General features: G+C 43.7%; 6 protein-coding genes and 1 long non-coding RNA gene across 8 annotated transcripts in view; 2 read left to right on the forward strand and 5 right to left on the reverse strand.

Annotated features, from left to right (window-relative positions):
• Positions 1-3,798: 3,798 nt before the first annotated feature.
• LOC117726319 lies at positions 3,799-7,281 on the reverse strand. 2 transcript variants are annotated; one of them, XM_034526525.1, is made up of 6 exons: positions 7,081-7,281; positions 6,442-6,604; positions 5,191-5,292; positions 4,963-5,088; positions 4,095-4,136; positions 3,799-4,005 (listed from the first exon to the last, which is right to left on the reverse strand). In XM_034526525.1, the coding sequence occupies exons 1-6, from the start codon at positions 7,182-7,184 to the stop codon at positions 3,913-3,915; spliced, it is 630 nt and encodes a 209-aa protein (XP_034382416.1). In that variant the 5' UTR covers positions 7,185-7,281; the 3' UTR covers positions 3,799-3,912. The 2 variants fall into 2 exon arrangements, with proteins under 2 accessions (XP_034382416.1, XP_034382417.1); XM_034526526.1 differs by having other exon boundaries at positions 6,442-6,601; positions 7,081-7,272.
• Positions 7,282-9,331: 2,050 nt separating this feature from the next.
• Positions 9,332-20,375, forward strand: LOC117726320 (bestrophin-3-like). Its single transcript, XM_034526527.1, has 13 exons — positions 9,332-10,437; positions 11,639-11,733; positions 12,439-12,526; positions 13,434-13,579; positions 14,139-14,293; positions 14,920-14,997; positions 15,146-15,298; positions 15,859-15,939; positions 16,476-16,627; positions 16,787-16,874; positions 18,728-18,846; positions 18,944-19,201; positions 19,382-20,375. Exons 1-13 carry the CDS (start codon positions 10,286-10,288, stop codon positions 19,746-19,748), a joined length of 1,932 nt encoding a protein of 643 aa, XP_034382418.1. The 5' UTR covers positions 9,332-10,285; the 3' UTR covers positions 19,749-20,375.
• On the reverse strand, positions 19,680-25,081 carry nots (nothepsin). The gene is made up of 10 exons (XM_034526529.1): positions 25,026-25,081; positions 24,456-24,636; positions 23,245-23,362; positions 22,914-23,032; positions 22,510-22,709; positions 21,789-21,914; positions 21,377-21,521; positions 21,165-21,263; positions 20,590-20,828; positions 19,680-19,786 (listed from the first exon to the last, which is right to left on the reverse strand). The coding sequence occupies exons 1-9, from the start codon at positions 25,079-25,081 to the stop codon at positions 20,658-20,660; spliced, it is 1,215 nt and encodes a 404-aa protein (XP_034382420.1). The 3' UTR covers positions 19,680-19,786; positions 20,590-20,657.
• Positions 25,082-26,353: 1,272 nt separating this feature from the next.
• cct2 (chaperonin containing TCP1, subunit 2 (beta)) lies at positions 26,354-34,294 on the reverse strand. Its single transcript, XM_034526316.1, has 16 exons — positions 34,209-34,294; positions 32,748-32,822; positions 32,590-32,655; positions 32,053-32,164; positions 31,685-31,761; positions 31,489-31,601; positions 30,557-30,759; positions 30,371-30,471; positions 30,050-30,177; positions 29,843-29,946; positions 29,638-29,757; positions 29,086-29,214; positions 27,073-27,176; positions 26,850-26,949; positions 26,594-26,735; positions 26,354-26,504 (listed from the first exon to the last, which is right to left on the reverse strand). The coding sequence occupies exons 1-16, from the start codon at positions 34,209-34,211 to the stop codon at positions 26,474-26,476; spliced, it is 1,608 nt and encodes a 535-aa protein (XP_034382207.1). The 5' UTR covers positions 34,212-34,294; the 3' UTR covers positions 26,354-26,473.
• Positions 34,295-36,093: 1,799 nt separating this feature from the next.
• Positions 36,094-40,929, forward strand: LOC117726184. Its single transcript, XR_004608975.1, has 3 exons — positions 36,094-36,241; positions 40,248-40,292; positions 40,372-40,929. It is a non-coding gene; the product is annotated as an uncharacterized LOC117726184 (long non-coding RNA).
• Positions 38,276-51,493, reverse strand: LOC117726183 (myelin regulatory factor-like protein). The gene is made up of 23 exons (XM_034526312.1): positions 51,421-51,493; positions 50,137-50,230; positions 49,629-49,690; positions 49,004-49,415; positions 47,888-48,091; positions 47,574-47,769; positions 47,360-47,436; positions 46,557-46,667; positions 46,381-46,474; positions 45,524-45,724; positions 45,342-45,450; positions 45,149-45,258; positions 44,641-44,786; positions 43,124-43,264; positions 42,956-43,018; positions 42,659-42,705; positions 42,258-42,392; positions 42,077-42,121; positions 41,918-42,002; positions 40,770-40,844; positions 40,387-40,498; positions 39,603-39,674; positions 38,276-39,010 (listed from the first exon to the last, which is right to left on the reverse strand). The coding sequence occupies exons 1-23, from the start codon at positions 51,491-51,493 to the stop codon at positions 38,906-38,908; spliced, it is 2,769 nt and encodes a 922-aa protein (XP_034382203.1). The 3' UTR covers positions 38,276-38,905.
• Positions 51,494-59,671: 8,178 nt separating this feature from the next.
• LOC117726529 (leucine-rich repeat-containing G-protein coupled receptor 5-like) overlaps positions 59,672-60,000 on the reverse strand; it is a 33,158-nt gene continuing 32,829 nt past the window's right edge. The window contains exon 21 of the mRNA XM_034526850.1: positions 59,672-60,000. This exon is cut by the window's right edge and continues 767 nt beyond it. The gene's annotated coding sequence lies outside the window, so the exon portion shown is untranslated.

The raw sequence follows: 60,000 nt of genomic DNA on the forward strand, positions 1-60,000 counted from the left end.
TTGAACTATCAAAGTGTTCTAGGTAGAACCCCCTGACTGGGTTCTAGATGAAACAATTGAACTATTAGTGTTCTAGGTAGAACCCCCTGGCTGGGTTCTAGATGAAACCCTTGAACTATCAAAGTGTTCTAGGTAGAACCCCCTGGTTGGGTTCTAGATGAAACCCTTGAACTATCAAAGTGTTCTAGGTAGAACCCCCTGGTTGGGTTCTCGATGAAACCCTTGAACTATCAAAGTGTTCTAGGTAGAACCCCCTGGCTGGGTTCTAGATGAAACCCTTGAACTATTAGTGTTCTAGGTAGAACCCCCTGGCTGGGTTCTAGATGAAACCCTTGAACTATCAAAGTGTTCTAGGTAGAACCCCCTGGCTGGGTTCTAGATGAAACCCTTGAACTATCAAAGTGTTCTAGGTAGAACCCCCTGGCTGGGTTCTAGATGAAACCCTTGAACTATTACAGTGTTCTATGTAGAACCCCCTGGCTGGGTTCTAGATGAAACCCTTGAACTATCAAAGTGTTCTAGGTAGAACCCCCTGGCTGGGTTCTAGATGAAACACTTGAACTATTAGTGTTCTAGGTAGAACCCCCTGGCTGGGTTCTAGATGAAACCCTTGAACTATCAAAGTGTTCTAGGTAGAACCCCCTGGCTGGGTTCTAGATGAAACCCTTGAACTATCAAAGTGTTCTAGGTAGAACCCCCTGGCTGGGTTCTAGATGAAACCCTTGAACTATCAAAGTGTTCTAGGTAGAACCCCCTGGTTGGGTTCTAGATGAAACCCTTGAACTATTAAAGTGTTCTAGGTAGAACCCCCTGGCTGGGTTCTAGATGAAGCCCTTGAACTATCAAAGTGTTCTAGGTAGAACCCCCTGGCTGGGTTCTAGATGAAACCCTTGAACTATCAAAGTGTTCTAGGTAGAACCCCCTGGCTGGGTTCTAGATGAAACCCTTGAACTATTACAGTGTTCTAGGTAGAACCCCCTGGCTGGGTTCTAGATGAAACCCTTGAACTATCAAAGTGTTCTAGGTAGAACCCCCTGGCTGGGTTCTAGATGAAACCCTTGAACTATCAAAGTGTTCTAGGTAGAACCCCCTGGCTGGGTTCTAGATGAAACCCTTGAACTATCAAAGTGTTCTAGGTAGAACCCCCTGGTTGGGTTCTAGATGAAACCCTTGAACTATTAAAGTGTTCTAGGTAGAACCCCCTGGCTGGGTTCTAGATGAAGCCCTTGAACTATCAAAGTGTTCTAGGTAGAACCCCCTGGCTGGGTTCTAGATGAAACCCTTGAACTATCAAAGTGTTCTAGGTAGAACCCCCTGGCTGGGTTCTAGATGAAACCCTTGAACTATTAAAGTGTTCTAGGTAGAACCCCCTGGCTGGGTTCTAGATGAAACCCTTGAACTATTAAAGTGTTCTAGGTAGAACCCCCTGGCTATGTTCTAGAAGAAACCCTTGAACTATTAAAGTGTTCTAGGTAGAATCCCCTGCCCGGGTCTAGATGAAACCCTTGAACTATCAAAGTGTTCTAGGTCAAACCCCCTGGCTGGGTTCTAGATGAAACCCTTGAACTATTAAAGTGTTCTAGGTAGAACCCCCTGGCTGGGTTCTAGATGAAACCCTTGAACTATCAAAGTGTTCTAGGTAGAACCCCCTGGCTGGGTTCTAGATGAAACCCTTGAACTATCAAAGTGTTCTAGGTAGAACCCCCTGGTTGGGTTCTCGATGAAACCCTTGAACTATCAAAGTGTTCTAGGTAGAACCCCCTGGCTGGGTTCTAGATGAAACCCTTGAACTATCAAAGTGTTCTAGGTAGAACCCCCTGGCTGGGTTCTAGATGAAACCCTTGAACTATCAAAGTGTTCTAGGTAGAACCCCCTGGCTGGGTTCTAGATGAAACCCTTGAACTATCAAAGTGTTCTAGGTAGAACCCCCTGGCTGGGTTCTAGATAAAACCCTTGAACTATTACAGTGTTCTAGGTAGAACCCCCTGGCTGGGTTCTAGATGAAGCCCTTGAACTATCAAAGTGTTCTAGGTAGAACCCCCTGGCTGGGTTCTAGATGAAACCCTTGAACTATCAAAGTGTTCTAGGTAGAACCCCCTGGCTGGGTTCTAGATGAAACCCTTGAACTATTAAAGTGTTCTAGGTAGAACCCCCTGGCTGGGTTCTAGATGAAACCCTTGAACTATTAAAGTGTTCTAGGTAGAACCCCCTGGCTATGTTCTAGAAGAAACCCTTGAACTATTAAAGTGTTCTAGGTAGAACCCCCTGGCCGGGTCTAGATGAAACCCTTGAACTATCAAAGTGTTCTAGGTCAAACCCCCTGGCTGGGTTCTAGATGAAACCCTTGAACTATTAAAGTGTTCTAGGTAGAACCCCCTGGCTGGGTTCTAGATGAAACCCTTGAAATATCAAAGTGTTCTAGGTAGAACCCCCTGGCTGGGTTCTAAATGAAACCCTTGAACTATCAAAGTGTTCTAGGTAGAACCCCCTGGTTGGGTCCTAGATGAAACCCTTGAACTATCAAAGTGTTCTAGGTAGAACCCCCTGGCCGGGTCTAGATGAAACCCTTGAACTATCAAAGTGTTCTAGATCAAACCCCCTGGCTGGGTTCTAGATGAAACCCTTGAACTATTAAAGTGTTCTAGGTAGAACCCCCTGGCTGGGTTCTAGATGAAACCCTTGAACTATCAAAGTGTTCTAGGTAGAACCCCCTGGCCGGGTTCTAGATGAAACCCTTGAACTATCAAAGTGTTCTAGGTAGAACCCCCTGGCTGGGTTCTAGATGAAACCCAAAGTGTTCTAGGTAGAACCCCCTGGCCGGGTTCTAGATGAAACCCTTGAACTATCAAAGTGTTCTAGGTAGAACCCCCTGGCCGGGTTCTAGATGAAACCCTTGAACTATCAAAGTGTTCTAGGTAGAACCCCCTGGCCGGGTTCTAGATGAAACCCTTGAACTATCAAAGTGTTCTAGGTAGAACCCCCTGGTTGGGTTCTAGATGAAACCCTTGAACTATTAAAGTGTTCTAGGTAGAACCCCCTGGCTGGGTTCTAGATGAAACCCTTGAACTATTAAAGTGTTCTAGGTAGAACCCCCTGGCTGGGTTCTAGATGAAACCCTTGAACTATCAAAGTGTTCTAGGTAGAACCCCCTGGTTGGGTTCTAGATGAAACCCTTGAACTATCAAAGTGTTCTAGGTAGAACCCCCTGGCTGGGTTCTAGATGAAACCCTTGAACTATTAAAGTGTTCTAGGTAGAACCCCCTGGCTGGGTTCTAGATGAAACCCTTGAACTATTAAAGTGTTCTAGGTAGAACCCCCTGGCTGGGTTCTAGATGAAACCCTTGAACTATCAAAGTGTTCTAGGTAGAACCCCCTGGTTGGGTTCTAGATGAAACCCTTGAACTATCAAAGTGTTCTAGGTAGAACCCCCTGGCTGGGTTCTAGATGAAACCCTTGAACTATTAAAGTGTTCTAGGTAGAACCCCCTGGCTGGGTTCTAGATGAAACCCTTGAACTATCAAAGTGTTCTAGGTAGAACCCCCTGGTTGGGTTCTAGATGAAACCCTTGTACTATCAAATTATCAAAAATTAAACTATTTTTTATCTATAATTATTAATACAGAAATAAAAATCTGATTTAAGAGATAAACCGATTAAATTAAAACCGATTAAAATTTTCCATCACAGTTTTATTGCTTTTTTCACATTAATTTTGTATTTTAATTGTCTTTTTTTTAATAATTAACAAACGTATTATTAGAGCTGAAACGTCTGAATGACGACAATAAAAATCCAACGTTTACAAACACGAGTTGAGTTCCTTTATTTAGAAAAAAGAAGCGATCCCATTAATTAACCCGTCGGTCAAAAGGAAGTAAACAAAGTTAACAAACAAGTTGTTGTTGTTATTGTTCAGGTGCGTCCCCCCAGCAGCAGGTCCACGTAGGCCCCCGTCACCAGGCTCTCCGGAGCGACGCCCAGCTGCTCCATCAGCTCCTCGGCCACCTGCCACACGGAGGAACGGTGTACTAATACCTGTGTACTCGTGTACTTTTAGATGTACTCGTGACACGGGGAGTTTAACGTTTACACACCTGCTGTCCGTCTTCAACGGTCTGCTCCGGACGCATCACCACCTGAACAAACAAACAAACAAACAAACAACAAACAAACATTGGACTTCATCTAATTAAAGGCGTAATATAACGTTTATTTCTTTACAAACTAGACACAATAAGATAATCATGAGATTATTTCCTAATAGTTATTGGATCATATTTCTTAATTCTTCATTTTTTTCTCAGAATTTTCTCATAATTGCACGACAAATATTACAATTATGATACAAAATAGTTTTTTATAAGTGATAATTATGAAAAAAACATTAAGATGACGAAATAAATGTAATGTGCTTTCCTAAAAAATATATATATATATATATATATATATATATATATATATATATATATATATATAAAACCTAGAATATATAATAAACCTTAAAAAAATATATTATATTAAACCTTCAAAAAACACTGAATCCAGGATTTATACATTCTAGATTAATTGTTTTGTCTGTAAAATATCAGAATTTTTTTCTTTAGATCAATCGTCTGAAAATTAAGAATATTACATTTATAATAATGATAAATTTACAAAAAAATATAAATTTATGTTTTTTATTTCTTTATTGATTTATGAAGGACTGAAACGATTATCACATATCAATTGTGTGTGTGTGTGTGTGTGTGTGTGTGTGTGTGTGTCTGTGTATGTGTATGTGTATGTGTGTGTAAGTGTATGTGTAAGTGTAAGTGTAAGTGTAAGTGTAAGTGTAAGTGTAAGTGTATGTGTGTGTGTGTGTGTGTGTGTGTGTGTGTGTGTGTAAGTGTAAGTGTAAGTGTAAGTGTAAGTGTAAGTGTATGTGTGTGTGTGTGTGTGTGTGTGTGTGTGTGTGTGTACCTCCAGCTCCATGTAGTTTCCAAGTCCCTCCACTGTGTCCAGGTGAACTCTGGTCTGACCAATCAGAAACAACCGCCGCTCCTTCCGCACCTCACCTTTAACCCCGAGGGCGTCCGACAGCACGGTCTACACACACACACACACACACACACACACACACACACACACACACACACATTAATACAGTGTGTGGCTGCAGGAACACACTCGGGGTGTTTGCCATGTTACCCGGAGGCTCGGCGGGTCGCTGGTTGGACTGATGGAGTAACGGGACAGTTTAGGTCCATCGGTGTCGGGACGCTCATAGAAGATCAGCTGACCCGACTCGTTCTAACACACAAACAAACAAACAAACAAACAAAGTCAGTTTTACACCACGGTACAGGACTTTAAATCTATTATGATTTATTTCTGGTTAAATATATTTTATTACTGAATTTTTTTAATCAATTTTAATGTTCCGTTTAGTTTGTAATTTATGTCATTTTTATTATGTCAGATTTTTTTGTTTTTTTGTTTTTCTTTCCTTTCATTTTTTTTTGTTATTACATTTGTATGTATGGTTTTGTTCCATCATTTTATTGCCTTCTCATTTTATTTATTTTTTACGAACACTTTATTTTGTATTTATATTTCTAGTGAACATGTTTTATACCTGTATATTACTTTTTAATCATATATTTTATATTGTTTTTATTAATTTATAAACGTTTGTTTGTTTGTGTTCTCATGTTATTTTTATTTATATATATATTTTTTTTTTTATATGATTTTTTATTATCGTGTTTTGTAAACTTACATGTCGTGTACGTGTTGTTAACATGTACGTGTTGTGTAAACGTACATGACGTGTAAGTGTCGTGTAAACGTACGTGTACGTATTTTGTACGTGTTTTGTACGCGTCGTGTACGTGTCGTGTTTTGTATGTGTACGTGTCGTGTACAAGTACGTGTTGTGTAAACTTACATGTTGTGTACGTGTTTTGTACGTGTTTTGTACGTGTACGTGTTGTGTAAACGTACATGTTGTGTACGTGTCGTGTTGTGTACGTGTCGTGTTGTGTACGTGTCGTGTAAACTTACATGTTGTGTATGTGTTTTGTACGTGTCGTGTTTTGTACGTGTCATGTTTTGTACGTGTCGTGTTTTGTACGTGTCATGTTTTGTACGTGTCATGTTTTGTACGTGTCGTGTTTTGTACGTGTCGTGTAAACTTACATGTTGTGTATGTGTTTTGTACGTGTCGTGTTTTGTACGTGTCGTGTTTTGTACGTGTCGTGTTTTGTACGTGTCGTGTAAACTTACATGTTGTGTATGTGTTTTGTACGTGTCGTGTTTTGTACGTGTCGTGTTTTGTACGTGTCGTGTTTTGTACGTGTCGTGTAAACTTACATGTTGTGTATGTGTTTTGTACGTGTCGTGTTTTGTACGTGTCGTGTTTTGTACGTGTCGTGTTGTGTACGTGTCGTGTAAACGTACCATGAAGTCTCTCAGCTTCAGTCGTCCTTGGCTGCAGTTGAAGAACGTGTCGTGCTGCCTGATGATCGTGCCCTCTGATTGGCTGAGCTCGGCGGCCTTCTTGGCGAACAGCGCCAGGTCGCTCACTTTGGCTTTAATCTCCACGTTGGACGGCATGTCTCTACTGAGCATGTGCAGAACAGGTGCTTATACAAACTGATCTATAATCAATGAGTTTCTAAATCAATGGGTGAATCTGCTTTGGAAAATACAAATAAGTGAATTGAAAAGGTCACTTAGAGACAAGAGGACATGAAAATGTACCAAGCCAATTTAATATTAAATGCAATTTTGACTTACTTTATTAATTGATGGATGGTAACAACCATTAATATACATAATATTATTATTATTATAATATACAATGAATGCGTCGTACCGACGGCTCAGAAGACCCGCCCCTCGATTCACCCGATTCGACGATGTGGAAAACAAACCCTCCAATCACGTCGCAGAAGAGCAGTTGTTCTTGGTACTTGAGCTAACAGTGACGCTGGACCCTCAATGGCGTAGCAAACATGGCGGGCGGTTCCCTAGCAACGCGACGAGCGGCTCACGTTACCGCAAACTGACCGTTAGAGAAGTAAAGAGTTGGTTTACCTGTTCACGACGCTGCTGCTCCGCGTGCCAAGGCTTGATTTTACCGCGAAACACTCCCTCAGGGGGCGGAGCCTCAGCGCTGATCTGAGAGCGGCAGGCTTCATACTAAGAGCCCCGGAAAAAGACACCAAACTGACCGCAGACCAGTGCTGAGCGACGTGGGTGCCTCAGCCTTCCTTCATGGCCCGCCTCCATTCTATCGCAGACGATCTACGCATGCGCGTACGAACAGTCAAGGAAACGTGAGGTCTCACTCCGTTTAATTTATTCTGCACTAAAGTAACAGCATCCATCGTGGCTGACTTTGAAAAAGATGAAGCTATAACTGCTTATCGCCCTGAAGAGACGATCTTCGTTTGGAAAGGGAACACGGTCAAATAAAAATGATTTATTCACTGAAGTAACAGCAGCCATCATGGATGACTTTTAAAAAAGTAAAACATTTTCTTTAAAGTTTGAAACTCCAGAAAAAAGTAACCAAACTCCTTAGGTCTTCCAAATGTTAACATTTAAAATAATAATAATAATTCACAAAAATATAATGAAAACACATCAGGTGGTATAGCTTTTTCTCTTTTAATTAAAGTGTAAGGCACTGCAAAACTAAAACCAATAATACAAATGACTATTGTTTTATTTATTATTATTCCATAAAATGTTGAACTATTCATTTAAAGCTATTACTCTGAGCTGCAGTTCCTCTAGTGGCCACTAGGAGCTTAAAGGGAAAACTTCTAACTTCTTCTGTAAAACACATTTCTCCTCAAAAATCATCGCCACTCAAATGTCTTTAAATTCATGTTTCTGTGATTGGTCGGTTTGCTGGTATGACGTCATGTTGTTGCTGGCTGCGTTTCTTTTTATAAGTGTTTACCTCCACTGCTATCTATGCGCACGCACACACACACACACACACACAGTTGACTACATTTAGCTCACCGGCTCATCAATACCACTCTGGACCTGCATGTATGTGTGTGTGTGTTTGCTGCTTGGCATTACTGGGCGGCATCATGGTGGAAAAAAGAGGGAGTGAGACAGCATCAGAGAGAGGGAGGAGGTGGGAGGAGGGGTTGTGGTTGGTCGTCATTTGGCAGAAACAAATCAGGAAAGAAGAAGCTCGAGGAAAAGCACCGCCGAGGAGATACAAAGACGCTTTTCTGTGAGTAAAATACATACATACATGAAATAAAGTCACTCATGATGTCACAGTAGAGTTCAGCCTGCGATGGTCTGACCAGAGTCTGTCCGTCAGGTGGTCTGATCAGAGTCTGTCCATCAGGTGGTCTTACCAGAGGGTATCCGTCAGGTGGTCTGACCAGAGTCTGTCTGTCAGGTGGTCTGACCAGAGTCTGTCCGTCAGGTGGTCTGACCAGAAAGTGTCCGTCAGGTGACCAGAGTCTGTCTGTTAGGTGGTCTGACCAGAGTCTGTCCGTCAGGTGGTCTGACCAGAGTCTGTCCGTCAGGTGGTCTGACCAGAGGGTGTCCGTCAGGTGACCAGAGTCTGTCCGTCAGGTGACCAGAGTCTGACCGTCAGGTGGTCTGACCAGAAAGTGTCCATCAGGTGACCAGAGTCTGTCCGTCAGGTGACCAGAGTCTGACCGTCAGGTGGTCTGACCAGAAAGTGTCCGTCAGGTGACCAGAGTCTGTCCGTCAGGTGACCAGAGGGTGTCCGTCAGGTGGTCTTACCAGAGGGTGTCCGTCAGGTGGTCTGACCAGAGTCTGTCCGTCAGGTGGTCTGACCAGAGGGTGTCCGTCAGGTGGTCTTACCAGAGGGTGTCCGTCAGGTGACCAGAGTCTGTCCGTCAGGTGGTGTGACCAGAGGGTGTCCGTCAGGTGTTCTGACCAGAGTCTGTCCGTCAGGTGGGTCTGTCCGTCAGGTGGTCTGACCAGAGGGTGTCCGTCAGGTGGTCTGACCAGAATCTGTCTGTTAGGTGGTCTGACCAGAGTCTGTCCGTCAGGTGGTCTGACCAGAATCTGTCTGTTAGGTGGTCTGATCAGAGGGTGTCCGTCAGGTGGTCTGACCAGAGTCTGTCCGTCAGGTGGTCTGACCAGAATCTGTCTGTTAGGTGGTCTGACCAGAGGGTGTCCGTCAGGTGGTCTGACCAGAGGGTGTCCGTCAGGTGGTCTGACCACTCTGTCCGTCAGGTGACCAGAGGGTGTCCGTCAGGTGGTCTGACCAAAGTCTGTCCGTCAGGTGACCAGAGGGTGTCCGTCAGGTAGTCTGACCAGAGTCTGTCCATCAGGTGGTCTTACCAGAGGGTATCCGTCAGGTGGTCTGACCAGAGTCTGTCCATCAGGTGGTCTGACCAGAGTCTGTCCGTCAGGTGGGTCTGTCCGTCAGGTGGTCTGACCAGAGGGTGTCCGTCGGGTTGTCTGACCAGAATCTGTCTGTAGGTGGTCTGACCAGAGGGTGTCCGTCAGGTGGTCTGACCAGAGTCTGTCCATCAGGTGGTCTGACCAGAGTCTGTCCGTCAGGTGGGTCTGTCCGTCAGGTGGTCTGACCAGAGGGTGTCCGTCGGGTTGTCTGACCAGAATCTGTTTGTAGGTGGTCTGACCAGAGTCTGTCTGTCAGGTGGTCTGACCAGAGGGTGTCCGTCAGGTGGTCTGACCAGAGGGTGTCCGTCAGGTGACCAGAGGGTGTCCGTCAGGTGGTCTGACCAAAGTCTGTCCGTCAGGTGACCAGAGGGTGTCCGTCAGGTGGTCTGACCAGAGTCTGTCCCTCAGGTGGGTCTACCCGTCAGGTGGTCTGATCAGAGTCTGTCCGTCAGGTGACCAGAGTGTCTGTCAGGTGGTCTGACCAGAGGGTGTCCGTCAGGTGGTCTGACCAGAGTCTGTTCGTCAGGTGACCAGAGTGTCTGTCAGGTGGTCTGACCAGAGGGTGTCCGTCAGGTGGTCTGACCAGATTCTGTCCGTCAGGTGGTCTGACCAGAGTCTGTCCATCAGGTGGGTCTGTCCGTCAGGTGGTCTGACCAGAGGGTGTCCGTCAGGTGGTCTGACCAGAATCTGTCTGTTAGGTGGTCTGACCAGAGTCTGTCCGTCAGGTGGTCTGACCAGAGGGTGTCCGTCAGGTGGTCTGACCAGAGGGTGTCCGTCAGGTGGTCTGAGCAGAGGGTGTCCGTCAGGTGACCAGAGGGTGTCCGCCAGGTGGTCTGACCAGAGGGTGTCCGTCAGGTGACCAGAGGGTGTCCGCCAGGGTGCCACGATGACCGTCACGTATTCCAGTAAAGTCGCCAACGCCACCTTCTTCAGTTTCCACCGGCTGCTGCTGCGCTGGAGAGGAAGCATCTACAAGCTGCTGTACCGGGAGTTCATTGTGTTCGTGGTGCTCTACACGGTGCTGAGCGTCGTCTACAGGTCACACCTTTACAGACTTCTTCTTGTTCTTCTTCTTCTTCTTCTTCTTAATCATGTGAATTTGACATTTCTGTTTAGTTAAATGTGTTAATGTGAAAATTTACCAAAGTGGACGAAAGGTGACATCTCTCGTTTGTGGATGTTTTGAAGCCACCTGGTGGTCAGGAGAGAGAATGCAGCTTTAACACATGAAGCATAGACTTCTATACAACCAGAGGAGTCGCCCCCTGGTGGTCAGGAGAGAGAATGCAGCTTCAACACATGAAGCATATACTTCTATACAACCAGAGGAGTCGCCCCCTGGTGGTCAGGAGAGAGAATGCAGCTTTAACACATGAAGCATAGACTTCTATACAACCAGAGGAGTCGCCCCCTGGTGGTCAGGAGAGAGAATGCAGCTTTAACACATGAAGCATAGACTTCTATACAACCAGAGGAGTCGCACCCTGGTGGTCAGGAGAGAGAATGCAGCTTTAACACATGAAGCATAGACTTCTATACAACCAGAGGAGTCGCCCCCTGGTGGTCAGGAGAGAGAATGCAGCTTTAACACATGAAGCATAGACTTCTATACAACCAGAGGAGTCGCCCCCTTTTGGTCAGGAGAGAGAATGCAGCTTTAACATATGAAGCATAGACTTCTATACAACCAGAGGAGTCGCACCCTGGTGGTCAGGAGAGAGAATGCAGCTTTAACACATGAAGCATAGACTTCTATACAACCAGAGGAGTCGCCCCCTGGTGGTCAGGAGAGAGAATGCAGCTTTAACACATGAAGCATAGACTTCTATACAACCAGAGGAGTCGCCCCCTTTTGGTCAGGAGAGAGAATGCAGCTTTAACATATGAAGCATAGACTTCTATACAACCAGAGGAGTCGCACCCTGGTGGTCAGGAGAGAGAATGCAGCTTTAACACATGAAGCATAGACTTCTATACAACCAGAGGAGTCGCCCCCTGGTGGTCAGGAGAGAGAATGCAGCTTTAACACATGAAGCATAGACTTCTATACAAAGTCATTTAATGTTTTGTTATCAATTGCACATTGTTGTATTTTGTGTTTAACGCCTAAAGTAATAAAATAAACGTGTCAAATGGAACAAAAAGTACAACACCTGAGCTGTCGTGTAGTGTGAGTATATAAGTACATAGTATATAAGTACCTCATAAAGTACTAAATGTACTACTGTGTCTTCTGCAGGCTCGTCCTCTCCGACCATCAGAAGAGATTGTTCGAGAAACTTTCCATGTACTGCGATAAATACGCAGAGCAGATCCCCGTCACCTTCGTTCTGGGTACGTCTCCATGTTGCAGACAGACAGGCAGACAGACAGGCAGGCAGACAGACAGACAGGCAGGCAGACAGGCAGGCAGACAGGCAGACAGACAGACAGACAGGCAGACAGACAGGCAGGCAGACAGACAGACAGGCAGGCAGACAGGCAGGCAGACAGGCAGACAGGCAGGCAGACAGACAGGCAGACAGGCAGGCAGACAGACAGACAGGCAGACAGACAGACAGACAGGCAGACAGGCAGGCAGACAGACAGACAGGCAGGCAGGCAGACAGACAGACAGACAGGCAGGCAGACAGGCAGACAGGCAGGCAGGCAGACAGACAGGCAGGCAGGCAGGCAGACAGACAGACAGGCAGGCAGACAGACAGACAGGCAGGCAGACAGACAGGCAGACAGGCAGACAGACAGGCAGACAGACAGACAGGCAGGCAGGCAGACAGACAGGCAGGCAGACGGGCAGGGTGTTGGGTTGCCTCGTTAGCGGCTGCTAATGGAAACGGATCATTAACGAGCAGAGAAAAGTGTTTGTGTGTTTGATCTCTGATGTTGTTTCTGACCTCATTATTGTTCATGTTCACTGTGCACATTAAGTGGATTCATCTGGATCTACTTGGTGACCCGTCTGTTTTAATTGTGCTCAACACATTTATTTATACGTCTTAATATGATTTCAATGAAACTAAACGCACGTTTGTGTTTCAGGGTTTTACGTGACTCTGGTGGTGAATCGATGGTGGCATCAGTTCGTTAACCTGCCCTGGCCGGACCGACTCATGTTCCTCATCTCCAGGTGAGATAGTCCACCAGGACCAGGACCAGGACTGAGAGGGGAAAACCAACACTACCACTTTAGTCCACACCCCCTGTGGACTAAAGTGCCAGGACCAACAATACCACTTTAGTCCACAGGGGGCGCCAGAACCAACACTACCACTTTAGTCTACAGGGGGCACCAGAACCAACACTACCACTTTAGTCCACAGGGGGCACCAGAACCAACACTACCACTTTAATCCACAGGGGGCACCAGAACCAACACTACCACTTTAGTCCACAGGGGGCACCAGAACCAACACTACCACTTTAGTCCACAGGGGGCACCAGAACCAACACTACCACTTTAGTCCACAGGGGGTACCAGAACCAACACTACCACTATAGACCACAGGGGGTACCAGAACCAACACTACCACTTTAGTCCACAGGGGGCACCAGAACCAACACTACCACTTTAGTCCACAGGGGGCACCAGAACCAACACTACCACTATAGACCACAGGGGGTACCAGAACCAACACTACCACTATAGTCCACAGGGGGCACCAGAACCAACACTACCACTTTAGTCCACAGGGGGCACCAGAACCAACACTACCACTTTAGTCCACAGGGGTCACCAGAACCAACACTACCACTTTAGTCCACAGGGGGCACCAGAACCAACACTACCACTTTAGTCCACAGGGGGCACCAGAACCAACACTACCACTATAGTCCACAGGGGGCACCAGAACCAACACTACCACTTTAGTCCACAGGGGGCGCCAGAACCAACGCGGCGCAGATAATCACTCGAGTTTTAGAAGGATGGTGGTGGTTAGTTCACGGTCCGTTGGCGCTCCCAAACACACAGCATTGGTGGGTCGTTCAGGGGCAGTTTGTGGAGTCGTGATTGTGTGTACTTCCCTTCCCTCCAGCTGCGTTCAGGGTAAAGACGAATACGGCCGCCTGCTGCGCCGGACGCTCGTGCGCTACGTGAACCTGACGTCGCTGCTCATCTTCCGCTCCGTCAGCACCGCCGTCTGCAAACGCTTCCCCACCATGGACCACGTGGTGGAGGCAGGTGAGGGCGTCTGGGTGGAGCGAGGGGTTAATACACCTTATTGCTGACAGCAGGTCCACGATACAATGTATGTATTCGTATACTTGTGTTTTGTGTGTAACTGAAATGATAAAAGTCAGATGGAGTTCAGCTCCTTCTCGTCTGTTCCTCCTCCTTCCTGTTAGCGTCTGATTCGACCCCAGGGATTGGCTCGTTATCGGCCAATTAGAGTACTCTGAGGGCATCATTATAAACCTGCTTTTTATTTTTGTCTGTCAGATTTCCGTTTTACATTTGGGAATAATTTGGTAATGCATTTTCTTTTTCTTTTTTAGAAATCTGCCACAGCATTAGTGGGAAGATTTGGAGATCTGAGTTTTGAAGCCTTGAGTTCAGCATTATTTCCAGAACCATCTTTGTTTAAGGCCGTCCCAATTAGTTGTTCGTAGTTTCCATCTTCTTGATTTTTGTTTTTTAACATCGCCCCGTTGTTTTTGTTTTTTCCGTTGCATTCTTGGTTTTGGAAGCGGGAGTACAACTGAACCCCAATATACTGATTACTGGTTTTATCCACCTGCAGGTTTCATGACTCCAGAGGAGAGGAAGGTGTTTGAGAACATCCGTTCTCCTCACCTCAAGTACTGGATTCCCGTCGTCTGGTTCTCCAACTTGGCGTCTAAAGCGCGACAGGAAGGACGCATCCAGGACAGCATCGACCTGCAGAACATTCTCAACGTGACTCAACATTTTATATTCTGTGTCGGAAAAAAGAAAAAAGAATGTACAGTAAAAAGTACAATATGTACCTCTGAGATGTAGTACAGTAAATAGTACAATATGTACCTCTGAGATGTAGTACAGTAAAAAGTACATGTACCTCTGAGATGTAGTACAGTAAAAAGTACAATATGTACCTCTGAGATGTAGTACAGTAAATAGTACAACATGTACCTCTGAGATGTAGTACAGTAAAAAGTACAATATGTACCTCTGAGATGTAGTACAATAACAAGTACAACATGTACCTCTCAGATGTAGTACAGTAAATAGTACAACATGTACCTCTGACATGTAGTACAGTAAATAGTACAACATGTACCTCTCAGATGTAGTACAGTAAATAGTACAACATGTACCTCTGACATGTAGTACAGTAAATAGTACAACATGTACCTCTCAGATGTAGTACAGTAAATCCATCATGGAGGTGTCTCATTACATGATAGAGATATCCTGTCAATTAGAAAATGTCACACACACACACACAGAGACACACACACACACACACACACACACACACACACACAGTGAAGGCAACGTGAGGGCATGTTTTGAGGGTTTGAATCTGTTTCGGTCTCCAGGAGATGAATCATTTCAGGACTTGGTGTTCGACTCTGTTCGGATACGACTGGGTCGGCGTGCCGCTGGTTTACACACAGGCCGGTTCCTCTCCGTTTATATTACGTTATGTTCATCTCTGTCTCACCATCTGATCGCATCATCCTCCATCATTAATGTAACTGAATCAACCTCCCGCACACGGAGAGTGAGGGATGAACCCTGAATGATCTCTCTCTCTCGCTCCAGGTCGTCACTCTTGCCGTCTACACCTTTTTCTTCGCTTGTCTGATTGGACGTCAGTTCCTGGACCCCGCCCAGCGCTACCCGGGTCACGACCTCGACCTCTACGTCCCCGTCTTCACGCTGCTGCAGTTCTTCTTCTACTCCGGCTGGCTGAAGGTGGACCGAGTACTTTGATTGTCTAAACATAACAAGTACTTTGATTGTCTGAATATAACAAGTACTTTGATTGTCTGAATATAACAAGTACTTTGATTGTCTAAACATAACGAGTACTTTGATTGTCTGAATATAACAAGTACTTTGATTGTCTGAACATTACACGTACTTTGATTGTCTGAATATAACAAGTACTTTGATTGTCTGAATATAACAAGTACTTTGATTGTCTGAACATAACCGAGTACTTTGATTGTCTGAACATAACCGAGTACTTTGATTGGTTTTCTAAACTGACTAAACTGACTAAACCTAACCCAGTACTTTTATTTTATAAACATCAAGCATTAGTTTTGTTCCCTAAACATAACAAAGTACTTATTTTGCCTAAACTTAACCAAGTAGTAGTTTTGTAGCCTCAACACAACCAAGTACGTTTGTTCTGACTTCCTGTCTGTGGCCACAAGCCCTTCGGTTCCCACTGAAGACGTAAATCTTTAAAGAATACGTCTCAAACGTGTGTGTCTGAACTCAAGATGTGATTGGTTGCTTGTGGTCAGGTGGCCGAGCAGCTGATCAACCCGTTCGGGGAAGACGACGACGACTTTGAAGTGAACTGGATCATCGACAGGAACCTTCAGGTTGGCAGCCAATCACAGCCCTCAGACACAGGCTCAAAGGCTCTGGAAGTACATGAAGTCACGTGACACTTGTTGTTGTTTACTGGAGCAAAGTAGCTTCCTCTGGTGGCCAGAAGCATTAACACAGCAATATTACTACTTATTAGTACTTTAGACTTCGAGAAACTATGTTCCCGTGCAACAAAGCATTTCAATTGATGTCCAATAAGTTTCAACTCAACTACTCGTGTTGCCTTAACCTAACCAAATACTAAGTATAATACTACCTAGTAGTTTTATTGACTAAATATAAACGGGTACCTTTGTTGCTTAAGAATATCCAATTGTTTTGGTTGCCTCAACATAACCAATTGATTTTTTTGGAGTAAACTTACTTTTGTTGGATTTTGGATTCTTGCAGACAATACTAGTTTAAAAGAAATTTAAAAAAACATAAAAAACAAACAAACATTGATTTTCAAAATAAAATGCAGACTAATTTCTGGGTTTCAGGACTCCTGTAATCGTCGTCACTTCCTGTTCACCTGTCCCCCCAGGTGTCTCTGCTGGCTGTGGATGAGATGCACATGAACCTGCCCAACATGACCAAAGACATGTACTGGAACGACTGCGAGGCTCGCCCGCCGTACACGCTGGCCGCCGCTGACTACTGCATCCCGTCCTTCCTCGGCTCCACCACCGACATGGGGTCAACATGCACGCACATGTTTCACACTTTACACATTTCAACCAAGCAAGCCGATTGGTGGAAACCAATTCCGTAACCGTCTGTGGTCGTTACACAGGGAGCTAGCCGGCGTCTTGCTCATGGTTATAGAAATCTTTTTTTATCCTATGTCTCTTCCAGACTCTCTGACATCCTGCAGGTCGATGAGGACATTAGCGACAGCCGTCCACGCCAACCGGAGAATGTTTTGGCTTGGCGCGGAGAGTCGGTAATACAGAGTCTTTTATTACTTCTGTTTTTAACCAAGTAAGTATGTTTGTCAGTCAGTAAGCAGGTTATGACGGATAAGATATCAGGTGGCGATTCCTATGAATCGCCACCTTAACGTGGTGGAGGAGTTTGAGTGGCTCAGTGATCCTGGGAGCTATGTTGTCCGGGGCGTCAGCCCCTGGTAGGGTCTCCCAAGGCAAACAGGTCTCGAGGGAGAGCCCAGACTAAGAGCGGTTCAACAAACCCTGATGATAAGCAGCCCACGGATTGTAGCCACCTTGCCCGGACAAGGGAAACCGGGGCACCCTCCCGGAGCCAGACCCAGGAGGGGAGCTCGTCGGCGAGCGTCTGGTGGCCGGGCTTTCGCCCATGGGGCCCGGTCGGGCTCAGCCCGAAAGAACAACATGGAGCAGCAGTCACCCTGTGGACCCACCACCCGCAGGGAGAATTATCGGGGTCGGGCCAGGCGGGAGACCTGGGCGGGCCGATCGCCGGCGGCATAGACTAGCTCTAGGGACGTGGAACGTCACCTCACTAGCGGGGAAAGAGCCGGAGCTGGTGCAGGAGGTGGAGCGGTACCAGCTAGATATAGTTGGGCTCACCTCCACGCACAGCATGGGCTCTGGAACCAAGCTCCTGGAGAAGGGTTGGACTTTGTCCTTTTCTGGAGTTGCCCAGGGTGAGAGGCGCCGGGCGGGAGTGGGGATACTCACGAGCCCCCGGCTGAGCGCCGCTGTGTTGGAGTTTTCCCTGGGGAACGAGAGGGTCGCCTCCCTGCGCCTACGGGTTGCGGGGAGTAAGGCTCTGACTGTTGTTTGTGCTTATGCACCGAACAGCATTTCAGAGTATCCGGCCTTCTTGGAGTCGGTGGGAGGGGTCCTGGAAAGGGCGCCGCCTGCCGACTCCATAGTTCTCCTGGGAGACTTCAACGCTCACGTGGGCAATGACAGAGAAACCTGGCGGGGCGTGATTGGGAGGAACGGCTTGCCCGATCTGAACCCGAATGGTTTTTTGTTGTTGGACTTCTGTGCTAGCCACAGTTTGTCCATAACGAACACCATGTTCGAACATAAGGTGGCTCATAAGTGTACCTGGTACCAGAACACCTTAGGCCGGAGATCAATGATCGACTTTGTAATCGTATCATCTGATCTGCGGCCGTATGTCTTGGACACTCGGGTGAAGAGAGGAGCAGAGCTGTCAACTGATCACCACCTGGTGGTGAGTTGGATCAGATGGCGGGGGACTCGGCTAGAGAGACCTGGCAAGCCCAAACGTGTAGTGAGGGTGAACTGGGAACGTCTGGCAGAGGATCCTGTCCGGGAGGTCTTCAACTCCCACCTCCGGAAGAACTTCTCACAAATCCCGAGGGAGGCTGGGGACATGGAATCCGAGTGGACCTTGTTCAAAGCCTCTATTGTGGACGCGGCTGCTCGGGGCTGTGGCCGGAAGGTCATCGGTGCCTGTCGTGGCGGCAACCCTAGAGATTAGAGGTTTTCCGGGCACGTCCAACTGGTAGGAGGCCCCGGGGAAGACCGAGGACACGCTGGAGGGATTATATCTCCCGGCTGGCCTTGGAACGCCTCGGGATCCCCCAGAATGTGCTGGAAAGTGCTGCGGGTGAGAGGGAAGCCTGGGTCGGCCTGCTGAACCTGCTGCCACCGCGACCCGACCCCGGATAAGCGGGTGATAATGGATGGATGGATGGATGGATATCAGTGGAATACAATCAAAAATGGCCAAATTTGGTCATTAATCAAGGAAGGCATGAATACTTTTTGGTGTGATTGGCGCCACTTTATATTCTTATACTTAAAAAAAAAGTCATGAAAGATTATTTAAACTTTTCAGGTTCTGGGTCGAGTCCGGCGCCTGCTGAGTGTACAGGAGCCTCCTGAACTTCGACCCCCTCGACCCATCTTCAAACGGCACAGCAGTGACGCAACAGGAAGCTTCTTCCCAGACTTCAGGTTCAGCATTAATTTTAAGCACTAAAGGTATCCATGTTGGTTGATTTAAAATGATTAACAGTTAGTCTTTCATCGTATCATCCTTCAATCCATCCAGGGTCAATCCTTCTCCAAAGGCCATGGATCTGAGCTCCGCTGCCTTGGACACTTTATCCACCTTAAGGGAGGTCAGCATCAACCCCCCGTCTCCTGAAAGCCCGCCCTCTACTGTTTTCCCCCGGCTCGTCGTCAGTCCGCCGTTGTCCGGTGACATCTGTCACAACGTGGATTCTTCTGGCAACGGTGAAGCAGCAACAACTCAGAATGGACTGGATTCTTCCCCCTCCGAGGAGGCCCTGGGCTTGGGTCATTCGAGGTAATTCAGTGTCATCCCTTATGACTTTGCGGTCCTTGTTTGTTCAACTCTGGCCTTAATGAAACCACTGTTTGGAGAAAATGGGATTTCGAAAACGACAAGCAACCCCAGTTGGTGTTATATTACCTTCCCACACCTTTAACTTTCCCTTGTAGTCTGAGTCCTTCTTTGTATTTCTAGGACCGGCTCCTCGGTTTGCTGTTCCCCAACTCAGTTGGGACCCAAGGAATTCCGTTGGACAAATGCCCCACCAACCCGGCCACGGGGGCGCCAGTTCTCCCTCCAGTTCTCCAGGCAGTCCTCGAAAGCGTCGGTCCGAAGCCTGCCGAGCCCCAAGGCTTTGGGAAGGCGAAGACGGGGCCTGGCTCGGTTCCAATCCCGACGAGCACCCGGTCCACCTGCCAACACACTGCAGCTGCCCGACCCCGAGTACGACCAAGACTTCCAGGGAGTGGCGGGGGCCGAGGACGACGAGAAGGAAGGAACCAAAAACGGTGAACCGAGCAAAAACGACGACTCCCAATCGGTGAGCTCGGTGAACAAATGAGGGCCAGTCACAGTCACATGGTAATATGAATCCCAGAGCTGGTGACAAGAAAAGTCACAGGAGGAAAGTTGCTTAGAAATGTCCAATCTCTGAAGCCTGAAGGTTTATTACTTGTTGCCAGATTATCAATGGAGACAAACCGTCACCCTCAGACGGTACTCCAAAGAATCCCAATACTGGTGATCAACTTTTAAGCTTAGGAAATGAGCAACTTAAGTAAAGATGGGAAGAGCAAACAACAACAACCACCACAGCTGAGCTTGATTGGCTCAAACACCTTCCATTAAAAGCCTTTTTCATTCCTTAATATGTTCTTCAATAACTCAACAAACACTGGAAGACGGGAAATGATCCACCAAGAGCTGAACCTGTTGTGGAAAACAAATGTGTTGACTGTTAATATATTTAGTGTTGTTTTTGATGCCATCTGGTGGCCATTAGAGGAACAACAGCAGAACAGACTTCAGTTTTGGATCCAACATGCAACTGTGGTGACTGCTCATTAAATAAAGTACTCAGGATTACTGACTCCACTTCAAAGGTTACTAGACATCTTTTGTGATAGCAGTTTGTCTGTTTGTGTAAATGTACCTGAAGTAATGAATATACAGGAACTGTTGCTGCTGCTAAAACACCAAAAACTGTACTTTTGAAAATAAAGCATGACTAATTCGTCAACATTTCTTTTTATCAAGTAGTACTTTTGAAGAATAGAGTCATCGAGGTCATAATCATCAGTTCAGCCAATGATGGTTGTTGATCCTTGATGGTGTGATTGGAGGACTAGCGTGAGAACAATCCTTCTAGCTAGTTACAAAACGACAACTATTTGTGTTAGTACCTTTGCAAGAATTGTATAGTTTTATCATTGATGATACAGTTGTCAGCTATTAACCGATAACCGATGAGTTAGGTCGGGTGTTTCGCGAAGGCAAAGCCCACTCGGTCCTGTCCTCTGTCGAAGATGCTGTAGAACTCTGTCAGAAATACATCTCCCAGAATCCACATGGGCCCTTCGGGGGACACAATGTCCACTGCCTGGAAACCACTGAGACAGAACTCCCTGTCACCAAGCATCTCCTGGAGACGGAGAGAGAATTATGTATTTTATATTATGTATGTTCAAGTATATGGAGCTGAATGACTTATCGTCTAAAACTGATAAAACAGACAAAACATCACAGAACATAAAAACATCTGAAAAGCAGACAAATCGTTAGCTTGATTTAAAAAAACAAAACCTTTCATTTAACTTGTCATTTATATAGAAATAGAACGGCCACTCTCATCCAGATCAATAAGCAGAAACCCTTTAGAATACCCCGAAACCTTCTGGACTTGACTCCGCCCCCACGCGTTAACAAGTATTCCTCGCTAGTATTTTACAGCTGCAGAAGTACGGACTGAGAGACCAACCTTCCTGACGTATCGCTCGGCCGTCAGAGTGTATTCTGTTCCTCCGAGGACGAACGTCACATGAGGCAAACTGGACATCCTGGCGCAGTTGATGAGGAACTGGAACCCCCCCAAAAAGGTTAAAGGTCAAATGAGATTGTATGTTTACACATTACTACATCTATCTGTCTAAGATTGAAGTATTGGCCACAATTAAATTAGGGGGGTTTAACCTCTCCTATGTTTGTGGGCGTGGCTCCGATCAGCTGGTGAAGGTTGATGATGTCAGCGGTTGGTCCGGCGATGAGGGAGGTTCCAGTATCGACAATCGCCTGGCAACCACGAGGACAAAGGGTCATGGCACCCTGCACCACGACACTGAAAGACACCCAGATATCATAATGTGAAATGTTTTGCTGTATCACTTTATTTACAGAGTGACTGCACTTTGTCTGATAATCTGGTATGGACTGCCCTCTACTGGTTTTATGCATTTACTGAACAACATATGAGTTGTGACCCCCACACAACTGTGATGTTGGATGTGGTCCAAGGGGCCACCAGAACCAAGATCAAGTAGATGGCCAGGACCTCAACTTGGGGTAAATATTACAGTTACAATGAATTTATGAATTACTCAGAAACCTTTCCATCTTAATCTGCCAGTAGCCCTTAGCAGTCACAGGAAGCCAGTTGATTGGTCTGCTGTACAACTCCTCGTCTTTTCCGCCTAGCAACAGTTCGCCTTCTGGGGTGCCGCTGCTTGTTCTCCTGCAGGGACAAAAATCATGCTGCAATTCACAAACTGCAATTTATTCTTAGTTTATTCTGTGTTATGGCCCCAAAACGCTTTCTTGAGGCTTTTTGAATTCCCAGTCCTCTGGACCCTCGGAGTCCTGTGAAATCCTTGAAACCTCTGCAACTCTTAAATGTCTCTGGATCCTGAGACCAAATATCTCAAACCACTCCCCTAGAGTCACTAAGTTTGGTTTAGTCCAACCAAAACATTCTACCATCAAATTCACTCGCTGACATTCTCGCGATCCCTCAAGAACCCTTGGACCTCGGAACCTAGAAATCCTCGGTCTACCCTGAACCCCATAAAATCTTTAGCGACTCCCGTGGAACCCTCAGGAACCGCTGAACACCCTGGACCATCCTAAAATTGGGAGACTCCTGGATCCTTCCGGAACCATCGGACTAAAACATTGGGACTACCCTAAAGAATGCGCTAAATCTTCCTGGACCCAAGATATTCTCCTCACTCCAATGGACCCTTAAACTGGTTGTACTGGTGAGCTCTCCCCAGTGAATGCCCTAAAATACTGGTAAGTCATGGCATTGGTCTGGAAAAAGGAGGTGCTACCTGCTGAGAAAGAAGGAGAAGATCTGCTCCTCCACCACGTTCTGCACCATCATGTTGTCGAAAACGGGGTTTCCAAGGATCTCTGTCAGGGCCGGGTAAGCCATGCCCAGAACGCCATCAAACTTCGAGTTTACAAACGCGGAACCGGGCTCGTAGACCGACTCCCCGAACTCCTGGTTCAGAGTGGTCAGACTCCCGATCTGGAACAGAAGATAAAAGATTATAGAATGTTTCTAAAACTTCTTCAACATAACCTTTTTAACTTTCCTTGTTTTACTGCGCTGTTTCACCGAGTCAACTTCATCATCTCTGAAAAGGAGTCTTTAGGACCAAAGATGGTTTTATCTTCAGGACTGTTGTGTACTGTGGATCAATCAGGATTAACATAGTCTAGTGAAGTGGACCTTCAGTGTCTCTCTGGCCATGACCCCCAGCAGGTGTCCCGATCCGTAGTGGATCCCAAACGTCCGACCGTCATGATGGAACGAAGTGGACTGAAACGCCTTGAAACGCCTGTGTGACGCTGTGAGAACACACACACACACACACACACACACACACACACACACACACACACAGACCTTGGACTTCTTATCACAGTCAGGGACACACTCAACCGTTACGACCTGACCCACAAACACAACTATTATAAAACACCAACACAAACAGTAGTGTTCTGTAGTGTTACATTGTCTTGTGAGTAGTTGTGTAGTGTTGTGTAGGGTTGTGTAGTACCACAGGCTTGGCTGACGCAGTAGGTCGACGGCACCCACAGGTCGGATGAGCCGGTGTCGAAAACCACAGAGAAGTTCTGTGCCGGTGACCCCAAAGAGATTTCACCGTAATACTGAGCCTGATACACAACAGACACACAATGTGAGTCTGAGCTGAATGGATTCAAGTAAAAATAAACAGAAAACATGGCGTCACGTGGAACAGTTGCTGGTGTCAACCTGTCAATCACCTTGTAGCCCCGCCCTAAAGCGTCCCCTGCTTTATGGTCTGTTTGACTCTAAATGACCATAATTTACTAAATGAACATCACGCTGTATTGAAGAAGACTTGAAACTAGAGATTGAGACCAAAAACTAATGTTTACAATGTTTACTGAGGGAATAAATCAAGAGAAGTAGAGTCATTTATATAGACTTCTATACAACCAGAGGAGTCGCCCCCTGGTGGTCAGGAGAGAGAATGCAGCTTTAACACATGAAGCATAGACTTCTATACAACCAGAGGAGTCGCCCCCTGGTGGTCAGGAGAGAGAATGCAGCTTTAACACATGAAGCATAGACTTCTATACAACCAGAGGAGTCGCCCCCTGGTGGTCAGGAGAGAGAATGCAGCTTTAACACATGAAGCATAGACTTCTATACAACCAGAGGAGTCGCCCCCTGGTGGTCAGGAGAGAGAATGCAGCTTTAACACATGAAGCATAGACTTCTATACAACCAGAGGAGTCGCCCCCTGGTGGTCAGGAGAGAGAATGCAGCTTTAACACATGAAGCATAGACTTCTATACAACCAGAGGAGTTGCCCCCTGGTGGTCAGGAGAGAGAATGCAGCTTTAACACATGAAGCGTAGACTTCTATACAACCAGAGGAGTCGCCCCCTGGTGGTCAGGAGAGAGAATGCAGCTTTAACACATGAAGCGTAGACTTCTATACAACCAGAGGAGTCGCCCCCTGGTGGTCAGGAGAGAGAATGCAGCTTTAACACATGAAGCATAGACTTCTATACAACCAGAGGAGCCTCCCCCTGGTGGTCAGGAGAGAGAATGCAGCTTTAACACATGAAGCATAGACTTCTATACAACCAGAGGAGTCGCCCCCCTGGTGGTCAGGAGAGAGAATGCATGTCCAAGACACTTCCGACTCAGGTAAACACTGTTTTTACTATGTTTTTACTAAAACTCTAAACATTATCTGCAGCGCGTCGTTCTCACGTCCATGAAGTTGTAAATCTTCTCGCTGGAGCGTCCGAGCCTCAGCGACGGCGTGCCGAGCGGGAAGCACTGAGCGTAGCGCCGGTTGAACATCTCGGGCCGGTGATCCTTCAGGAACTCCTCCAGCACGCCGTCGGCTCGCAGCTGTGAACGAATCGAGCGCATCCGCTTCAGAGGGACCCTGGGGGGGTTGTTAGCTTAGCTTAGCACAAAGACTGGAAACAGGGGAAACTGCTAGCCTGGTTCTGTCCATCTCACTGATTAACATCTGCTTTATTTAATCTGAACTGTAAAAACAACTTGTGGCTTCAATCATCTCATCCAACTCATATTTCCAATAATATCAAACTGTTTCTTTAAGAAACAAAGAATCCTCAAAAAGTTGAGACTCTACTCGGAATATTTTACATTATTTTATGGAGTAAAACAAAACTTGAAGACAATTAATTGTGAGTGAAATCATAAAAAAATCCCGTTTTCAGTCTGAATGTTTGTGGTTATCCTGTAACCTGACTAAAGCAGTAGTCGTTGTACTTGTACACTAAAGTACACACAGTGTGTGTTTCCTACCTCACCAGCGCCAAGCTCGTCCACGTCCACAGCAGCAGCAGCAGCAGCTTCGACATGTCGGTGTGTGAGTCCGTCGGACTGGTGGCCGGCAGACGGAGAGGGGTCCTTATCAGAGAGTGTGTGTGTGTGACAGCAGACATAATTATCTGATTGATACAATAAAGTAGAAATCTGACAATATTTTAAATAATCTCAAGTGCATTTCTGCTTTTCATCCACTGAGGAAGTTGAAAAGGGAGTGAGACATTTAGATTTGTTGTTATTGTTAAATCTGCTTAATTTAGTAAATGTTTTTTTTTTTTTTTTAAATCTATATTAATTTTCTTCCGAATTTCAGACAAAGTCCCTTGAAAGTCAGGACGTTTGTGATATTTTTATGATTCTGGACAAAAATCACGAGGATTTCCTTTATTGACGACTTTGAAGACGCGTGGTCGTTTATTTTTACTGATTTATTTCAGAAATGTACGACTTTAAAATCGCAGTTAAGATTTATTGATAAGATAAGATAAGATAATCCTTTATTAGTCCCTCAGTGGGGAAATTACAGGATTACAGCAGCATTGCTCACAGTAATAATAAAACAAGTAGTATAATAACAGAATTAAGATAAGAGTAAAAACAAGAATAATATTATATATACAGACAGAGTAGAAATAGAATAAAGTGGATAAAGTGTATAAAATAAATTTTAAAAAATTTAAAAAGTACTTAAACGTATTAGTATTGCACAACTGGGCTTGCGAACATGTTTTTTTAATTTATATATATAGAATCTCAGTATTTCTTTATATATATTTAGTTTACCGTCTCTTCTCATCTTCAATCCCAACGGTATTTATTAGTCCGTAAAGTTTTATGTATTTTACTACACGAGTACTGACCAGCTGACCAGCCGTGTTGACTCTGGAGGTCGCGGTCGCTTCGACCTCGCGAGACAAATAACGATGAGGACAAAATAACGGGAACGCTACTTCAGATAATCAGCAGGTCAATTATGTTCAGTACTTTAACCCAGAATATACAAGTCACACTTTACTTTAACTGATCATATACTTTTATGTAACATTGTGTAAAATATTTGTAGTATCTGAATACTTCACCAAGTAAAACCCAATTAAAATAAAAACATGCTTCAGAAGTTCAATGTAACATGTTTTATTTAAACACCGTGACACTAAGCGCTTGATATTACAACAACGTGTGATTTTAGTTTTTATTCCACATTAAAAGGTCGTTTCGGGACTTAATGTGAACGCTGCAAACAGCCAATCAGAGCGCGGCAGGAAGTGACCCAGAACGCGTCATAAAACTCAAAGGAAACAAACGAGAGTCGGTTCTTTTATTGTCGGTAAACAAAACAAACGGAGCGTTTCTTTAAGTTTTAACTACACAGAGGCGATAAATAACAAAAGCGACCCCTTCGTCATCTTCGTCCTCCTCTTCCTCTAACAGGGATGGTGGTCGGGAACTCTCTTCCTGCAGAAAACAAACAAACAAACAGTCAGTAAATAAAAAGGAGAATGTTGTAAAATGGAGAAACAGACAGAAGGGGCTTAAGAGCTGACCTGGGAGCAGCTTTGATGATGTTGTCGACTCTCAGGATCATCTCCGCGGCCTCGGAGGCGCTCAGCAGCACCTGTCGCTTCACCTGGAACGACTCCGTGACGCCCAGCTCCGCCATGTTGCCCACCGAGCCTTCAGACATGTCTGCAGGGGAGAAAACTCACGCTCGTCAAAACGAAGAAAGAAAATCTATTAAAACTAAAGAAGCAAAAGGTCTTCGTGTCCCGTGAGGCGTTCAGGTTCAGTCCGTTCACTCACTCAGCCCACTGTTGGTCTTGTTCTCCTGGTGTGCAGCTCTCAGTTGAGCCACCAGGTCGGCGCTGTCGTAGCCGGCGTTGTCGGCGATGATGGTCGGCAGCTGGAGGAGAAGAAGAAATTAAATGAATAAACAAATATAGACTTTAAGACGTTTAAGGAAACTTTTAAAAAAGCAACAAACTTAAAGAAATACATTTTTCCGGTAAACAGGAAGTAGACGTACCATCCTCAGAGCCTTGGCGAACGACTCCATGGCAACCGCCTCCTTTCCTGGCGTCCGATTGGCCAGATCGGTCACCACCTTGGCCATCAGCATCTCGGAGCAGCCTGAGGGAGACGAGGCGTTCAGGGTCACAGGTTACGCATGAACGACTCTTGCACACTGTGTGTACCTGTGTGTGTGTGTGTGTGTTTGTCTGTGTCAGTCAGTATGTGTGTGTGTGTCAGTGTGTGTTACGTGTCCGTGTGTACCTCCTCTGTAGACGGTTCGTGTAACAGTGTGTGTGTGTGTGTGTGTGTATCAGTGTGTGTGTGTGTGTCAGTGTACCTCCTCTGTAGACGGTTCGTGTCAGTGTGTGTATGTATCAGTGCGTGTGTATGTATGTGTATCAGTGTGTGTATGTATGTGTATCAGTGTGTGTGTACCTCCTCCGTAGACGGTGCGTGTCAGTGTGTGTGTGTGTATCAGTGTGTGTGTGTGTGTCAGTGTACCTCCTCCGTAGACTGTGCGTGTAACAGTGTGTGTGTGTGTGTGTGTGTACCTCCTCCGTAGATGGTGCGTGTCAGTGTGTGTGTACCTCCTCCGTAGACGGTGCGTGTCAGTGTGTGTGTACCTCCTCTGTAGACGGTGCGTGTCAGTGTGTGTGTACCTCCTCTGTAGACGGTGTGTGTCAGTGTGTGTGTACCTCCTCCGTGGACGGTGCGTGTCAGTGTGTGTGTGTATCGTGTGTGTGTACCTCCTCTGTAGACGGTGTGTGTCAGTGTGTGTGTACCTCCTCCGTAGACGTTGCGTGTCAGTGTGTGTGTGTATCGTGTGTGTGTACCTCCTCCGTAGACGGTGCGTGTCAGTGTGTGTGTACCTCCTCTGTAGACGGTGTGTGTCAGTGTGTGTGTACCTCCTCCGTAGACGTTGCGTGTCAGTGTGTGTGTGTATCGTGTGTGTGTACCTCCTCCGTGGACGGTGCGTGTCAGTGTGTGTGTGTATCGTGTGTGTGTACCTCCTCCGTAGACGGTGTGTGTCAGTGTGTGTGTGTATCGTGTGTGTGTACCTCCTCCGTGGACGGTGCGTGTCAGTGTGTGTGTACCTCCTCCGTAGACGGTGTGTCAGTGTGTGTGTACCTCCTCCGTAGACGGTGCGTGTCAGTGTGTGTGTGTGTCAGTGTGTGTGTACCTCCTCCGTGGACGGTGCGTGTCAGTGTGTGTGTGTATCGTGTGTGTGTACCTCCTCCGTAGACGGTGTGTGTCAGTGTGTGTGTGTATCGTGTGTGTGTACCTCCTCCGTGGACGGTGCGTGTCAGTGTGTGTGTACCTCCTCCGTAGACGGTGCGTGTCAGTGTGTGTGTACCTCCTCCGTGGACGGTGCGTGTCAGTGTGTGTGTGTGTCAGTGTGTGTGTACCTCCTCCGTGGACGGTGCGTGTCAGTGTGTGTGTACCTCCTCCGTGGACGGTGCGTGTCAGTGTGTGTGTGTGTCAGTGTGTGTGTACCTCCTCCGTGGACGGTGCGTGTCAGTGTGTGTGTACCTCCTCCGTGGACGGTGCGTGTCAGTGTGTGTGTACCTCCTCCGTAGACGGTGCGTGTCAGTGTGTGTGTACCTCCTCCGTAGACGGTGCGTGTCAGTGTGTGTGTGTACCTCCTCCGTAGACGGTGCGTGTCAGTGTGTGTGTGTACCTCCTCCGTAGACGGTGCGTGTCAGTGTGTGTGTGTACCTCCTCCGTAGACGGTGCGTGTCAGTGTGTGTGTGTACCTCCTCCGTAGACGGTGCGTGTCAGTGTGTGTGTGTGTACCTCCTCCGTGGACGGTGCGTGTCAGTGTGTGTGTACCTCCTCCGTAGACGGTGCGTGTCAGTGTGTGTGTGTATCAGTGTGTGTGTGTGTCAGTGTGTGTACCTCCTCCGTAGACGGTGCGTGTCAGTGTGTGTGTGTATCAGTGTGTGTGTGTGTCAGTGTGTGTACCTCCTCCGTAGACGGTGTGTGTCAGTGTGTGTGTGTATCAGTGTGTGTGTGTCAGTGTGTGTACCTCCTCCGTAGACGGTGCGTGGCTCCTTCACCGTCTGAGCTAACACACAAAGCGCGTCGTGAAGTGAACGTTCGGCCTCGTCCAGAATCTGCTGAGTCGCTCCTCTCAGGACGACGGTGCACGCCTCACCTGAGGGGAGGGGTCAGAGGTCAGGGGTCAAACCCAGAGCCTCAATGGAGGTGCAGTCTGACGTGTAACAGATCTCATATTGTTTAATTAAAGCACAAGGAGACAGAGTGTGTATTATATATTATATTCATCACCAACACTACATTTTACTAGATTACACCTGAACGCATCATGAGAACATAATTTTCCTTAAGCCAGTACTCATTTACACTAACCGGCGCCTGAACGCACCACGAGAATGATATCATTCATCTTCAGTAAGTACTCATTTACACTGAGCGGCGCCTGAACGCACCACGAGAACGATATCATTCATCTTCAGTAAGTACTCATTTACACTGAGCGGCGCCTGAACGCATCATGTAACCGAAGGGAACCTGACTGGTCTTCCGCTAACGTTACTGTGTGTGTGTGTGTCCGTACCCATGGCGACCCCAGAAAAGTGGATGAGCGTGTCCTCTCCGATCATCACCTCCTCGATCAGCTTGCAGTGACCCAGCTTCACCATCTCCGGATGGTCGAAGGTGGAGCTGATCTCTCCTCCTGGTCACAGTTGAAGAGAATGCGTCAGTTTAAACTTGACACATACATGCGGGGTGTGTGTGTGTGTGTGTGTGTGTGCACGTACCAGTGACCAGAGCGAGGCGCTCGACGCCGGCGAAGTCGGCGTGCTCGATGGCCATGACGCCGGCCTGAGCGAACAGCTGCTCCGGATAGTTGTAGATCAGCTGCCTGTGAAGGAGACGCGATGATGTCATCAAATATGACAACTTAAAAACACGCAACACACACACACGTTGTTGTGTAGTGTCACTGTGTGTGTGTGTGTGTGTACCTGTTGATGAAGCAGTTGATTCCGTGCTTCAGGATTCGGTCGACCTTCTCCTTCATCTTCTCCTTCTCCGCCATTTCGATCTCGGCAACCTTCGCTGTCGAGTCGACGCGAACCCTGGAGCCAAAGATCTGACACACACACACACACAATAAAACCACAGGTCTTTGAATGCCTCATGCGCGACACATTCTTCCATTAGAAAAAGAAGCCAAGCTGAAGCTTATAAAACGTGATCAAAAACATTTTATTCTACGGGTTTAATTTAAAATCTCTTTAAATAATCTGTTGTGTGTGTGTGTCTCTGTGTGTGTGTGTGTGTACCTTGATCTTGTCGGTGTCCATGCCGGTGTTGGCGATGAGGATCTTCACGTTCTCGAGCCTCTTCGGCTGGTTCACTCCGATCTTCTTGTCGAGCAGGAAACCTGAAGACGAAGCAGAGGGAAGCGTGAACATCCCAGCGGCCAATCAGAGCCCTCCTCCTCCTCCATCCCAAGTCCCGCCCCTTACCTTCGTCCAGGTAGGAGTCGGTGAGGCTGCCGCCCAGCTTCTTGATGACGTGGATGGCCTCCAGGTTCCCGGAGCCCTTCAGCCTCATGACGGCGTCCACGGCCAGCTGGGAGAAGTGGGCTTTGTGGTGAGTCAGCAGTTTGGAGGACAGCGTCGTGCGGGCGATGTTCAGCAGGTCCTCCTGGAAGAGCGCCGCGTCGTTGCTTCACAGGACAAGAGGCGCCATTAATATACTAAAATATTGCAACTTCTTCTGTGCAGCGCTTATTAAAACAGGTCAAAAACAAAACAGGTCTTCAATTAAGAGATCAGGAAAAATGGACTTTTTTAAAATCTAATATTTAAAAGAGAAACTAAACGATGACGTCATCAAGATGAAAAACTTCCAAATAATAATAATAAAAGATCAATTCAACATCTTTTTCAAATTTTTATTCCTTTTGATGTTTTTCATCTTTGCTATAAAAACACAACCGTCTCCATATTTGTTCATAATAAAATGTTTATATGCAGATTTTAATATTTATTCACTCTTTTTTTCCCCTCAAATTTATTGCTGGATTTAATTTACAAATATAGTCATACGGCTGAATTTAAATCTTGTCATTTAAATAATAAACATTACTCCTTTTTTTGTGAGAAAATAAAAAGTGTTTATTAAATTATTAGATTTTTTTTTTATCAAAGCCAATAAAATCAGAAGATTTTAGTTTTTATTTCTAACTTCACTTCCTGATCGATATATTTGGCTCGTTTTATTGATTCTGTGCGATTGTACATTTTAAATGAGAACAAAAAACTAGATTCAAAGAATAAAGTAAACACAAAAAAAAGGAACTCATTAAAATATTAATTTAAACAAAAGAAGTTAATTGTTCCTTTTCTTCACTGGAACTCTTTGGAACCCTCAATCAATAACTGGCTCCGCCCACCTGTGGTCCACAGCCGCCTCCCTCAGGGCGTCTCTGGCCGTCTGCGTGGCCTTCCTCCAGCCGGCGATGATGGTCTGCGGGTGAATCTTCTTGGCGATCAGCAGCTCGGCTTCCTGTCGCGGTTTAAAGGAGCGGCGTTGAGTCACGTGACCAAACAGGAAGTAAACAAACACGTTAAAACTTTGTTTTATTTTACCCGCAGCAGCTCAGCGGCGAGCACCGTGACGGAGGTCGTCCCGTCTCCGACCTCATCGTCCTGAACCTTCGACATGTCTGGAAACACATTATGTTACGCTGTGAAAAGAGTCCTGTCAATTCATTATTATTTATTATTATATTCAACAGTTTGTTGTTCTTGAACTGCGACGGAAAACAGCTTCACGACAACGTGTTTAAAAGGTTATTATGAAAAATGTGTTTTGAGTGCAAAAACAATAAACAGAGAGAAAAAATAAATATAGAATAGAAAGACAATGAAAAAAAGGTTCAAAATGTACATTTTAAATGTAAAAGCTGTGCAGGAAAGTTTCAGAGGGACAATAATCCAGATTCAGCTTCACTCACCAACCAGAACTTTGGCGGCCGGGTTGTCGACGCCGATGGCTTTCAGGATGGTCGCTCCGTCGTTGGTCACCGTCACCGTGCCGCCTTTCCCTCCGCCGAGCAGGATCTTATCCTGGAGACAGAATAAATAGATATATTATATATGAATAAATATACAGTATATATAAGAATAAATATATATAAGAATAAATATATATAAGAATAAAAATAAAGTATATCTAAATAATATATATGAATATATATAAGAATAAAAACACAGTATATATAAATATATATGAATAAATAAATATAAGAATAAATATACAGTATATATAAATAAATAATATATATATGAATAAATAAATATACAGTATATATAAATAAATAATATATATATGAATAAATAAATATACAGTATATATAAATAAATATATATGCGGCCATTTTTTCATATTTTTCTACACTTTGGTCACTTTTCTGGTTCATTAAAGCTCTAATTTCACATCTAAACGTGTTCCATGAAAACAAGACGCGTCTCTGGTGATGACCGTGACCCACCATTCCCTTCGGGCCCAGAGTGCTCTTCACCAGGTCCCCGATGGCGATGGCGCCGATGAAGGACGACTGAGGGGAGAAAAACATCGATGGTTCAATTTGGGAAATGATAAACCGGACGAGTCGCTCCACGAACAGCTGAGAACAAAATAAAAACTCACCAAACGCGCCGTCTCGGCTTTTTCTTCATCTGCTCCATGACGGAAGATGTTCATCGGTGCCATTGATAAGGACGCCTGCAACCCATCGATCAATAACGTCACACACACACACACACACACACACACACTGACAACACTAAAACATAGATGTTCATCTCAGGAGGGATTCTGAAATAAATATACATTTACGACACATGTGCTGCCTTAAAGCTAACTATTATATTAATCAATGATAGTTAAAGCTATCAATAGTATTAACCCTAAAACCTTTATAATTACACCGTATATTATTATTAAGGACACCTTTAGTTTTCAGCCTCACATGTTAAACTGAATGAGTGTTTTGTAAAGTTTAAAAAAAAAAGTCACATTGAAATTTGGGGAACTGAGATGTACATTTTACAGACCAACTAATAACTGGTAGATTAATCGATATTAAATAGTCGTTAGTTGCGGCCTTATATTTTACTACGTTATGCTTCCCATTCAGAGACATGCTGCTATAGGCCTAGACGGATAGGGGACATCTTAGGATACACTGAGCTCCTCTCGCCTCTTCTCTCTCTCCATTAATAACTCATTTTTCCTCTGAGTCGTTGTACTTTTCTCTCCTCGCAGGTTTACAAGGGTCCTGGTCCTATCTGGACCCTGGTCCTGGTTTTATCTGGACCCTGGTCCTGCATGACACCTACTATCATTATTAGTTGCATTTCCATTAGCATTGCTAATAGCATAGCTGCTTCTATTAACATTATTATTTCTGGTAGCTGTAACTTTTCCATCATGCTACTACTCTCATATTAATAATATCTGTCGTATGCATTGAATGCGTCAGGTTTCTCATAACGTTTTTTGGGGAGTTGTTCCTGTGCGAGGTCAAAGGTCAGGAGATGTCGTATGTGTACAGATTGAAGGCCCTCTGAGGCAAATTTGTTATTTGTATTTTTGGGTGGTGCAAAATTAATTTAATAGGGGAAACGATTTAGGCGTTGACGTCACTATTTATTCCGAGCGCCCCTGAACGCAGCACCCCCCCCCCTTCGTTTCATCCCAGAAGCCGCTAGAAGCTTCCAGCCACAAAGACCGACGAGCTAACCGGAAGCTAACGGGCTCATCCGAGGAGAACAATAACCCAAAGTCTTTACAAACAGAACCCTCCAACAGAACCTCAAAAGGTTCTACGGTCTGAAACGAACCCCGCGGTTCCTCCACGCGATATGAATCCACTCTGACGCAGTTTAGTTCAGCCGTTAGCGGATCCATCGCGTCCACGTGCTCGCTCACCGGTTTGGCCCCCGCGAGCCAACCGGAAGCTAAAACGGGCTCCTAACGAGCAACGCAGACGGTCCGGTGACGTTGTGAACAGCCTCTCCGGGGGTGAACCTGCTCACACGGCGGAACAACGCGTCTGTGAGCCGCTTCTGTCGGAGTAAAAGAGAGTAAATGAGTGTAAAAGCTCACCATGATGTCTGTGAGTCGGGGATGAAGCCGTGCGCGCACACAGAAGAAGGGTTGGGGCGGGGCAGTGGCGTCGTGACGTAGTGACGTAGTGACGTAGAAAACGTAAAGCTGCGTACAACACGCAGCTGCCACCTTCTGCGCAGATTTTTCTTCCGGTCCTTATATGAATTAAATCAAGAAAACAGAGGTTGGGAATAGAAATGTAATTATTTTTGGCAAAAGATTTTTAAACATAGATGTATTTTTATACATATATTTTTTTTATATTCTAAAAATATTTTTTATATTCTAAATATATATAATATAAAAAATAAAATACTATACATATATGTATATAATATATTATATTATTATTTCTCACTAGGTTGTTTTATGTTTATGAAATGTCTTCTGTGGAATATGACATAACCTAAAAATAATATATCATTAAAGATTTAAAAGAATAATAATATGAGTTTCTTTTTTATAAGATAAGATAATCCTTTATTATTTATTTATTATTATGAAAAATGTAACTGAATTAGGCGGTGCAGTGCACAATGTTTTGTACCAAACAATAGAGGAAGATGCGATGCAAAGCTTCAGAAAAGATCTTGTTGTGAGATTGATTTGTCAATTATACCTTTTGTTTTGTATTTTGATGTATATTAAAAATATTATGTTTCAGCTTTTCTTAATAATATAAATCAAGTAAATAGAAATACCAACAATTCAGTAGATTTATTTGCATTTTTACAGAAACATATTTAATGACTAGTTGAAATCTTAGAATACTTTTACTTCAATAAGGTTTTGGATACGGGTTCTGAATAAGTCGTCTGCTGCTCATGCAGAACACCAGATGGCATCAGAGGTCCACGTTTAACTAAACAAGACTCTTAATGAAGCGTGCAGTTCACAGAAAGGCCTGCGAAGGGTGCTCTCCGTCTGCAGCGTTTAACATTCTGAGGACATTAAATAACATTTTAATTTGAAGTTTTCCAGTTTGGATCCAGATATAGAAATATGTCTTTTTTTAAACTTTAACAGAAGGAACAAATAATGAACAGGGGAGGAAGTTACATTTATTAATCAAGTAAAAAACAGCAAAACACAAACATAACCATCATCTCCTCTTCGTCAGGCCCCGCCTCCGGCTTCTGTGATTGGCCGGCTGGACGGGAAGGCAGTAGATGTGCATGGGGAACTTCCTGAAGTAGCTGCTGACCCAGGGTCTGCGGAGGAAACACCTGAAGTTACACCGTGAGACAGAACATAGTGCTCAGGCGGAGGGATACGAGCCAGGGGCGTGTTTACTTGGCGACGCGCTGCCCGAGCCTCAGGTAACACAGGTGTGTCCTCAGCAGGTTGTTCTCTTGTCGACGAAGGAAGCCGGCTTCACGCTGCGGCTCCACGTCCACACACCGGAGGTCAGCCTCAACACGACCCAACTGAAACACACACACACACACAGACACACACAAACACACAGACACACACACACAGACACACACACACAGACACACACACACAGACACACACAGAGACACACACACAGACACACACAGACACACACACAGACACACACACACAGACAGACACACACAGACACACGCACACAGACACACAGACACACACACACACACACACACACACAGACACACACACACACACAGACACACAAATTAATACATCAAATGTGAATTCATCCGCCGCTAAAAAATAGTCCCCAACAAATGCACATATGTGGACTGAAAACATAAAACAAAATATAAAATAAAACATAAGAAATGTCTAAAATGTTTATATTTAACCATTATGATTAATTAATAAATAACAGTATTAGTTCTGACCTCTAGGTGGCGCTGTTTCACCCACACCTCACCGTTACCTCCTCCAGCAGAATGCCGTTGTCCTCCAGCTTCCTCTGCTGCTCGCACAGAGCCGGCGACGCCGGGTCAGACAGACGCCTCACTTCCTGTCTGTCTGCCTCGTCCACACCTGGTTCACCTGCTCCACCCGTCTGCTGCTGGACGTTCGGAGGCATGAAACAGGTACTGAGAGAGAGAGAGAGAGAGAGAGAGAGTGATGGGTTCCTGTCAATACACACACACACAGACACACACACACACACACACACACACACGCCTGAGAATGTCAGGAAAAGTAGTACACGGTAGAAGTATAAAGTAACAGATAATAGAAATACTAAACCAAAGTACAAGTACCTCAGTGTCCTCTTCTCATGAAGGTAGTATTATTGTTACCTTTGCTCTCTGCTGTCCGACTCCTCCTGAATCTGAGAGAGAAGACGAGTTCTCAGCCTGCACTGCAACACACACACACGCACACACGCACACACACACACACACACACACACACACACACACACACACACACACACACACACATACACACACACACACACACACACACACACACACACATACACACACCCACACGGAGGATAGAGTATCAGTTAATTACATGCTTCAGAAGAGGACGGATGGAAGCCTGGAAGAGACAGTTTCTGTGGTGATGAGAGACATCTGTCCATCAGACTCCGAGCTGACAGACGACACCTCCACACACACACACACACACACACACACATACACACACACACGCACACACACACACACACACACACGCACACACACATACACACACGCACACACACACACACGCACACACACATACGCACACACACACACACGCACACACACATACACACACGCACACACACACACACACACGCACGCACACATACAAACACGCACACACACACACACACACACACACACCGCTGACCTCAGAGACCCATAAAGGTGAAATGTCCCGATAGTGACTCAAAGTCCTCCTCCTCGTCCGGGTCCCCACATGGGACCTTATTTCAGAAAAGATGTGTGTGGCCTGTGTGACCCCTTAAAGAAGGATAGTCCTCTTTGGATGGATGAACTGCAAATCTATTTTATCTGTAAGTATTATCAATAAAGTGTGACTATCTATCACCTTCATTTAGCTGTAATATTATTATTATTATTGATTACGATGATTAAATCTGCAGATTTATTCATCATAATCAATATCACTGCAGATAACTTTCCAATATTGATTTCAACAATCTAAGAGTCCTGATTCACAAAATTAGATTTCTGTGCATAAAAAATATTCTCTTCATAGAAAACATTGGAACATTTTATTTGATGGATTCTTGTTTTAAAAACAAATACATCAACGTAATGAAAAAATAAATATTATTATATATATTTATTTAAATATATATAATATATAATATATATATATATATATGTATATATTATATTATTATATATACGTAAATAAAAATATATATAATATTGTATATATATAATATTATTATACATCTATATATATATAACAATACATATACATATATATGTATATGTATATATAAAAGAATCAAGCAGGTTTCTTCCTACTCACAGTGTTCTGGGTGTCCATGTCTCAGAGTTTGTGTGTTTCCTTTCTGCAGCGGAGACGTTCGTCTCTGACACCTAATTAGTCTGTTTCTCCTGCTGCACCTCCTCCGCCTGAATTAGTCATCAGTGTGTGTTTGTGTGTGCGTGTTTGTGTTTGGTTGTTTGTGTGTTTCTCTACAGCTGAAAGACAAAACAGCCTTCTCTCCTAAAAAGTACTAAAAGTCTCCAAAACCAGAATCCACATTGTTGATTTTTAGTCAAGAAAGATCCGATGAGATTTGTTTACCTCATTGTTTATTAGTTTTCATTTCACATAACAAAGAGCATTTAGGATTCAGTCACATTCATAGAAAAGATTAATTATTTAATTAAATGCCAGTTACACACTTTAGAAATGACTATGTACATTTTTACTTTTAATAAGTAACTTTAACATGTTGTAATTACTACTTTTCGACCTGTAAAATGATCTTCAATTCCTAAATTTAGAAGAATATTTTTCTCAAAGGTTTTACTGTTTAAGACTAAATTACAAAAAACATTGTCTGACATCAACATTTAGGATTTTATTTCTCTGAATTCTTGGTGTGGGATTTTGAAAATAATCCCACATGTCTTCCACGTAGATGTAAATATTATTCCATCAGAGAATATCAGTACTTTACAGTAAATACACTTTATCAATAACAATAACTAAAACAGCAAACGCCTCATCACAGTTTGCATGTCGACTGAATACGATACTCACATTAAGTTTAGTCTAAATAAGGTTGAACTCCACATATAGAGCCAAATATTTGAGGAAAGCCAGAACAATAAAGTAATTCAGTTTTTAATTTTACGGTTTTGAGGAGAAAATAAAGCCAACGTCGTCGCAAATGTAATGTCTGACCAGTGACATTTTATTGAGAGCTAACGAATGTTAAATGAAGTGAATATATAAATATAGTTATACATAAACATAAAGATGTATGCATATCTAAACACTTTCTCAGAAAGAGGAACATAAATGAGAATAAAAGAGTAAATAAAGTACATAAAAGGAGATATTGTGTTAATCTGATATGAAAACAAATTCCACTGCACCCCATTTTTACATTTTTGCAATTTCGCAGAACAATCGATCAGCAAAAGCGACGAGTATCACAAAAAGTTTAGTAAAGTTTGATTTGCAGGTTTAAAAAAATGTAAAAGCAGACGTGATGACAATCTGCTTAATGTTAATTGCACTTAATATATTAATATTCTTTTCTGTCTTTAAACGTGCGTCCCTGAGTCCGTGCAGTGCCGATAGAAGTGGAAGTGGTAGTCGGTGAACAGCACCCCCGCGAAGTGGTGGTCGGTACTGCAGTTAGCTTGACCCTGAGAGGAGCACGTATTATTACATGTATTAATACAGTAAATACATCAAGGTAGTGAGTCTGCAGATATATATTTAGTTATGTTAATAAATGGTAAAGTATCTTAAAGTGGTTTAAAAATGCAGCTGATAAAGTGATAGCTCGTCTTTAGTTTAAGTACATTATACTTGCTATATTTCTATTAATGACAACAAATCCCATTAAAAGACCAAAAGCAACCACTTGTTAGTACTTGCTGACTTCCTGTCTTTGGCTCATTTGTTCCTACTGAAGACGTAAGTCTTTAAAAACACAAATACATCATATAATATAATAAAAAGTCTCAGTATCGTTAAAAACAGCTGATTGCTGGAGGTGTTTTTCTTATTGGGGACTAGTTTCAGCGGTGGAAGGATAAATCCGTCTGTGGTACACACAATACTTGGAAGAATCCCCACATTCACGACTCTGTAGGGCCATTTTATTAGTGCTAATATTCCATCATAGATCTGTTAACAATGAAATAATAATAATAAAAACAGGAGTCTTGTGCTTCACAAAACCTTTTCTTATAGAAACAGAGGACAGGAAATACAAAAAGTAATTTTTCTTACGGCCACTGTGGAGCGAAAGTGATACGAGCTGTGATAAAGACGAGCGACGTGAAGAGGCCATTCATGTTCTCCCTGCAGAAACACACACAAACACACACACACACACACACACACAATCAGCTCCATGTTTACTACGTTTACATGTCACATCTTTATTTTAAAAGTCATTTTTGGATTAAAAACATCTTTCATTTCCAGCAAATCCTGAATGAATGTTATGAAACTAGATTATTTCCATATTAAATCAACCTGTGTTTCTTAGTTTATTATGATTAATGTCCGAGCAGCTGTGATTGGCGTGCCGTTGTCCTGACGTGTCGTCCATTATTCATCAGTGTTTATCCCACAAGCTGCATTATTCACTGGGAGGTAACTGAGTTAGTGGGTGGAGCCTCAGTGACCCGAAAACCAACATATGCACATGGAAGTGGATCCAAGTGAGAACACCAATAGTGTTCTGATGCTCATGTGTTCTCACAGGTGGTACACGTCTAGCCAGTGATTAAAATGACTAACTAAACCTGGAGAAGCAGCATTCAGTTTGTATGCTCCACATATTTTAAATCAGGGCTTTAAACCTTTACTGAATGAAATGTACATTAAGTCAGAATAAATTAATTATGTGTTTATTCCTCATAACTGCAGAGGAATGTGCTGCCACATCAGGAGGATCAGAAACCAGGTCAAAGGGTAATAAACCCACAAAATAAAGTACATTAACAAAGCTGTGAAGGCTCAGATTATAATCAATGAATCACCCAATCAACAGGTCACTGATATTGACCTGAGTGTTTGACGGGTATCGGCTCCCAGTGACGGTGTTCATGTCCAGCAGAGCGGAGCAGGAGGCCGACTCATCGAGGCTGCACAGATACACCACCAGCAGCTCCGTGGAACTACGCAGGAACACAGTATTTATTTATATATATATAAAATACAGTATGTATGCTGTGTATATATATAATATGATGTGAAATAACTATACAGGTTATGTGAGCAGATATTAGTCCCAACTCTAATACTTTAAGCTTTCACTAATGATGTTTTCATTAATTGTATTTTTGGAAGTTTCTTTTTGCACTTTAGCAACAGAAAGTGTGAGTCAATGGATGCAAATGTTAGCAAAGTTACGATTATGGAGGTTTTTCAGTTTATATTCGTACTTACTTCATGAGCAGAGTGACTCTCATGTTGACCGGGACAAACGGGCTGATGGGAACCCGGTAGGTGTACCGACCTGGTCTGAAGGAACCACAGGGAACATCAAGTTAACACCAACTAACTAACCAACTAACTGACCGACTGACTAACTAACTATCTAACTAACTAACTGACCGACTGACTAACTAACTATCTAACTATCTAACTAACTAACTGACTAACAATCTAACTAACTAACTAACTGACCAACTGACTAACTAACCAACTAACTGACCGACTGACTAACTAACTAACTATTTGACCGACTGACTAACAATCTAACTAACTAACTGACCAACTGACTAACCAACTAACTGACCGACTGACTAACTAACCAACTAACTGACCGACTGACTAACTAACTAACTGACCGACTGACTAACAATCTAACTAACTAACTGACCAACTGACTAACTAACTATCTAACTGACCGACTGACTAACTAACCAACTAACTGACTGACTGACTAACTAACTAACTAACTAACTGACCGACTGACTAACAATCTAACTAACTAACTGACCAACTGACTAACTAACTATCTAACTGACCAACTGACTAACTAACCAACTAACTGACCGACTTACTAACTAACCAACTTACTGACCGACTGACTAACTAACTAACTAACTGACCGACTGACTAACAATCTAACTAACTAACTGACCAACTGACTATCTAACTAACTAACTGACCGACTGACTAACTAACTAACTATCTAACTAACTAACTAACTAACTGACCGACTGACTAACTATCTAACTAACTAACTGACCGACTGACTAACAATCTAACTAACTAACTGACCGACTGACTAACTAACTAACTAACTAACCAACTAACTGACCGACTTACTAACTAACCAACTAACTGACCGACTGACTAACTAACTAACTAACTAACTGACCAACTGACTATCTAACTAACTAACTGACCGACTGACTAACTAACTAACTAACTAACTGACCGACTGACTATCTAACTAACTAACTGACCGACTGACTAACTAACTAACTAACTGACCGACTGACTAACTATCTAACTAACTAACTGACCGACTGACTAACTAACTAACTAACTAACTAACTGACCGACTGACAGTTTCCTTCACTCACCCACATTGGTCTCTCAGGCAGTATTTACTGTCAATCAGCTGCTGGTTCTCTTTGATCTTGAAGGAATGGATGCTGGTGTTCGTCCCTGAAGGAGATAATTATGGAGACGCGTCACATTGTGTGTAAACGTTTTATTAAATGTAGAAAGAGAACACTCACAGTCTCGGGCGTTTTTCAGCCTGTTGAGTTTTTCTTTCCCTCTTTCTGCAGAACAAGAACACACCAACGATTACATCGTCGCAGATTATAGATCTGTTAATATCCAAATGTGTGCATTTACAGTCATCTTTTCATTCCCTTTGCTCACATTCATGTCCACGTTATGTATAAAGGAAGTTACCCTTCAGATCAGAGGAGACGTTGGAGTCGGCACTGCCCCCTGCAGGTGGTTCACAGCAGTACACCCGTTCACAGTACAGCAGGTCGCAGAAGTCCACATCCGGGGGCCAGGGGCCAGGTGGGCTGGTGGGGGGGACTGGACCAGAGAAGTGGGAGTTAGCGTTAGAACAAAAATAAGCTGTTTAAGCATTCTATTGATTTACCTTTTAAATTAGCATTGAAGCCAATATATGTGAGTGTGAAACAAATGACAATACATTTAACTCTGAGTTGGCAGTGAGCAGATATAAGTATGTGAAATAACAAACTGTCAGGAGTTATCTCCACATTATCGGACATTTCTTTGGACTCTGGATGATAATTATTGTTCGTTAAAGTGTCCGTAGCCAGCGTGGAGGTTACCTGTGCTGCTGCCGGCGGTGGTCTGCAGAGGCCCCACATTGCTGTTACTAGCAGACACAAACAACAATCAGGGAAACAACCCCACAGAACACAACAATTACGTTTTAATAATTATTAAGTTTGATTGTTTTTGGTACTTAAGACAACCTCATCAATATCACAGGTAGATTTCGAGGCAGCGACTAAACACGCTTAACAACGTGTGTTTGAACATCCAGAATGGAACAAGGTTTTAAAGTTGCTTGAATGAAGTCATTATAAATGACCTCTACAGTAAAAGAAGGCTTGTTCTTTTACCTGTTGTCGTCAATGTCTTTCTCCCTCAAGTTTAGTAAGTACAGAGCGGTTATAAAGATGACACTGCGCACAAACACACATAGTACAATTCAGTTTAATTATTATGAATCTTTCTCAATTTGACATATTATTTATATGAAGTGAAAACAGGAAGTGAGACAGCCTCACCAGAAAGCCATGGTGGTGACCACGGTGAAGACGCTGGCCTGCAGGACTTTGTACTTCTGACTCCAGCCGGCTTTCTGAACGCTCTCCTTACAAGCAGCCGGAGTCGAGGGCATCGACACACTGCTGTGCTTCCTGGCTTTCCTGTTGGAGGAACGACCCAGTGGCATTGTAACGCAACATTGTAACGCAACATTGTAACGCAACATTGTAACGCAACATTGTAACGCAACATTGTAACGCAACATTGTAACGCAACATTGTAACGCAACATTGTAACGCAACATTGTAACGCAACATAGTAACGCAACATAGTAACGCAACATAGTAACGCAACATAGTAACGCAACATAGTAACGCAACATAGTAACGCAACATTGTAACGCAACATTGTAACGCAACATTGTAACGCTACATTGTAACGCTACATTGTAACACTATATTGTATATATTATTCAGTTACCGTAGATTGTTTCCTGTTTTATTTACTGTTTATCATACTATGTCTTGTATGCACTTTACCCCTTTGCTGCTGTAATCCTGTAAATGTCCCCACTGCGGGACTAATAAAGGATTATCTTATCTTACATTTTAACGCTACATTGTAACACTACATTGTAACACTACATTGTAACGCTACATTGTAACGCTACATTGTAACGCTACTTTGTAACGCTACTTTGTAATGTAACACATAACATAACATTGTCACGTAAAAAATGTAACGTAACATCATAAAGTAACATCACAATGTAACACCATGGGTGCCACTGAAGAGAACAAAACAGAGACCTTTGAGATTGTAACTTAAAAAATATTCTTTACCGCAAAAGGTCTAATAAACTAACCATAATAATTAAATAATTAAATAGTGATATTGTCAATGAATTATCAACACTTGAGATCAAAACTCCATTAATCTCAGTCAGTGACCTTGACCAGAGATTAAGAATATCTTGTCCTTCAACCTGTTAGTCATTGCCTATATTCCCCACAATGCCTTGCAACAAGAAACAGACATTGGGCAAAACCACAGCACAGGAAATGGCCGGTTGGTGACACTTGACCACTTAATCTTTCTTTTAGCTGCACTTCTTTTTTGAAAGTTTTTTTTTTACAACTGCAGCTCTTCATTCACATAAACGTTCACAGAAGCCTTCAGAGGCTCGTCGGCCTTGAACTGTGATGCCCTGATAACACAGTGATATGTAGCACACACACACACACACACACACACTGAACTGCACTCACACACAGAATTTTCTTTTCAGTTCACGACCCTAAACTACAACTCAAGAATGTCCTTTAGAACTTTTATCTATAATAACAGGTAAATGGATGGATGGATGAATGAATGAACGAATGAACTAATGGTTGACTGGATGAATGGATGGATGGATGGTTGAATGAATGGATGGTTGAATGAATGGTTGAATGGATGGATGAATGGTTGAATGGATGATTGGATGGATGAATGCATGAATGGATGGATGGACGAATGGATGAATGGATGAAGGTACCCGGTGGAGCGCAGGCTGCCTGTCAGGCTCTTCAACTTTGCCAGTCGGTGGTTCCAGACCTCCAGATCATTAATCCGAGTCTCCAGGTTGTCGGTGAGCTTCGACAGTTGCTGCACCGCCCCCACGTTCTCCATGAAGATCTGCTCCTGGAGGACGAGGAGGGGAGGGGGAGGAGGAGTAAGAGGAGGAGGGGGAGGAGGAAGAGGAGGAGGAGGAGGGAATACGGTTTTCTTTCAGATCATTCTTAATTTCAACTTTGATAGCATGCTTGTTGCTAAGGCTCATGGGAGATGTAGTTGTTTGGAGGTAGCCAACACACTTGTATCTTTAGTTCTCAGCCTTTTATCTGACAGCATAGACCAAAAGCACTAAAATATTCATTCATTTTATTCCAAGAAAACACATAAAGCGTTACAACTGAAATCTTTACTCAATTAAACGATTGTTTTTTGGAAGAAGAAGAAGAAGAAGAAGAAGTGGAAGAGGAGGAGGGGGGGGGGGAGATTACTTTGTCCACCATGAGGAAATGAGGAATCTTCTCTCCATCAGAACAGGAAACATCTCCGACCTCCGTCACCGCCGACGGCAGCAGCTCCTTCACCTCCTGAGCGATGATACCTGGAACACAATCCGAGAGCCTCACACTAACCTGGTGCGGTGAATAAATGTAATATTGGGATAAAGTTTTAACGCCCCGTCACCTGTCTGGTGGGTGTGGTCTATCCCCATGGTGGAGGCGAACTCCGGTTTATAATCAAACTCAACGATCCTCATCTGAGTGATCCTCTTCAGCTGCTGCTCAGAGTCCACCTGAATGAAAACCTTTGTTACCAAACCGGCTCCAGAGGAATCAAACATGCGACCCCCATGAACGCCGTCTCACCTCCTGGATGTTCTCCTTGGCGCGGCGGTCGGACGGCTGCATGACGGCGCCCATCACCTTAGCGTTGCCGCAGACGACTAACGCCTCGTCGGGGGAGTCGGTGTTGATGCCCACGCGGCCTTGACAGACCACGGCGTCCTGCAGCGCCCCGCGCTGCCACAGGGCATCCCCGTCCATCTCGAACTGGCCCGGGTTGGAGGCCTGCGGAGGGCAGAGGCTGCAGTTCAATACACCAGATGTCTGAAGCTCTGCTTCTTCTCCAGAGTCTTTGTGCCTTATCTCCTCAGATTTACATGGATTCTGGTTCTATCTGGACCCTTGCCTCCTGCCTCCTGCCTCCTGTCTCCTGCCCCTTGCCTTTTGCCTTTTGCATCCTGTCTCCTGCCTTGTGCCTCCTCCTGTCTCCTGCCTTTTGATTCCTGCCGCCTGCCCCCTGCTCCCTGCCCCCTGCCCCCTGCTCCCTGCCCCTGCCCCCTGCCCCCTGCTCCCTGCTCCCTGCCCCTGCCCCCTGCCTCCTGCCCCCTGCCTCCTGCCTCCTGCCTCAATGCACATTAGTAACTCTACTTCTTACTCTGAGTCTTTGTGCTTTCTCTCCTTAGGTTTACACGGGTCCTGGTTTTACCTGGACCCTGGTCCTTGATCTATCTGGACCCTGGTACTTGATCTATCTGGACCCTTGCTCTCCTGAAGGTATCTTCCCTTTTTTGGGGGGGGAGTTTTTCCTGAACCGATGTCGTATGTGTACAGAATGTAAAGCCTTCTGAGGAGAATTTGTTATTTGTGATTTTGGGCTATACAAAATAAATGTAATCTAATTGATTGATGGTTTTTGATTGGTTTAAAGTCGGTGTTGCTACCCTGACGATGATTCTCTCTGACACCAGAGCTGTGAGGAGGAAGGTCTCGGCTCCTCCCACTGCAGCGTACAGACCAACCACCATCTGGAAATATCTACACAGGGCACACACAGTTAAACACAGTTCACTCACTCACTCACTTATTCATTCCCTCACTCACGCATTCATAAACACACCTCTGGTCAGGGTTGGGTTTGCCTTTCTTCCTCATGTTGTTGGACGTCGTCTCGCTGAAGTGCAGTCGGCCGAGCGTTACCTTGGTGATTTTGCCGCTGGGTAAACTGACCCTAGTGGAACAAAGTTTACTGTTCGTAAAATATTGAATTGCTGATTTGTTCAATGTTTAACAGAACACTGAAACCTCGAACATTCATTCATCACCGACTGTGTTGAATGAATGTTTTTCCGTGGAGTGAGAATCGGCCCATCACTGCCCCTTGTGGTCGAAGAACCAGTGAACAGGAAGTGACCTTATGTGGACTGAGGAGGAGTGACTTAGAGACGGCGTATACGTCTCTGGTGTCGTCCTGTCAATCACCTTGTAGCCCCGCCCTAAAACATACCCTGATTTATGGTCTGTTTGACTCTAAATTACCATAATTTACTAAATGAACATCACGCTGTATTGAAGAAGACTTGAAACTAGAGATTGAGACCATAAACTCATGTTTACAATGTTTACTGAGGGATGCAGACAGTGGCTTCCTGGGTGAAAGTCCTGTGTTTGTTTGACCCACCCACCCGAAGACTATCTTGCATAATAAACTACTGCTAGTGGTTGACTGAGTGTGTAATAAGGACGCAGGTGTGTTTACATTTGCCTCAGAGTGTTGAAGATGAGGTATGTGAAGCTTTGAGTCTTCATTTACTTCCCCAAACATTGTACCAGCACAGAACCAGGACCTTCTCCCCTAAGTGGACCCTACAGTCCCAAACTCCGTTAAACTGTGTATGTGGTGCATGTGGGATGCTTCGCTACCTGACGGGGTGGAAGGGCTTCTTGCTGCGGTTGGGCTGAGATTGTTCAATAGTCACCTGGTGGCTCGGCGACTCCAGCTGTGAGGAGTGAGACAGACAGGAGTCACCAGAGGAAAGACTGGATGCACTCAGCTGGTTGGGTTTCCCACAACTAAACTTCTAAAGTCTTTCATCTGAAGCTTGAAAGCAAAGTGCATACTTCTGTCTTTACGTACCTTGACCCCGAACACTTTAATCTGGAAGTGGTCGACTTGTTGCGGACCGCTCGGTGTCCTGACGTACGCCGGCTCCGCGGCCACGCCTATGTGAACAGTGACCTGGAAGTGGTTCTTCTTCTGGCAGACGAAGGCCTCGTCAGCCGCAGAGTAGTTGAAGCCTTTATCTGTGTCCACGTGGTAGGCAGGAGGAGACCTGGAGATGTAGAAGAAGAAGAAGAAGAAAAAGAAGAAGAAGAAGAAGTTGAAGCTCCTCCTCTGTGCAATGTGAGATTTTAAAATGAAAACCCAGATTCGGCCGGTTCGGAACTCACATTGTTTGGTAACTGCCGTCGTAAGAGGTGATCCAATGTTCCAGCCTGTAGTGTTCCCATGTGAGGAGTTGGTAAGATCCCAAACCGCTGACGCCGTTCCCTCCACCTTCACCGTGAGTCCCGTCACCTTCACTGCAGGCGACCTCCATTCCTGCCGATGGTTCCTCAGATTCTGATCTCCTCCTCTTTTTACTCTCTGGGGAGCTGAAACAGGAAAAGACTAAACAACCAATCCCTAAACCGACCACCATCGTGTCTGTCACAAATGTAATAATTGGCCATGATTTGCTGACCATACAAGATTATTTGGATTTCCTAGTAAAGGCGGATCATCAACAATCTCCTGGTTGTGTCTGATGCTGGTGAGTCTCATGATATATCTAGGGATAACATCTGCTATTGGTCCAAGTCATCTCAGAGCTGGTCTTGACTTGTAAGTCTGGATGCTGCTGACTACATTTGGGTTCTAGCGGACATTAGCAGATGCTGCTGTTGGTAATGCTTCATCGTCAACTGCCCATCTAACTTGTGGTGTGCCACAAGGCTCCTATTTAGATCTTCTACTGTTTCTGTTTCCATACTTCCTCTTTGTATCATCTGGAAATATGTTAGAATTTTTATGGCGACGACACCACGTTCGACACTTTGTGTCTCTCTCATTAACTTCCATGATGAGATTAAGTGCTGGATGTCAAATAATTCCTTGCGGCCAGATGACAATAAATCACTTTATTCGACCTGATCCACATGATCTTTGCAGCTGCTTTTATTCCTGTTCACAGAGTGCAATCAACCTGTTTTCCCTCCCGCCCTCACTGGCGACCAGTTTAATGCAGAATTGGTTCAAAAGGTTGCGTTCAAGGCCTAACTACGTCCACCATGCATCTGTGAACTCATGCCCCCTACTGGATGTTCCTCGGTCAGGAGCTAGAGTCCAGATCCAGAACCTTTGCTGTTCAGGTTCCTCCGCTTTGGGGATTCTTTCCAGAGGAGCCTAGACTGCTTCTTTCAGTCAAACTCCTTTTTTTACGACATGTTTCTTCAGCCAGTCAAATGTGTACAAAGTGCCGACGTCGTAAAGACTTAAACCCACAAGACTGCCAGAGCTTTGCTTACCAGGTGTGCAGCGATGAGGTGGAGCCCAGCAGGTAGGTTGAAGGGGGAGTGGATAAGTTTGGGACTAGGCTGGGTCCGGCGCAGGGCGCGGCGTAGCTGTTCGAAGGAGGCATTGGCGGCTGAGGAGGCGGGGCAGAAGGCGGGGCAGGAGTGTAAACCTGCGGGCAGCCCTCTGGACTCAGGTAGTGTGTGTTTTCAGGTAAGCGGTGTGTGTGCGGCTGCAGCGGAGCAGGTGAGGTCCCGGACTTGATGTAAGTGTTCGTGAGGCCCAAAGTGCGGAGCTGATCGTGGGTCAGATGCTCGTGGTGGGCGGGGCCTTGGGCCTTAAAGCGACAGGACGTCGAGGAGGTGGGCCGTTGTGTTGGTTGGATGTTCTGCTGGTTGGACCAATAGGACGCCTCGTAGTGGAAGTCTACCAATCATAGAAGTGGATTTAGTTTTACCCTCTCCGGTTTTAACGCAAGCATTTAAAGCCATTTACATTTGTATATTTGTTCGTAGAGGCCTTAAGTACATAGAGTGTAACAAAAATAAATATGAATAATCTATAAACCATGTTGATCGTGCTGACTTAAAACAGATACAAGACTTATTTAATGAAACCTCCTGAGGCTGTGAACAGTACCTGGTATCTGTGCAGGTGAACAGGCCTCCGAGCTCGAGTCCGGAGGAGACTCAGGGAGCATGCTGGGAAAACAAATAAAGAAACTGCACATCAACATTCTGGAGTATCTGATTACCCACATATGTGTCAGCTGGCAGTTGCAGACATAATATAATATTCTTTCAATTGTTTTCTCAATATCATATCATTTTTTATTTTAATTTGATGTTGCTTCAATGGGATCCCCTCTTTCTGCAGACAGACGTCTGTATTTACAACCAGGTCAATGCTGTTTGTGTGTGTTATGTAACAGTGTGTGCGTGTGTGTGTGTCTAGGAATGAAGATGACAGCGTCACGACTACTCCCTCTTCTAGTTTATATATGTCCTCTCTTCAATATTGTAAAACATAATAACGTAAAACATGAATAACAACATGTGACTTTAAAGGAGCTTTTATGAGCAGCAAATGAATATAAAAGACGTGTTTCCATAGAGACGATTGAGTTTCATGTGAGAGTGAATCTTACAAGCTGTTGGGGTCCAGTTCATTACTGAGGTACTGCTCCAGGATGCTCGTATCCACGGCAACAGAGCTGTCCAACACACAATGCACATCCTGACCTACACACACACACACACACACACACACTTGTTAATAAATTGCTCTTTTTGTACTTTTGATTTTGGATAAATTTGAGTTTTTCTACTGTTTTTTGTGAATTGTCCTTGTGTGATGACTCCGGTTCGTGACACTTGCGAACAATTATAACGTTCTCAAAGAACCCTGGAACTGTGTTAAGGACCAACTAAACCTACCTGAAAACCTCTCACACCTTTTCCTTGAGGACTACCAGAGAGTTAAAACTCCTTCAGAAACCACAGAAGCCTCCAAGGTAAAACCTCTTCTGCAAGGATCCTTAGAACCTTGTTCCTTCTCAATGATAGATAGTTCTGCCTCAATGACTCGTGGAACCACTTGAAAGACAACTTGAGTCTTCTTAAGAACCTCTTGACCATTCCTGGACCATCATGGAATCAACACTTGAATCTCTTCAAGCACCAATGGAACCTCTTTGTCTCTGACCGCTAGATCTACCTGGAGGACCTATTGAACTTCACTGAGAACCTCTTCAAGAGCAGCACCTCCTCATTCATCCGTGGCAACCCCTGGAACTATCTCCTCAAGGACAGAACCTAATCCAGGAGCCGTGGAACCTTATGAAAGACCACTGGAACCCACCCAGAGACAACTAGATCATCTCTGCAGAACCTTTTCAAGGAGCCCAGCAAGGTCTACCTCCACAAGGGTAAGGGTATCAATGCATCTGCCTCTACGACCTGAATCTCCTTAAGAGCACTTTGTAAGGACCAGTAGAACCTCCTCCAGGATTCCTCAAACCTCCATAAGGATGTAAACCTCTAGCAGGACCAATAAATACTATACTGTGGACCATGGACTGCTTTCTTCAAGGACTAAAATAAACTTTTCAAGGAGCCACCTCATGTTCATAAGAACAAGAACCAATATATCTGTCTCTTCAACCCGAACCACTTCCAGGACCAATTGAATGTACTCAGGACCCCCTCAGCCCTTCTTTAGGACCAGTAGAACCTCCTCTAGGATGAGTGATACCTCCAAGAATGTGCAGGCCACATGGATCCCTCTAGTGACTCTTGGAACCACAGATTTACTTAAATGGCCACTACAACCTTGTTTACCTTCTGAAGGACTCCTGGAAGCTCGAGGTAGCCTCTTAAAAAACAACATTTAAGACCCTTAAGAAGCTTTTCAAACGTTGTGAGCGGCTCACCACTGAAGAACTGCTGCAGCGCCTCATTCTCTCCCAGAACCTGGAGAGGCAGCCGGCCCGCTGCAGGCTCCATGCTGCCCAGCAGGAGGCGCTGCAGCCGGGGAGGGAGGGGCGATCGGGAGGGCCCCCGCTGGAGGACGGACAACGGGTCAAAGGATATTAACATTAAAATACACACAACTGTAAATTTAATAAATACTGAATAAATGAATTAATAAAGACTTTTTGAATATTTACATTTGATGGTTTTGACGTGACGTTGCAGCTTTAAAACATTATTTATTGTTTAGCTTCAGGTTGCGTTGGCTAAAAAGAAAACCCCACACAGAGCAAATATAGGCTGCTGCCATTTTAAAGCTACCTGACAGAAATGTTAAGGCACATAAATAAAACATTAACATTGTTGATTTTAAAAGGTAAATCGCATTTCAGTCATTTTTTATAATAAAGAGAGAAACAATTGTGACGGCTTCTCTGTGATCTGTGTTTCTGTCACTTTTAAAAACACGGTTAATAGATGTCCTTTTTTAACAGAAGGCCACAAGAAAAACACCAATTTGATGATGTCATAGCGTCGTGGTTTCAATGTGTTCTGGCTGCACACTTTGTTATATTATTATTATTATTATTAACAGAAGCTCCCACACTTGATGTAAGTTAAAGAGCCCAAGCGTCCGTACGAGGCAGAACGTTGTGAGGCAGGTTGGTTCAAACACACCTGTCCGTCTCTCCAAGATGGCCGTCGGTCAGTCGACCCGTCCGTTCATAGACGAGCGGCTCTTCTTCAGGTACAATCCATCTGCTGTCAGACGGTTGAGTCCAGTCTTCTTCTTCTGTGGTTCTGAGGAGTGAAGTTTCCCTTTCCAGCTGAAGTCCCGTTGTTGTTGTTGTTTGTGGCGTCTGTTTGTCGCCTCCGTCCGTCTGAACTTTGAGCTTTGAGCAGGAAAAAGGAGAAAGACGTTCACACACCTGACACAGGCTTACAACACACCTGAGTGTGTGTGTGTGTGTGTGTGTGTGTGATGAGGCCATAAACCCTCTCACTGTAAGTGCACACATACACACATGTTTTTGTATCGCTATACTTGTGAGGACCCTTATTGACCTTCTAACCCTTAAACCTTCAGGGAAAACATTTTGGTAAACACGCTTTAAGTTAAGTTAAGAGGAGAAGCAGCCGATTAGCTTAGCTTAGCATGAAGACGGAAACAGCTAGAATCCCAATGTCTGTAGTTAGACTTCAAACTTACAGTTGAAAAACATATGACGTTTAAAATAAGACGTTTAAAATAAGACGTTTAAAATAAGACGTTTTCAATGCCATCGCAACATATTTGTATCTTTTCATATTTGTACATTGTTGTATTGGATCAAAGTAAAATATCCTGTTATGGGCTAAAACTGGACCTCATAAAGATAGAAGTACCAAACACACACACACACACACCTGCAGGGTTCTTATCTGTGCTACGTCATGAGTAAACAGACGACGTAGAAAAGGGAAGAAGTCATTTAGACAGAAACATAAATAACAGTTTACACAAACTCACTAATTCTGTTCTATTAATCATATTTAGCCTGGAAGTCACTACACAATAATCTACGTATTTATTTCACTATAATCAATACAATTATTGCACAATAATAATTGTATTCATTCTAAAATAATTAACATATTTATTGCATGACAATCAATCTAATTATTCTACAATAATCAATCTAATTATTTTCCAATAATCAATTATTTGACTATAATACATGTAATTATTGCACTACAATCAATGTCATTATTGCACTATAATAAATATATTCATATAATTATCTTCCAATAATACATGTCATTATTTTACTATAATACATGTAATTATTGCACTACAATCAATGTCATTATCACTCTATAATAAATGGATTAATGTACTTATTCTACTAGAATAAATGTAATTTATTTATATATATGTATCTGCTAATATCTTCCCTCTATTAAAACTTTGAATTGTGTCTTTAACTTCTGATAACTTCATTGACGTCAACAACCTGCTGTAACTGGGTTCTCTATATGTCCACCAGGGGGAGCTGCAGGACAGTTCTTCAAATGTTAGAAAATGAATTCACAGACAGGAGAGAAGTTAGATTTCTGCAAACTTCAGGCACTTCATATGAAAATTATAAATTCATGTCCTTTGTTATCAGAGATATTATTTATTGCATTGATCCAGAATCAGAGATATTTTAACATGGTGTGATTGTTTTGCAGCTTCAGCAGCTTGTTTTTCAAGTATAGAAGAAAAACAACAGCCCTCCAAACTAATAAAGGAAAATATGTTATTCATCATTGATTAAAGTTTGGTCAGTTTTAGGCTAAAAACCCTAAAACCTGCAGCACCTGAATGTCCAGTTTTCTCTCTGAGTTTGGTCTCCACCGCCTCCCGAAGGCATCGTCTGTCTCTGTAGCTGCTGAGCACTCCACGAGTTTTGCGTCTGACACCTGTTTGCTGGCTGTTTGCTGTCTGTTATGAAGCGGGAGATCGACAGGCGGATCGGTGCGGCTGCAGCAGTAAAACAGGCGCTGTACCGGTCCGTCTTGGTGAAGAGGAGCTGAGCCGGAAGGCAAAGCTCTCCATTTACTGGTCGGTCTACGTTCCAACCCTCACCTATGGTCACGAACTCTGGGTCGTGACCGAAAGAACGAGATCTCGGATACAAGCGGCCGAAATGAGCTTCCTCCGTAGGGTGGCCGGGCTCAGCCTTAGAGATAGGGTAAGGAGCTCGGACATCAGGGGGGAGCTCGGAGTCGAGCCGCTGCTCCTTCGTGTCCAAAGGAGTCAGCTGAGGTGGTTCATCTAGTCAGGATGCCTCCTGGACGCCTCCCATTAGAGGTTTTCCGGGCACGTCCAACTGGTAGGAGGCCCCGGGGAAGACCGAGGACACGCTGGAGGGATTATATCTCCCGGCTGGCCTTGGAACGCCTCGGGATCCCCCAGAATGAGCTGGAAAGTGCTGCGGGTGAGAGGGAGGCCTGGGTCGGCCTGCTGAACCTGCTGCCACCGCGACCCGACCCCGGATAAGAGGTCATAATGGATGGATGGATGGATGGATGGACTCATCATCCCGCCCGACTTCCTGTTCTTTAGTCCAACGAACAATCGACAGATAAAAGATTCAGATGGAATTTAATTTAATTCCTGGCAGTGTGAAGATGGCTTTAAAAACAGCTTGTGTAGTTTATTTTATTTTTAAGAAATGCTTCATTTTACGAGCCCATAAAAACTAATTTTCGAGGAAGTTTCTTGGAAGGCACTAAACAGAGAGTTTGTACAGCTGTTGTTGTTCAACATTCATTTCTTTTAAGATCTGCTTGGTTTAATTAAAAATGTGCTGGAAATCAACAGCTAACTCTAGAAACAGAAGATGAAAATAGTTTTCATACATTTTTGACACTTATATTCATAAATATGCCTCTTTAAAAAAACAGATAAAAACAGTATGATTCAGAAACCAAATGTTTTATTTGGAAAATAGTTTGAATGTTTTCATTTAGTGAATGTTCTAACAGTGTTGACCTTGATGTTTAATTATTTTAGTTATGTTTAGCACAGACATATAAACTCTTTTAAGGTCTTTAATGTTCGCAGCATCGTGTTTCTGTGACCTCTGACCTTCCGGCTGCTTCTGCAGTGACACATAAAACATAACTTCTGTTTAACAATAACTCTTCTGTCCACTCTTATCTCGTCCTCATCACACACCCCTTTGTGTTCCTTATCGGCGACCTGCATCACAGATTACCGGCTTCCTGGATGGAGATCTGAGAGTTCTACACGTTTAAGAAACACAGAAGAAGAGGAACCAGGATTTGGGGTTAAATTAGTGTTTTTTCCACACTTTTTTTTGGTAGCTTATTTCTTCATAGGTCACAGCAAATACATGTTTTCTTCAAGTTTTTATTTTCCTTTATTTTGTATTACTGTTTGATATGTTAGAATGCACCATCAGGCTAAATAGTTTTCTTGAATTATTCATTTATTTGTATTTATTTCATTGATACTTTTCTCATTGTTTTAATCTATTGTGGTGTTCTTATGTTTTATTACTGTTTGATATGTTAGAATGCACCATCAGGCTAAAGTTTTATAATTTATTCATTTATTTGTATTTATTTTATTGAAAGTTTTCTTATTGTTTTAATTCATTGTAGTGTTCTTATGTTTCCTCTTGGCCTCAATGTTGTGGTTACAAAAGGAAAATTACGGCGTCTGTATTCATAAAACACATTTCAATGGAATAAAACACTTCACAAACATGAAAGGATGACTCAGCGCTCCGGACTGCTCGGCACTCTGGGTAATTGTGCGATTGTTCTGAACGCAGTGTGACTCACTGGTTGGTTCTGTTCATCAAAGCAGTATAAATATCAACGTCACGAGGGAACCAGTGAAGCTGAGCTACATTCTCCTCTCTGACTCATCCATGAAGGAACCTTCACACTTTGTTTAAAGAACAAGAACTTAATTAACCACAGACTAGTATTCATGACCCTTTACTGCAGTAAATATATAATACCACCACCAGCTGTTCTGCATTCAAACCCTTACTGAAGTAAAAGTATGTCTGTATTAGCAACTAAATATACGAATAGTACTTAAAGTAAGAGCTCCTTTTGAAAAAGTTCATTTAGCTCAAGAAGGATTTTATCAACACAGAAAGAAACATTTCATCTTTCAGTTCATCAAAAACATTCAACATCGACACATCTGGAGACTCAAAGTTTACCTGAACACAAATATAGAGAAGTAATAGTACAATATATACGTCTGTGATGTAGTAGTATACAAAGTACAATATGTACCTCGGAGATGTAGTAGAATACAAAGTACAATATATACCTCTGAGATGTAGTAGAATACAAAGTACAATATATACCTCTGAGATGTAGTAGAATACAAAGTACAATATGTACCTCTGAGATGTAGTAGAATACAAAGTACAATATGTACCTCGGAGATGTAGTAGAATACAAAGTACAATATGTACCTCTGAGATGTAGTAGAATACAAAGTACAATATATACCTCTGAGATGTAGTAGAATACAAAGTACAATATATACCTCTGAGATGTAGTAGAATACAAAGTACAATATGTACCTCTGAGATGTAGTAGAATACAAAGTACAATATATACCTCTGAGATGTAGTAGAATACAAAGTACAATATGTACCTCTGAGATGTAGCAGGTATTGATCTATTTCAGAATACAGTCATAAAGCTTCGTGGTATTTCTTCTCTTCGTGAACATTCATATGATAAAAACAAAGCGCCTCAAAATTCTGCCGGATCGATGAGCGCTTCTTTGTGTAATTGTTTAAATTCAAACCTTTTTTTTAGTGCAAATGAGTCACAGGTTTGTTGGTTCAGTCAATGAAACGCACGACAGCTTTCAGACACATCGTTGCTTTATTAACACTTCACACTTTTACAAACTAAAATAACTCAAAACATTCAATTATTTAAAAAAAAGGTTTACAAGAGGAAGAGAAAACCGACGGTTTGTTGAACGTGCAGCAGATTAACCGCCACACACAGCAGACATTCAAACAGTCAATGCTTTAAGAAGAAAAAAAAGGTTTCTATGGTTACAGCTGTGGGCGGAGCCAGAAAGGCGAGACCCCCGCTTCCAGTCAACGAGCTAGCTTTTGGATTCAACCGATACAATAGAAATAAAAAATGCAACAAAATACAAAGTATTTATTTTAAAACCCACCAAAAAAGAAAAACTCATCTCAAGGTCTACTTATGACTGTTTTGTGGAGCTTTCATCCAGTTCTCAGGTCTTTCCAGTCTAACCAGTTATACCAGTCTTACCATTACCAGTCATACTAGTCTAACCAGTCTAATAAGTGTTACCAGTCTTACCATTACCAGTCATACTAGTCTAACCAGTCTAATAAGTGTTACCAGTCTTACCATTACCAGTCATACCAGTCTAACCAGTCTAATAAGTGTTACCAGTCATACCAGTCTAACCAGTTTTACCAGTCATACCAGTCTAACCAGTCTTACCAGTCATACCAGTCTAACCAGTCTTACTAGTCATACCAGTCTAACCAGTTTTACCAGTCATACCAGTCTAACCAGTCTTACTAGTCATACCAGTCTAACCAGTTTTACCAGTCATACCAGTCTAACCAGTTTTACCAGTCATACCAGTCTAACCAGTTTTACCAGTCATACCAGTCTAACCAGTTTTACCAGTCATACCAGTCTGGGATCGTTTGTGCAACATGTTTATGAACAATTATCCGAAACCTTGATTGAAACCTTAACTTTTCGACAGTTTGTAACAAAACAACGGTTAAAAAAAGAAGTTGAGGGTTCGTGATTTTATACATTTACACCGAGTCACGGGAAGACATGTAAATAATAAATGCTTTCAAAAGACATTGAAAATTTAAATTTGATTGTTCAAAACATCTCTACAGGTGAACATTAGTAAAAGTAGTAATAACACGATGTATAAACACTACAAGTTACAAGTGAAACTCCTGCATTTAAAATGTTACAAAGTAAAAGTACAAAAGTTGTTAATTTATTATGCAGAATGGTCCATTTCTAAATAATACAATTGTGTTATGAATGCATTAATGAGTGAGGGTGAAGTTGGCGCTGCTAGTTTGTGAAGTTCCTCCAACGATCAATAAAGTTTTATCTTAACCTTTAACAATACGTCATAGTTTAATAGTTGATTTATATTTTGTATTAATAATCTGAATCTGCAAAGTACAATTACAGAAATAATTGTATATTTTCATGTAGAAAGTAGCACACAATGGAAATATTCAAGTATAAGTACCTGATGATGGCGTTTAAGTACACTACTTCAGTAAATATACTTTAAAACGGAAATAGGAATAAGTGTGGAACGTTAAAACAAAAAAAAAGACAAAAGCAATTCAGCAATTTAACAATTTAACAATTTGAGACCAATGCACGGATGTAATTGTTTATTACAAAAATGTAGTAAAATAGAATTAAAAGCTAGAATAACAATAACAGCACAAAAGGAGATGAACTACTTAGTTACTTTCCACCGCTGCTAACCAGCTAGCTTAAAACATTTTAATGTATTATGTTTATTATGTTATCCGTGTTGCTACTTCTTCTGCTACCGGTGAGATGTGGCGCCACCATCTGGACGAGAGTAACGGCGCATTTCTTTACCGAGTCACGGAAACACGTTTACGGGACTCGTGTAAATAAAAGGGATTTAATCTGGAGAGGAGACACTTAAAATGACAGAAACGTGAACGTACAAACATCATAAACATTATTTCCCACAATAAGAAAATAGGATTGTCACAGTTGCTTGTATTTACAATATGAACACACACACACACACACACACACACAGGGGGCTTTTTTAAGTATATTAGTTTGTGCACTAATACCTTTTACATTGAAGCTTCATACGTTCATATTGGACAGTTGGAATGAACTGATTTATTTTTTACAAAAGGGGGCGTTTGTTTCGTCAACCCTCGACTAACGAACCGCCTCATGAACGACTCGTAAACGTTCTAGAGTTCTGTAATCAAACAGCCGGTATTTGGCGCCATCTGATGTTTGATCCTTTTAAATCTACCTTTCAACACAAACACACACACACACGCAAGCACACACACACACACACACACACACACACACACACACACACACACACCAGCCCTCTTCCAACAATAGTCATATCAGAGGAACACATGGTTTGGGTATTTTATGACATTTCATTATTTTTCCAGGAAATAATAACTCTAAAGCACCAGTTCTCTTTCTGAGCTTCTTCCCTTTTCGGCCTTTAACCCGGTTTGTCCTCCGACTCCTGTGGTTCAGTTTCAGGGAAACAACTGACGAAACTCACACGGACGCTGCAGCTTTCACACACACGCGCAAAAACACATTAGCTACACACACATGCACCGACACACACACACACACACACACACACACAGACATAATGCTCAACAGCATTTGGTAGAACATTTTTGGGGATTTTGGTTGGATGTTTGGTAACACAGTGCTGTAAATCGTGTCATATTTCAAAATAAAAGCTTAGTGTGTGTGTGTGTGTGTGTGTGTGTGTGTGTATGCGTGCATGAAGCCTTGGCTTGACCAATCAGAGAGTTGATAATGTTGAAGTTTCTTTTTTCATTTCTTTTAACTTTTGATTTACTTTCTTTTGCTTCATGGGTCTTTGCTACATTTGCTACCACATAGTCTGCAGTGTATCTGTGTGTGTGTGTGTGTGTGTGTGTGTGTATCTGTGTGTGAAGTCTTTGACTCACTTGCCAAAAGTCCAACTATAATATTAATCAATTAATATTTCAATTAAGTCGATTATCGCATGTAATTTTGTTTTAAACTTAAAATCCACACACCCTCAATGAAATACAATCTTGAAGTCCCTTTGCTTTGTTCTGATTGGCTCTCACCTGATACTCTGCATTTCCTCTGTAGAGTTTCCTTCACAATAAAAGGCAAAAGAAATTGTGAGACTGAATGTAACTAATGAGTTCAGTCGAGTCTTTGGC

This window comes from Cyclopterus lumpus, chromosome 23 (genome assembly GCF_009769545.1).
Source record: "Cyclopterus lumpus isolate fCycLum1 chromosome 23, fCycLum1.pri, whole genome shotgun sequence".
NCBI classification, from domain to species: Eukaryota; Metazoa; Chordata; class Actinopteri; order Perciformes; family Cyclopteridae; genus Cyclopterus; species Cyclopterus lumpus.

What these genes read in the sequence shown, in the direction of transcription:
- LOC117726319 (XM_034526525.1), bottom strand. Translation starts at nt 7,184, where the DNA reads ATGAAGCCTGCCGCTCTCAGATCAGCGCTGAGGCTCCGCCCCCTGAGG. An exon ending in TGAAGCTGAGAGACTTCATG is followed by an intron (nt 5,293 to 6,441) that starts GTACGTTTACAC and finishes TTTGTGTGTTAG; the next exon opens with AACGAGTCGGGTCAGCTGAT. An exon ending in CCGTTGAAGACGGACAGCAG is followed by an intron (nt 4,006 to 4,094) that starts GTGTGTAAACGT and finishes TCCGTGTGGCAG; the next exon opens with GTGGCCGAGGAGCTGATGGA.
- LOC117726320 (XM_034526527.1), top strand. Translation starts at nt 10,286, where the DNA reads ATGACCGTCACGTATTCCAGTAAAGTCGCCAACGCCACCTTCTTCAGT. An exon ending in CTCATGTTCCTCATCTCCAG is followed by an intron (nt 12,527 to 13,433) that starts GTGAGATAGTCC and finishes CCTTCCCTCCAG; the next exon opens with CTGCGTTCAGGGTAAAGACG. An exon ending in TCATCGACAGGAACCTTCAG is followed by an intron (nt 15,940 to 16,475) that starts GTTGGCAGCCAA and finishes CTGTCCCCCCAG; the next exon opens with GTGTCTCTGCTGGCTGTGGA.
- nots (XM_034526529.1), bottom strand. Translation starts at nt 25,081, where the DNA reads ATGTCGAAGCTGCTGCTGCTGCTGCTGTGGACGTGGACGAGCTTGGCG. An exon ending in TGGCCAGAGAGACACTGAAG is followed by an intron (nt 22,710 to 22,913) that starts GTCCACTTCACT and finishes CTTCTGTTCCAG; the next exon opens with ATCGGGAGTCTGACCACTCT. An exon ending in CCGAGCGATACGTCAGGAAG is followed by an intron (nt 20,829 to 21,164) that starts GTTGGTCTCTCA and finishes CTCCGTCTCCAG; the next exon opens with GAGATGCTTGGTGACAGGGA.
- cct2 (XM_034526316.1), bottom strand. An exon ending in GAGGCGGCTGTGGACCACAG is followed by an intron (nt 30,760 to 31,488) that starts GTGGGCGGAGCC and finishes TGTCCTGTGAAG; the next exon opens with CAACGACGCGGCGCTCTTCC. An exon ending in CAAGACCAACAGTGGGCTGA is followed by an intron (nt 26,736 to 26,849) that starts GTGAGTGAACGG and finishes TCTCCCCTGCAG; the next exon opens with ACATGTCTGAAGGCTCGGTG.
- LOC117726183 (XM_034526312.1), bottom strand. Translation starts at nt 51,493, where the DNA reads ATGGAGCCTGCAGCGGGCCGGCTGCCTCTCCAGGTTCTGGGAGAGAAT. An exon ending in GAACTGGACCCCAACAGCTT is followed by an intron (nt 49,691 to 50,136) that starts GTAAGATTCACT and finishes TTGTTTTCCCAG; the next exon opens with CATGCTCCCTGAGTCTCCTC. An exon ending in GTCACCACCATGGCTTTCTG is followed by an intron (nt 43,019 to 43,123) that starts GTGAGGCTGTCT and finishes GTTTGTGCGCAG; the next exon opens with TGTCATCTTTATAACCGCTC.